The sequence below is a fragment of the Bos taurus genome, chromosome 10 (genome assembly GCF_002263795.3).
Source record: "Bos taurus isolate L1 Dominette 01449 registration number 42190680 breed Hereford chromosome 10, ARS-UCD2.0, whole genome shotgun sequence".
Lineage (NCBI taxonomy): Eukaryota > Metazoa > Chordata > Mammalia > Artiodactyla > Bovidae > Bos > Bos taurus.
In genome coordinates, this window is record NC_037337.1 from 4,421,351 (window position 1) to 4,493,439 (window position 72,089).

The following is a 72,089-nucleotide window of genomic DNA, read 5'->3' on the forward strand; positions in this document are numbered from 1 at the left end:
AAATCAAAGCAAAACCAAAGTCTAAAACAAACCTCAGGACAAAATTTCCATCCTAAAGACTGAAGACTGGAAACACGAGCTAGACAGCAGCACAGTGGAGTTGGGACACGGATTCCCTGACTCCCAGTCAGGAGTTACTCATACCAGGCAAAGAAGACTAAAAATAGGGCTGGTTCACCATGTCATTTCTTGTTTTTACTTAGAAACTGTCATGATTTTCTCTTTGTACTAACTACCTCTCCTAAGATTCTCCACCTTGAGAAAACAGACAGATCCATTAAGAAGTCACATTATGGAGCCTAAAAATGACGAAGACTTGGAGCCAGACAGTGTGATAGTCCCAAGACTCCGTTAACTACCAGCCCCTGATCTTGGCTAATGACTTACGTCTCCAGCTTCAGTTTCCCAGAACTTGTACTGGACACAATCAGACCAACCATTTAGAAACAGGGGACCACTGGAGATAATGAAGGGTCTGACACAGTAGGTGATAAAAAATGAAACCTACTAGTACCGCCATATGATTGATTTCACTGATTTCCCTGTAGAGTCTTCCCCTTTCTTCATTCCTCAAATCTTTGCATGTGGAAGGAAATTCTCTAGCATTTAACATGACTGTAAGTATATGCTAACTTAAAAAATGATTATCAACTAATTCAAACACACACAAGGCCATGGAAAATAAAATAACCATCATCCATGTGTAACCCCATTAAATTTAGTGTCATCTCATACTGTATCAGACTATCCATATTATTCTACAGCTTACTGTACCCTCCTCAACATTAGGTTTTTGGGAGGTATCTATGTTGATATTTGTAGCTCTATTTTAAATGTGCTTTGCCAACAAAGGTCTGTCTAGTCAAGGCTATGGTTTCTCCTGTGGTCATGTATGGATGTGAGAGTTGGACTGTGAAGAAGGCTGAGCACCGAAGAATTGATGCTTTTGAACTGTGGTGTTGGAGAAGACTCTTCAGAGTCCCTTGGACTGCAAGGAGATCCAACCAGTCCATTCTGAAGATCAGCCCTGGGATTTCTTTGCAATGAATGATGCTAAAGCTGAAACTCCAGTACTTTGGCCACCTCATGTGAAGAGTTGACTCATTGGAAAAGACTCTGACGCTGGGAGGGATTGGGGGCAGGAGGAGAAGGGGACGACAGAGGATGAGATGGCTGGATGGCATCACTGACTCGATGGACATGAGTCTGGGTGAACTCCGGGATTTGGTGATGGACAGGGAGGCCTGGCGTGCTGTGATTCATGGGGTCGCAGAGTCAGACATGACTGAGCAACTGATTTGATCTGATCTGATCTGATCTGATAGTATTCAACTGTATGAACCTCCCATCACATATTTCTGTGTTCTACTGAGGGACATTTAGATTATTTCCAATATGTATATATTTTTTACTATTCAAAGAATATTACAAGAGACATCTTTCTCATATGTGCATCTTTGGGTACTCGTGGGAACTTCTCTAGGGTACAAATATAGAAGAGGGATTGCTCAGTTTGCAAGATATGCGCACTTACAACATTATCGACTGCCAAATAGTATTCCAAGTCATCATAGAATTTTGTTATTGCCGCTTATGGGGTTTCATTTGCTCATTCTTTATTGAGCTATATTTTATATATCATAACATTTACCCATTTAAGGTGTACAATTCAAGTTTTTAGTATAGTTGCAAAATTGTACAACTATCACCCCAACATAACTCTAGATTTGTGTGACAGTGTTTTTATTTATAAATATACTTAAAACAACTGTAAAGTTGGTAATGTGTCTCAATGTAACCGCGGAAATCCCCTGGGAGAAGCTCGTTTGTAGGGACTTCCTTGTTTGCAACCTGTTTTTTGGAGGAGGTAACTGGAAGGCTGGAAGGAATATTTTCAATTAGATTACGAAACTGCTTAAAGGCAGGTTTTTGTTGTTTAAAAAAAAAAAAAAAGCATTCCTATTTATTCACCTCAGAGTAAAATGACTCAGAACTGACTATTTGGAGAGACGGGAGGCAATGATCTACCAAATAAAGGAGCTCTTTTCCCCCAGGACTATTCTCACTCCTGCCAGAAAGGGAGGGAGGTGTGAACCAGGGCAGAAGATGGAGTAAACCATGTGGAAGCTGGGACACTGGCAAAGAGGAGGGGGAACCAGAGTCTTTTATTTTTCTCCACAGGTTAACTTAGCTTTTCATTGAGTCATTTTTACACTCTTAAGGTATTAATTAATGGCACTTCCAAGTATTGTTTACTCCAACTCATACTTAATGTGTTAATTGACAATGCCGGTTGCCAAATATGACTTGGAATACAAATTTACATAAGAATATTGTTTTCATCCTTGGAATCTCCTGAGAAACATCAGTTCCATGGACAAAATCACTGGTTCTCCTGTATTCACTCCTTTTGGTCACTGCTTTAAAGATGTCGATATTCATTTTTACGGCTTTGCTTTTTCAGGTGCTTGGCAGCTCGCTGAACTTTCCTCCTCCCCTTCAGACCTTCCCCCGAGTACAGAGGGCACAGTCGTGTTCAGTGACAGCCCATCAGATGACAGGAGACCAGGAACCTAAGACTGTGATGAGGGGGAAAGGCCCAGACTCAGGGCTGACACCTCGGGCAGACACGCTAACGCTCACCTCACTAGCCACACAGGCCAGGGGTTTAGAAATGAGTGCACGGGATGAGAGGACCCAGGGAAGTTGTCTCTGTAACTATCTCTCTCCATCCTTACACCAGGAGGCCTGAGGCCCTGGCAGGAGGTTTGGGCCCACACCAAGGCTCCACTGAGGCTTTAAATTTGGGATCTGCAGAAGCGAAGGACCTGGGACTGAAGCGGAAAACAGCCCTGACCTGCACTGGAAGATTAAGTTCAGCAAGCAACCCTGAACTCAGGGCAAAAATCCAGTCAGGGAAGCTGAATAGCAGATGAGCACTCCTCTCAGGGGAAACAGTCTAAGCAGCTTCAAGCAGCCTGTATTCCCAGGCTAGGCAAAATGATTCAGCCAATCCTGAGCTCTAGAAGACGGCTGAGTTAAAGGGGTTACCCTGCTCCAATGCAAATATATGCAACATTTACCTACCTCTTCTGAGCCTGAGGAGCAACAACACACAACTGAAGGCCTCCCCTTCAGGGCCATTCCCCTGAACTGGCTTCAGAGCTGGCACGTCAAGACTCCACATTCCCACTTTCCCAGTCTATGGTCCAACCTCGTTGTTAGTCATGGGCCCTGCCCCCAGCCTCCTCCAAAACCCACACCCGTAATCTACGCATCGGCTGATTAGGACAGGCTTCTCAAGGATCAGAGCCTGGAAGGGAACAGAACTGCACATGGAAATAAGGCTCAGCATCTTGCTTCCTCTTTGTTTAAAACCTATTCCTTACAAGTTGCAAGGGTTCTAAGAACAAGATTGTGGGTGATTATATTTGCCCTCTGCCCCTTCCCATGTTACAAAGTAAATGTGTATAGGCCACAATAGTTCCAGTAGGACAGAAGTGGTATGGTAAGTCATACATTGCTCACTACTTGAGAACCTCACATGTATTATTTAATTTAACCCCCAAAATAACCCTACCAGGGAGGCATTACCGTCTTCATTTTTGGATGAGAACAGCAAGACCCAGGAAGGTCACAATTTGTAGAGGACATAGGTCTGATTCAACCCCAGAGTTCACTGCAGCACTATTTACAATAGCCAAGACGTGGAAGCAACCTAGATGTCCATTGACAGATGAACAGATAAAGAAGTTGTGGTACATTTATACAATGGAATATTAGCCATTAAAAAGAACGACAAAATACCATTTGTAAGAACACAAATGGGCCTAGATATTACCATACTAAATGAAGTAAGCCAGACAAAGATAAATATCATATAATATTGCTTATCTGTGGAATCTAAGGGCTTCCCTGGTGGCTCAGTTGGTAAAGAATCTACCTGCAATGCAGGAGACCTGGGTGTGATCCCTGGGTTGCGAAGACTCCCCTGGAGAAGGCAAGGGCTACCCACTCCAGTATTCTGGCCTGGAAAAATAAATGCAAGTGAACTCATTTCCAAAAAAACCTCACTAGACACAGAAAACAAACATGGTCTGTTTTGAAATAGGAAAGTGGAATGGGGGAGAGAACTAGGAGGTTGGGATAAACAAATACACACTCTACATAAATCAGATAATCCACAAGGACCTGTTATATATAGCACAGGGAATTATACTCAGTATTTGTAAAAGGTATCTGTAAAGATGACAATGTAAATACTCAAATACCATAGAACTGAGAATAAAGATACACAGTAAACATTGGTGGTTCAGTGGCTAAGAATCCACTTTGCAATGCAGGGGACACCGGTTCAATCCCTAGTCCAGGAAGATCCTGCATGCTGCAGGGCAGCTGAGCCCATGTACAACTGCCGAGCCTGTCCTCTGGAGCCCACATGCAGCAAGTGCTCAGCCCTCACAGAGCAGTCGCTGAAGCCCGTGTGTCCACTGCCCGTGCTCTGCAAGAGAAGCCCTGCACTGAGAAGCCCACACAGTGACTAAGGCAGTAGCCCCTGCTCTCTGCAACTACAGAAAGCCTGTGTAGGACAATGAAGACCCAGCACAGCCAAAATAAAGAAATTAACTTAAAAGATACACAGTAAACAAACAAAACCCCAGGCAGTCTGACTCCACAGCAGTGTGGTGGCAGGAGGAGGTGACAGGCAGGGTCCACCGGATGCAGGTGGAGAAAATTTTTAAATAATAATGAAACCAATTAGAAGTCAGATGACTTTTTATTATCACCATGTATAAACTATATTTTCAACAATGCAATGAAATATTTTTCCTCACTTGGGTGAAACCACTCCCACCGTCTGATTCAGCTGGATGCTCCAATGTCTGTGCCTGATAGGCAGCAATGGTACAACTCTTAAGGAAAACTCAGCTGGGACGCTGAGGATGGCAGAGCAAAATGATGGAAAGACCCTGGTTTTTAAAATATTATTGCAGTAAAATGCATATATAACTTACCATTTAAAGCATACAATTCAGTGGCATTAAATACACTCACAATGTTTGGCAACCATCACCACTGTCCATTTCCAGAACTTCATCATCCCAAACATAAAACTTTATACCCATAAAACCCGATTCCTGTTTTTTCCCTTTCCATGGCCCCTAGTCACCTCTATTTTTCTCTATGACTTTGCTGCTCTAGGCACCTCATATAAGTGGAACCATACTCGTCCCTTTGTGTCTTTCTTCCTGTAGCTCTATGCTTTCAAGTTTCCATGTTATAGCATGTATCAGAATTTTATTTCTTTTTAAGGTGGCATAATACTCCACTGTATCTAAGAACTGGGTTTTTAATGACATCTTTGAGGCACATAAGGGGACCTCTTGCTAAGTCAGACAGTAAGTCTACCTTACAGTGCAGGTCATACAGCATTGGCTTTTCTTTTCTCTTACAGCTGAAAGAATCCTGACACACACAGACACAACTCAGGTTCCCCTGTGGCTCCAGGGTGAGCAACAAGGCCCATAGACACTCAAAATGGATATTCTCCAGCATGTGGCAAAATTTTACCCAATTTCCCTGTGTGTAAGTCTGAATGTACATGCGTATACACACTCACATGAAAAAGGCCACAGCTTTACCTCTTTTTATCCTGTTATTTTGATAACCCCTTATTACAATTGTTAATTTCAACATAACCAGGTACTCAGTACTTAACATTTTTCTTCATCATAAAAAATGTATTTGACTCCAAATCAAGTGACGACATTGTGCCTGGTGATCTGTGGAGAAGTACAGATTGACGCCTTTTTTTTAAAATACTTTTCTACAATCTTCACTGACACAGGAAATAATCAAGTTTAGTCAAGGTAAAGAATAAAAACATTTATTAAAAAACACCATCCAGCATCAATTGCTCCAACTTTGGCAGGCAGGCAGGCAAGGGTGAGTGGTTAATGTTTTATTTGTATATGAAACTGGAGATGCAGGAAGCAGTATGGCAACAACAAAAAAATGCTTATCATTAGAACTGAAAAAGAAAAGTGAGTAGTCAGCTACTATGACAGAAGGGAACTTTTAAGTCACCACGCAATGAGAAGAATCTTATCTTTAATAAGTACTAGTATCGGGGGAGGTCTGACTTACTTGCAAGATTATGAAACATGTTGGTTCATGACTGTGAAGAGGCGGACTGCAGAAAGCTGTGAGCAAACCCCAGTGTTAGCAAGGGGATATGGAGAAGTGGGGATAAAGAGAAAGAAAAATAGGGCAGAATGTTTCTGCAGCAAAGGTCTCTAGAAAAAAAATTTTTTTAATTAAAAAAAATCTAAGCATGCATTGTAATATTTTTCTGTGACTGTAAGAGCATAATGGGTAGCATTAGAAATCAATTACGCTGTAAACATATACAACATCCTTTCATTGTGAGCATATATACGAAGCCTCCTGCATCTATTAAATTATATATTGCATCATAAAATTCTATCATTTGTTTGCTTGTTCCCTTTCCTGGTTCCTAGTTGTTCACATTCCGAGAGAGAAACAATGCCCTGTGCAGATTTATCAATCCAATCCTTTCTTTTCACAGATGAAGGAGGGTAGTAGCTTGCCCATGGTCACATTCCTCCTCAGTGAAAAAGACTGGAAAGAACCAGGTGCTCTGACACCCTATCGGGTGCTTGTCTCATTACAGCAGGACGGGACTCACTCTCTCCCATTCCTGGTCTGCACTTGATATAGTTCTCTGTCAATTTCAGCTGGGGCAGAAGGGCTGTGAAAGAAAGGAACTGGTCTGTTTGGAGGCTCTGATTCGCTATCACTGTGGGACAAGAAACCATAAAATGCATTTTCCACTTCAAGTCTGAAAGTAATCTACAACATACATACACACACACACACACACACACACACTCTCTCTCAGGCTACTGAGAAATATTTCCTTGATAAAGTACTGTGCGAGACAGGAATTTTTAACTGCTTGCAAAGGAGAGGTTATTGATTTTAAAGGAGAACATCTGGCCAAGGATACACACACCTTTCAGAAGCTCTTCAAACAAAGTTCTGGTCATAGCCGATGACCAACATAGAGAGCTTCTGGCTCCAGGGGTCATGTCCACACCAGGCACAGACTCCCTACCCACAGTACCAACAAATGTGGTGGGAACTGCCTGCAAATATGTACACTACAGCAGAAGGGGAAGGACATTTGACTGGATTCTTTTAAGGAGCCCCACCACTGCCGCATCTATTCTGGGTTTCACACTTATCAGCACTCAACATTCTCAACGTTCTAGCCTGGCTGTCCTCGTGTCTGGGTGACAACACCCGGAGTGCTTCATTACGACATTTGTGAGAGGTACCTCGAAAGGCAGGCTGATCAGACGTCTCCAGGTCGTTTTTTTCTGTGTGTCCTTTGAGAACAAAATCAAAGGGTAATTAATTGCATTTTTAAAATGTCTGTAAGTTTTCGTCAAGTTCAATATAAGAAGATGAATTTAAAATATCCTTTGTAGTAATCATGAACCAGGAAAACTGAGAGGAAACAGAGCTCTTGAAACTCTAAAGAGTCCCAGTTTATGGAAACATCAGCAAATACCACAACTCTACGGACTGTCCTGCAGAAATTTATCTTTCTTGGGCTCCACAGGTTTCTGTAAGAGGCAGGTTCTCTTTCATTGAAACTTTTCCTAGGAACTTGTTTTCGCAAGTGAAGGTAAATCCTTTGTTTTACAAAACAAGAGTCTGTCGTGTGTTGTGTGTGCTGTCTCAGGCAACAGATTGCCTTTGTACCGTATTTCTGGTCTCTTTCCATATAGCTTGCTGTATCCTGTACACAGACTCCTGAAAAATCCTTTCCACTTGGGTAGGGAAGCCACGACTTTCTTCCTCCAGGGCGTTGATGGTTCGTAGAGCAAAGGGAGTTCTCTCTCGGGGCAGGGGATTGTTCAGGGGCCGCATGGGGATGACGGAGTTGTATTTGTGCTGCCTGTTAACAGAGTTCATGAGGGACGAATAGAACTGGAACTTACACCAGGTGTCCCTTAAGAAGTTTTCAGTCAACAGTAAGATAGTCCAGGCAGACCCGTTGACAGCATCATCCAAGTTCTGTAAATGCTGTCTGCCACATGGCATCTCAGCAAAGATGATTCCAGGCTTGATGCCAAAATCGTTTTCCAGCAGGCTCTGGACTCGGAGGGCTTCACCTGTGTCTTCTTCAGCGTGCAGTATCACAAATTTGAGGAACACCTCTTCTTCTGTGTCCTCTTCTGGCCTCTCCTCCACTCCCTCCTGCTCCTCTGCTGGCATCTCTGCGGTACTGCTGCACACAGCATCACCATGCAGGGAGATTTCTTCAGATTGCTTGGAATCTGACATGTGATGGCTTTGACTAGTATCCACACTCTGGCTTTTACCCCAAGGCACAGAAAGATGACAGGGATCCATTTTAGACTTTCCGATACCCATTATAAAGATCCGAGTCAGAAGAGGAAAGCTTTATTTCTCAGCATTTCATTTCGTTCTAAAAGGAGAAATAACAAAGCAGAAGTATAATGTAAACTCAATCAAAACATTAAAAGTGGAAAATTTCATTCAACCTGAAAAACCTCAGGATTCTAATATAACATTCTTGAAGAAAGAAGTGCCAAAGAGATCACTGGGAAATTAAATCACTTGTCTTTTTTGAGCTTCACAAGGGCTACGACAGGTAGTCAAGGCTAAGTTAAAGAGGGCCCAGTTTAATACAACAGGAGACATTTGGAAATTTCAAATGGTACTATATTCATGCTATAAACTTCCATATTATAATAAATTACTTTGGTATTTAGTGAAAAGATACCCTATCAACTCTAACCATATGGAGTATAAATCCAACTTCTTTATTCTAACAAATTATTGTGTAGACTAGAAAGAGCAAAACCTAAAGAAACAGAATATTTCAATATTCAAAATTTATTTTTATATCAAACACAAATACAAAACAATACAAATATCCTAAAGATGGCTAGCAGGTAGCTCTACTGACTCAGAATAAAGAGAAGATCTGAAATGTCAAACGACACACCAGGATTCACTGGGTTAGAGTCTTTTTTTTTGTCTACAGTCAGGCTACATTATTATGGGGCTGGTAGAGAACTATAGTAAGGATTGTGAAAAGTAAGGAATATCTTTTTCCAGTTAATCCTGAGAACACTTAAGAAAACATATTTATTCACCTATGGAGAAATTAACATCTTGGTGTGGAAGTGAAATCTGGAAACAAAGCCTTGTAGTTTTCATCAGTGAAATTAACAAATAATCATTATAGTCTATACTTGTTCTTTTATTTAAAAAATTCTAAATTCAGATGGAAGAATTAGATCAGCTGTGAAAGGGACTCCATGTGAGCCTAATTTAAATAAATATTCAGATAATGTTCACAGTGTTGCTAATGTAATTCTCAAAATAGGCAGTTTCAAGGGGGATTCTTTTATAAAAAGACAGAAAATTTAGAATAAATATAAATTCCATGTTTTCAAAATATGGGCCCATAAGCTATATTCCAAGCATTTTTATTTATTGTTCATGGGCAAAAACCAGAGTTCAAGAAGAAATGAGAATTTGATTCATAATGTCCTAAGTAACATGTAGTTTACATATGCCAAAATAATTCAGGTTCAGAAGAAACCATGTAGCAAAACTGGTGAAAAATGTTAAGGGAAGAAAAAATAAGAGAATTTTCTTCCTAATGTACTTAAGGAGGGAAAGGTTTGCTACTGTCTCTGAATAGTGAAGGAACTGCTGGCTGCCACCTGTCATCCATTCTGTCTGAACGCCAGGTTTGGATCCACAGTATACCATGCCAGCCACCAAGTGGCGGTCCAAGGCATGACAGCCCTCCAATGCTACATACATACATCCCAAATAATAAACCTGAATGAATTCAGACTCTCTTCTTTGGTTAGGATTTATTGCTGACTTTGTTATTGTATCATGAGAAAATTTTACTATGCAAAATTGCAGAAAGAAGCTTCCCCTGCATTAAAAATAAGTTAAACTATTCAATCTATTAAAGTGTCAGTTAAAATAATCTTCACTTACTCATTAAGATAGGTTTTTAAACCAACTTAACTTCATTATCTTATACACTAGTTGCTGCAGATGAGGGCATGTGAAATAAGATGGCAGATTTTCCTAAGAAGTGTCAAAAACCTCTAGGGAAAATGGTGTGTCAAGTTAGATTGTGAAATTTTTGAAATAAAAAATAAACAGGTGGTGCTAATGGTAAAGAACTTGCCTGCCAATGCTGGAGACATGAGAGACATGAGTTCAATCCCTGGGACGGGAAGATCCTCTGGAGAAGGGAATGGCAACCCACTCCAGTATTCTTGCATAAAAAATCCCATGGACAGAGGAGCCTCGTGGGCTCCTCCATGGGATCACAGAGACGGACATGACTAAAGTGACTTAGCACACACGCAAAAAACAAAAGGAAAAAATTACACTATGGATAAGAATTACAATTTCATGTCTCATTTTTCTTAAATGCTGGTTGGCAGAAAAGAGCAAAACACTCCAGAAATCTATGATGTGCTGTTCCACCTTCCAAGCACTGCTGCCCACCTTCACCTGAAGCAGACCAGCAAGAAGCAAGTCAGTGACAATGTCTGAAAACTTCTTCTAATTTGGGGAGGGAGAAGGAAATGGCAACCCACTCCAGTACTCTTGCCTGGAAAATTCCATGGACAGAGGAGCCTGGTAGGCTACAGTCAATGGGGCTGCAAAGAGTCGGACACAGCTGAGCGACTTCACTTAAAGTAAGGAGGCAGCCAAGAGGCAAAGAGGCAGGAAGTTTTTCTGTGCTGGAGATCTGTCTTTCCCATCGCCACGTGATCCAGAGATGGAGAAGTGGTCCAGATTCATCACAGGGGTTCTCCAGGCTGCAAGGTGGGGGGCAGAGCCTGACCGTGCTCACCCTGAGCTAATTAACTCCATCAACAAAAAGAACAGAAGGCAGGCAGGGAATGTGGAAAGAACAGGGAAGGAAAGAAGGCTGGCGGAGAGAATCCTGCAAAGCCTTGTCAGCGTCTTCCTCCCCCATCACAGCCAGCCAGCACCAGGGTTCAGACATTCAGGTTTCTGCTCCTTCCCCTCAATTCAGTGGGAGGACAGTGAAGGTGCCGCTGGGGAAAGGCACACAGGATTGCTTACAGGAATAAAAATGTGTGTGTACACATTTTTGTGTGTTTATACATTTTTAATTTACTTCCTTGGAAAGGCATGTTTTGAAAATATTTGTATTGAAAAGTCTCACTACCATCCTTATCTTCCCCATTCATCCTGTTACCCCCATTATACATATATCTATATATTTCTTTCCTTATTTAAGAAAGGATCGTTGCATATATACATATACACTGCCAGAGTAATAGATAGACAGGCGACTGCTTTTTCCCTTAATAACTTCAGAGCCTTCTATATCAGCATACAGAGAAACTCCACATAATCTCCCAACATGTGAATGTACCCTAACTGTCCCCTGTCCTTGACTATGTGATTTGTTTCCAGTCTATAACTATTATGAAAATGCTGCAATGAATAACTTTGTACAAGTGCCACTTCATTCACATGCAAGGTCATCTGGAGAATAATGAGCCCAAATGGGATGTCTATATCAAAGGACAAATGTGTTTGTCACAGTGACAGATTTGGCCAAACTGCTCTCTGTAAACGGAAAAGGCAATGGCACCCCACTCCAGTACTCTTCCCTGGAAAATCCCATGGACGGAGGAGCCTGGTGGGCTGCAGTCCATGGGGTTGCTAAGAGTTGGACACGACTGAGTGATTTCACTTTCACTTTTCACTTTCATGCACTGGAGAAGGAAATGGCAACCCACTCCAGTGTTTTTGCCTGGAGAATCCCAGGGACTGGGAGCCTGGTGGGCTGCCGTCTATGGGGTCGCACAGAGTCAGACACGACTTAAGTGACTTAGCAGCAGCAGCTCTCTGTAAGACTGAACATTTTTTTGTTTTGTTTTGCTTTTAACTTGACAGAGTGACACACCCACCTCCATCCCATGCCCCAGTAAAGATCTAAGACCAAAACGACCAATTACTATTGACCACAGCCCAATGGAGCTAATCACCAGGGCAACAGAAACGTGGAAAGATACAACGTAACAGAATGGAGCCCTTATACTGAAGTTCTGTAGGGAAGAGCAACAGGGTGAGGATCAGGAGACTCAGGCAAAAGCAGGTGCCAATGGAACCCCCCACATTTAACAGGAGTAAGACGAAAAGAACTGAATGGCATCTATGCATACTTGGCAAGTGTGCAAAAATATTACAGGAAGTAAGAAAGAACACAGAGAAGAATCATAGTAGGCAACAGTCAAATACAAATTTCCATTCTCATGAAGATTACGTGCTCTGGAATCAGACTGCATGAACATAAATCCCAGCCCTACTATAAAAAAACAATTGCAAGACTTTGTACAAGTTACCGTACGTGTATCTCTGTGCTTTGATCTCATTGTGCATTAAATGGTGATAATTATAATCCTACCTTTAAGGTTTTCAGCAAGATCAAATGGCTTAGAAGAGTGCTCCATACATTTAGCTGTTAATTTTGTTATTAAATACATAACAAAGAAGCTGAAGAACACTTTACAGTTTTACTTTAGTAGCAGAATGCAGAACTAAGCCGTGTGCATCCAGAGGGGTGAGTGGCTGCGGCAGAGGATGCCAGAACTTCCCTCTGACTATTTCATTATTCTCAGGAAAAGAGGAAGCAAAACTCCTTCCTTAGGACTGCCCCAAACCTCAGTCTGTAGCATAAACAAAACTTAAATGATAGAGGATGGAACCTGTTGGGGTGAGACTACGGTGTCCCCAAGGTTATTCTTCTTCTTTATGCTTGTGCGTGCTAAATCACTTTAGTTGTGTCTGACTCTTTGCGCTCGCCAGGCTCCTGTGTCCACGGGATTCTCCAGGCAAGAATACTGGAGTGGATTGCCATTCCGTCCTCCAGGGGATCTTTTGGACCCAGGGACTGAACTGGCGTGTTGACTAGTCCCCAGGTGCCCCCAGCAGAAGCCTTCTGTGGTTGCAGGAGGGTCAGGGCAGCACCCAGGGGGTCCTATCCCAACCACAGCCTCTCTTCCTGCAGAAACTTCCCAGGAGGTTCCTTGGGGTGGTTACAGCCAGCCCTCTCTGCCCTGGCCATAACTCAAAACTGAAACATCAGTGTGAATTTCTTGTTCACACAAAGTTTACTTTCCTCACCTAGACCTTTGCGACAGTTAATTGTATGTGTCAGCTGGGCAAGGCTACAGTGCCTAGTTGTTTGGTCAAACGTCAGTCCAGATGTCATCCTACAGGTATTTTTAGATGAGACTGACATTTAAAGCAGTAAACTTTAACTGTAAAAACATTGAGTCACTGTGCTGTCTGGCTGAATCTAATATAAGGTTGTAAATCAACTGTATCTTAAATTTAAAATGTAAATGAATAACGCAGTAGACTCTGAGTAAAGCAGATTACTCTCCACAGTGTGGGTGAGACTTAGCCAAAAAATGAAGGCCTTAAGAGCAATACTGAGGTTTCCCCAAGGAATTCTGCCTTGGGAAGGCAACAGAGAAATTCCACCTGAACTCCCAGCCTTCATATGCAAAACTGCAAAGTCAACTCCGATCTGAGTGTCCAGCCCTGCCAGTCACAAGAGCCAGTTTCTTACAGTGAACCTCCCACCCTTCCTGCCTCTCCCCCTATGAAACCTACTGGTCCTGTTTTGCTGAAAAACCCAACTGTAACCCTCCATAAAAGTTTGTTGCCCTCAGAATTAAGAGTTACTGTTTGCTATTTTAAAAACATTTTGACAACTTTGGAAGAGAGACTCCCAAACAACAGGAAGTGAAACAATGACCAGTAATAATTTGATAATAAAATACATATTCATCCACAATTTTCAACCTGTCCTTGTGTTTACCACTGAAAATGCTTATGTGTTTAAATCACTGCCTCTGAAATTTAATACATTTAATGAACATTTAGGCATCTAGTATACTTGGCTCCTTCAGCCCTGGAGAAACTTTCAGTTGTTTTTCCTATCTGAATAGCACCATCTTGTGGCAAATACGTACAAAATTAGTTTCTTTGCTTAATTAACAGGCTTTATCATTATTAATAAATGTAAATGTTGCTGAGAAGGAAATGGCAACCCATTCCAGTGTTCTTGCCTGGAGAATCCCAGGGACGGGGGAGCTTCCATCTATGGCGTCGCACAGAGTCAGACACGACTGAAGCGACTTAGCAGCAGCAGCAGCTGAAAACCTACTCTGCACCAAGCCCTGCTGTGTTTTAGGGAAGTGGAGCCAGGATACGGAGACAGGACTCACTGCACCGGTGCTCCCGTCAGGTAACAGGTGTTCCGGAGCACTCAGGATGGACACTGCAGCAGGGAGCACTCGCATCAGGAAGGCCGAGAAGGGACGGTTTCAGGCAGTGGGAGCAGCATTTGCAAAGACACTTGAGGCACCAGAGGGCACAGCGTGTTAGGATGGCTTTGCACCTGGTGTTTAGAAGCCTCAAGTCCATATGCAGGGATGGGAGGGGGACAGGATAGTGTTAGACATCAGGGCAGACAGACAGCAGGATTGGAGAGAGTAAGGAACCTAGAATATTCGGCTCAGGACTTTGAACTTGATCCTGTGGGCAGACAGAGAGCTGCTGGCAGGTGTTAAGTAGGGGAGTGAGATGATCTGACTTGTTTTAGACAGGTTAAGATAGTTGGAGTAAGGAGATGAAGCCTGAGGGCCGTGAGGCTGTGGACAGGAAGAGTAATCAGATGAGAGGCTGCTGCAATAACCTAGGTGAGAAAGCAGAGCCCTCAACCAAGTGACAGCGAAGGCAAAAATGTGCAGGAGAGAGGAAAGCTTAGCTAAGAAGGACAGGAGAAGTCAACAGCTACAAATGAAGACGATGTCATTAAGAGGAGGGAAACTCGGAATGCCTGGAAATAGAGGGAACTGGCTGGTAGAGAGAAAGAGGATGAAGAAGTGTGTGGGGACTTCTCAGGGCTGAGCTGTTTTCCTCTTGGTCACTGGGCAGCCCTGTCTCTCTCCTACTCCCCTTTGCCCTGTGAGGAGGAGGACAGCCACCAAATTCTTCAGGGCGTTAGGTCTCAGGGTAATGTCTGTGATGAACACTGCAGATGGTGTGGTGGCCTGTGGGACTCTGGGATTTGGCATCTTGGGAGAAAGTGAGCACAGTTGGTTTTTAGGAGGCATGGCTGCATTGTATCGGAAGAGAGCGCCCTGCTCCTGCGGTCCTGGTCTGGAGGTTTAAGAATGGAAAGAAGGCAAGGTATGGATGTTAAGTAGCCAAATGGGCATTCTGTAGCAGGTACAGCAGACAGGCTCAACCAAATTTATGCCAACTTCCTTTTAGTGAACCTTCCCGTACTACAAGTACTAAAAGCTGTATTTCCCAGACTTCCTTAAAGCTAGGGTACTGGGTGTAACTTATGTTCTGCCAACATGTCTGAGTTAAATATGAAGGGAGGCAGAGCATGAAGCAATGTTTTGCAGAGCTGCTGTGATTCAGGAGCTGGCAGCATGCTGAGCTGCAGGAGGGTTCACGGTTTTGGCAAAAGTCCCTGCTCCACTAGACCAGTTCTGCAGGTGATGTTCCGAGGTGTTTCCAGAAACTCAACCTGGAGCCTAGCTCTTCGCCTCGCCCAATGATAGTGTACATTTTGTAATATCCGCCACTATATACCTTTCTGCTTAAACTAGCTTGAGTAGATTCTGTTTTCTGCAACTAAACTGTAATTGATACAGCATCCAAATCCAGGCCAGGGAACTACAGCAAGTCAGCAGCAAAACACAGCACTGCCATCTGTTTTTGTATGTTTCACTGGAAGACAGCCACACCATTCATTCCTGTATTGTCTATGGCAAATTTCACGCTAAAGAGGCAGAGGTGAGCAATTCTAGTGGGAGCCGGATGGCCCAGATGGCCCAGGATATTTATTGCCAGGACATGACAGAACAGACCTGTGCTGGTTAAGATGAGGAACATGCAGACTTTTACGTCAGACCCACACCCTGAAAATATTTTAAAATCCCCACTATGGTGATCAATATGTTCAGGAATAGAATGGGTAGAATTTGAATCCACCTGATCTTACATTTATAACATTTACTGAAGGTCAGTTTAGTTCAGTTATCAGTCGTGTCCGACTCTTTGTGACCCCATGAACTGCAGCACGCTAGACTTCCCCATCCATCACCAACTCCCAAAGCTTACTCAAACTCATGTCCATTGAGTTGCTGATGCCATCCAACCATCTCATCTTCTGTCATGCCCTTCTCCTCCTGCCTTCAATCTTTCCTAGCATCAGGGTCTTTTCCAATGAGTCAGCTCTTCACATCAGGTGGCCAAAGTATTGGAGTTTCAGCTTCAGCATCAGTCCTTCCAATAAATATTCAGGACTGATTTCCTTTAGGATGGACTGGTTGGATCTCCTTGCAGTCCAAGGGACTCTCAAGAGTCTTCTCCAACACCACAATTCAAAAGCACCAATTCTTCGGTGCTCAGCTTTCCTTATATTCCAACTCTCACACCCATACATGACTACTGGAAAAACCATAGCTTTGACTAGATGGACCTTTGTGGGCAAAGTAATGTCTCTGCTTTTTAACATGCTGTCTAGGTTGGTCATAATTTTTCTTCCCAGGAGTGTGTGTCTTTTAATTTCATGGCTTCAGTCACCATCTGCAGTGATTCTGGGGCCCAAGAAAATAAAGTCTGTCACTGTTTTCACTGTTTCTCCATCTATTATGCCACAGTGATGGGACCAGATGCCATGATCGTAGTTTTCTGAATATTGAGTTTTAAGCCAACTTTTTCACTCTCCTCTTTTACTTTCATCAAGAGGCTCTTTAGTTCTTCACTTTCTGCCATAAGGGCGGTGTATCTGCATATTTGAGGTTATTGATATTTCTCCCAGAAGTCTTGATTCCAGCTTGTGCTTCTTCCAGCCTAGCGTTTCTCATGATGTACTCTGTATACAAGTTAAACAAGCAGGGTGAAAATATACAGCCTTGACGTACTCCTTTCCCTATCTGGAACCAGTCTGTTGTTCCATGTCCAGTTCTAACTGTTGCTTCCTGACCTGTATACAGATTTCTTAAGAGGCAGGTCAGGTGGTCTGGTATTCCCATCTCTTTAAGAATTTCCCAGAGTTTGTTGTGGTCCACACAATCAAAGGCTTTGGCATAGTCAATAAAGCAGAGGTAGATGTTTTTCTGGAATTCTCTTGCTTTTTCGATGATTCAGCAGATGTTGGCAATTTGATTTCTGGTTCCTCTGCCTTTTTTAAATCCAGTTTGAACATCTGGAAGTTTACGGTTCACATACTCTTGAAGCCTGGCTTGGAGAATTTTGAGCATTACTTTACGAGAATGTGAGATGAGTGCAATTGTGTAGTAGTTAGAGCATTCTTTGGCACTGACTTTCTTTGGGATTGGAATGAAAACTGACCTTTTCCAGTCCTGTGGCCACTGCTGAGTTTTCCAAATTTGCTGGCATATTGAGTGCAGCACTTTCACAGCATCACCTTTGAGGATTTGAAATATCTCAACTGGAATTCCATCACCTCCACTAACTTTGTTCACAGTGATGCTTCCTCCACTTGACTTTGCATGCCAGGATGTTTGGCTCTAGGTTGGTGATCACACCATCTTCATTATCTGGATCATGAAGATCCTTTTTGTACAGTTCTTCTGTGTATTCTTGCCAGCTCTTCTTAATATCTTCTACTTCTTAGGTCCATACCATTTCTGTCCTTTATGGTGCCCATCTTTGCATGAAAGGTGAGTTGTCATTGATTTATTCTTTGGGGGAGTTCCATAGAATCCATAATGATGGAGAAGGCCCAGTCTAAATGAAAGGATTAATTGTATCAACTATTACCCATTGATACTTACTAGAGTCAAAGTAAACCAGGGCCTATATTTTCCACTTTAGGTTCCAGCTCTGGCATTAGAAAGGTTAGGCATCTTCAGGGGTCTGGCACCCTGCGTCTTCCCTGCACAGCACTCATGACAGTTAATTACTATGGTGTGAGTATCTGCTTAGGTTCTCATCTTTCCCATTAGCCTGTAAACTCTACTGGGGTAACACCAAATCTTTCTTGTCCCTGTATCTCCAGAGCCTTGTAACAGTCAGCATTCAACAATATCTTTTGAATGAACGAATGAATCATAAAATTCCACATATAAGATTAACAGTTTTTCAGGTTGAGGGACACCCAAACACAACTCTTTAACATCCTTATTATACAAATTATTGACCCAATCAGAATACAGACATGCTGCAGTCTATGGGGTCGCAAAGAGTTGGACATGACTGAGCGACTGTACAACAAATTTTATCTCCAGATTGAGTAAAGCATGTCTCCTCCACCTGCCAATAATACCCTGCTCATATCTCTTATAATACGCACTGCACTGTACTTTTAACTTGCCTTCCTTGCTGGTCTGGAAGGTAACTTCCACCTTATTTCCCCAGACTTCTCCACCATGGAAAATGGCACCATCGATCTGCCCAGTCACCTCAGCCAGACACCTCAGGAATCACTGATATTGTCCCTTCCACTCCTACATTTTCACTTCTAAGCTGTCACCAAGTCAACCTGCAAAAGACATCTCAAAATGTTCCACTTCCTCCTTTATTGTATTTTCATTCTACATCAATATCTTTCCCCTAGTCCACTACACTGCTCCTTCCTAACTGGTCTTCTATGGCCACTCTTGGTCAGTCTAATTCATTCTCCACTCAGCAGCCACACAATTTTAAGCTATGGTTTTTCCAGTAGTCATGTATGTATGTGAGAGTTGGACTATAAAGAAAACTGAGTGCTGAAGAAATGATGCTTTTGAACTGTGGTGTTGGAGAAGACTCTTGAGAGTCCCTTGGACTGCAAGGAGGTCCAACCAGTCCATCCTAAAGGATATCAGTCCTGGGTGTTCACTGGAAGAACTGATGCTGAAGCTGAAACTCCAATACTTTGGCCACCTGATGCAAAGAACTGACTCATTGGAAAAAGACCCTGAAACTGGGAAAGACAGGAGGAGAAGGGGATAAAAGAGGATGAGATGGTTGGATGGCATCACCGACTCGATGGACATGAGTTTGATCAAGCTCCAGGAGTTGGTGATGGACAGGGAAGCCTGGCGTGCTAGTCTATGGGGTCCCAAAGAGTCTGACACGACTGAGCGACTGAACTGAACAACCCTCCAATGGCTTCCCACTGCTCTTAGAATCAGAATTTCTTAATATGGCAAAGGATGCCCTTCATGATCTGACTCCTTCAACCCCAAGCTCATCTCATGCTTCTTTCTCCTCTGCTCCCCCAGTTCCCTACACGTGGGTTTTATTGTTTTATTTCTCAAACTTGCTCAGCTTTCTCCTATCACAGGATCTAGGGAACTATTTTATTGAAATTTTGAAGTATGAGTTATATGACAATATATTTCTTATTAGAGAACTTGAATACAGTATTGTAGGCTAGCCAACATTCTACTGGAGGTAAATAATCAAAAATTTCAAATAGTAGGGAATGGCAACATAAACTATGCCATACTATTCACATGACGAACTCTGTGAAATCATTACAATGTTTACAAATGTTATGAATTATTTTAACGACATGAGAAAACTTTAATAACATACAAGAAATTTTAATGATCCTGTACTATGATCTTAGCTTTGTAAAAACAAACTACAGAGAATACAGGTCGGAAAGAAGTACATCAAAAAGGTAACATTGTTTATCTGTGTATGGTAGATGTATGGATGTAATCTGGGAAAAAAATTTTTTTTTTTTTTTAGGAAATACGTTGTTCTCTAGGTTTTGTATTTCTAAACAGAGGTCATGTTAACCTGGTGCCCCAGAGAGTATACTCCTTAGGTGCCACACGTGCACATTTTGGATGGGTTTAACCCACATCCAGGTTTAACTCTGCTTGACCTCCCCCTTTTTTTTTAAACCTATATACAAATTTCTAATAGTTGGGGTTTTCTAACTCTAAACCGAATAGTGGTCCTCCAATATTCCACTGAACAACACACACAGCAGAGGACAGAGCATTCATTTCCACAGTACCTAAAACAGATCCTTGAGCAAGTAAATGTTAAATTACTTTAAAAAACTGCTTCTATCAAGGGTTTCCTGGTGACTCAGTGGTATAAAGAATCCACCTGCCAATGCAGGAGGCATGGGTTCAATCCCTGGTCAGGGGAAGACCAGGATGCCACACTCCTTGGAAAAACTAAGCCCGTATGCCACAACTATTAAGCCTGTGCTCTAGAGCCCAGGAGCTGAAACTACTGAAGCCTTAGTGCTCTACAGCCTGTGTTCTGCAGCAAGAGAAACACCAGGAGAAGCCCAGAGGCCACAACCAGAGAGCAGCCCCGGCTCACCGCAACTAGAGAAAGCCCAGGCAGCCACGAAGATCCCACACAGCCAAAAATAAATAAATGAAACAATTAAAAAAAAACTGCTTCTGTCAGGTAGAAAAACAAAAAAGCACAAGCTGATCTTCCCCTGCAGAGCCTGCCTCTTTTCTCAGCTGCTAAGATGCTCCATGCTAATGAGTGCTGTCTGATCAACAGAGAAGCCTAGGGCAGGAGTTCTGATCCCAACTTCCCTCAAGGCTTCCCTTTATCCCTCCTACTCATTCCATGTTCCAAATCCCTTTACTTTGAATTTTTATTTAATCTTCTACCGTAAATATTTATTCAAACATCTGAAATCCCAATTCTGACATGAGAAAGTTTTTTCTATTCTTTTAAAAGAGAGGAAGGTAGGATATACACTACTGATAATATCACAGAACTAGCTGCTTGGGATTAAAATAGAAAATAAATATTATAAATTAAATGATCTTTTATTCCCCAACAGCTTTTTGAGAAGATGAAAATATTGCTTTTTATTTCCATTCCCACATATTTTAAAAAGAGAACTGAATTTTGTTATGCAAGCTTGATATTCTGTGGTACTGGCTTAGTCACTACACAACTTAAAAATGCATATAATAACCTCTGAACAAGCACCTTCATTTATCTTCTTCCTGTTATGATGACCTGCTTCTGGAACCATTCAACAAGGCTCCAAGTCAGAGATTACTGCTTCCCACTGAAGAGAAGAAATTGGAAAAGAAAAAAACTTGCATATTCTTTCCAGTAAATGGAGGATTTTCCTTTCATTTTCTATATTTCAAAAGGAGAACTGGCCTTAAATCTTAAATCTTCTCCAAAACAGAAACATTTTACAAAAACGCAAACTGTACATTTTATCAAAATGAGACTTGGGAGAAAAATGCTTGTGCTCTTTTAATATTAGCGAGCTTTAGCAACCAATGATTTAAAAGTGCCATCAGCTTCATGGGATATTAGAGAGTACTGTTCAGTATCTAACAGCCACTGACCCAGACAGTCAGGGTCGAGAAGATGGTACCAGGACTAAGGCAGTAATCCTTGAGAAAGCCGGAACAGGGGAATGGGTAAAGTAAAGGTGTACAGCCTGCGACAGGCTAGCAGAGACCCCTGCAGGCAAGGAGAATGGAAGCAAAATCAGAGCCACTCCAGCCAAGTGAGCAGGGTAGGGAAGCTGGAGAGATCCCCATGAAAGCAGTCAGGGGTGTGATGACACAGGGTCTGTAGCCACAGTCAGAGTTTTGTTTTTATGATTCTGATGAGAAGCCACCAGAAGGTTCTGAAGAGAGGGGAAAGCTCTGACTAGATATTTCTAAAACTAGCTGCTGTTTGGAGAAACGCTGAAGACAAGAGCAAGGCTAGAGGCCGGAAGGCGTGATCAGTCGTCACAGTCTTCCGAGTACAGCAGGACTGTGGTTTGCGTTCGAGAGGGCGTAACGTACGATCGGATTTGAGCTCTCTTTTCAAGGCAGAGTCAACAGTTTGCTGGATGCTTGGATGTGGGGTCTGAGCTGAAAAAAGGAGTCAAATGACAATCCCTAGACTTGCAGCCTCACTGGATGGCAGTAACATTTCCTGTGATTAGGAAGGTAAATGAGAGGAGAACGGAAGAGAGGACTGAGTGGGTGCCTGTCAGTAATTCTTCTGGAACACACTAAATTTAAATGCCCATCAGACTTCCAAGTGGAGATGTTAAGCTAGATGCTAGATGTGAATCTAGAGCTCAGGAGAGAAGTGAAGCTACAAAGAAAAATCTGTAAGTCTTATAGATGGTATTTACAGTCATGAAATACGCCTTGGGATAGAAATTGCCTTGGGAGAAAGCATGGTTCAAAAGGGAATCTGGCCCAGAACCAAACACCGTAGCAGTCTAACGTGTGGTAGCTGAGAAGAAGAGAAGCCTGGAAACATAGCAAGAGTGGCCAGGGAGGCGGAAGGACATTCAGAAAGTGGCGGTGAGCTGAGCGCCACATGCAGGAAAAAATATCGAGGAGGAGGGAGCAGATAACTGATTCATAGGAGGTGAAAACTCGCACAGATAACTGATTTATCAGGAGGCATTTGTTAAATGAATAAATTTAAAAAATATCACAGGGAGCAAATGACTCTATAGATGAAGTGCAAAACACCCAACACACAGCTAGACATTTGAGGAATAGTCACTTTGCTTCAAGAGGAGGAGGTAAGTCTGTATCTGCTCATCTACTTTTTTATTTCAGTGAGTTGCTTAACTCCAGCTGTAACCAACACATTACTTACGATGTTAAAATGGGCCACATTTTAAAGGATTTTTAAATTTCACTGCCATGAAAAACTGGATAGGTCCTAACAAACAATACTGAAAACGAGCTCGCCGCTGCCAGCCCTAAGTCTTTTCATCCAAATTAGCTTTTGGACAAGGTCCCAGATAAGCAAACCAAAACCAAAACTTTGAGCACAGACTCAAGCGTGCCTGGCGGAGGCTCCCACCAGGAGCACTTTTAAAGCCTTCTGAGACGCTGGGCTCTTTGCTTAGGGTTCTGAGATTTAAAAAAAAAAAAATAGGTTTTATAGTCAAAATGAAGCTTCAAGAAAGGTAGAGTTGCGAGAGGGACCCTCCCCTCAGAGGAAGGCGACTCAGCCGAAAGGACGGCCGGCTCCCCGACCCCCGGCTCCCCGAGGTGGCCGCCCGCCCGGCCCCAGACCTCCCGGAACCCGGCCCACCCGAGCGGACGCCGGCTACTTGCCGGGTAGGCGCGCTGCTCCGAGCCCCGCGGCGACGTCTTCCTCGCCCGCCTAGCGCTCCGCGACTTCCGGTGGGCGGGGGTCGAGAGGGCCGGCGGGCGGCGCGGACCCGCCCCACGCCCGCGGCACGAGCGCGGCGCGCGGAAGTCCGGGGGCCGGCGCGTCCCGCCCCTCGGGGGCGCGCCGCCACTTAGCCGTCTGCGGGTCCACCCCGCCCGCGGGGAGGCTGAGGTGCATCAGGCTGGAAGTCTTCGGCTGGCGGTGGGAAGGAGCCGGCCGGGACAGCGAAGGAGAGGAGCTCGCGCAGGGGAGTTCAGCCCGCGCTGCTGCCTTGTTGTTATTGTTTTTTAAAGGCCCACGAGAGCCGACTCGGACGTTAGGACGGAAGAAGGACTCCACTGTCTTCCCTGCAGACCTGGGCTCTGGGGTGGGAGCTGCAGCCGCGGCCTCTGCGCCTACCCAGCGCGCCCGAACACTGAGCCTGCAGCAAGCCCCGGGGCTCCCAACAGAAGCCTCTAGATGCTATAAAGGAAGGAAACAGCCAGTCTCACCCAAACTCTGTAAGACCCTTCTCGAGGTACAGCGACTCTCCAGTTCCTCCAAGTTGGTCCCTTGACTTTCCCTATCTCTTTGGGGTTCTCTCACTGACTGCTGCAGCAATCAGCCACATCCCTGGTTAGGGACGGTGGCGCATCAGTAACCACCCCCCTTCCCCCAAACGCACACATGCCAGGCCGAAAGCCACCTTGAGAAAGATTCCTTTCTCAGATTCTGTATCGCAGCCGAAACGCCACTGAATGTTTAGGAAGAACAAAAAAACAACCAAGTAATCTAAGACTTTGACAGTGTGGATCACAGTAAACTGGACAATTCTGAAAGAGATGGGAATACCAGACCACCTGACTTGCCTCTTGAGAAATCTGTATACGGGTCAGGAAGCAACAGTTAGAACTGGACATGGAACAGACTGGTTCCAAATAGGAAAAGGAGTACGTCAAAGTGGTATATTGTCACCCTGCTTATTTAACTTATATGCAGAGTACATCATGAGAAACGCTGGGCTGGAAGAAGCACAAGCTGGAATCAAGATTGCCGGGAGAAATATCAATAACCTCAGATATGCAGATGACACCACCCTTATGGCAGAAAGTGAAGAGGAACTAAAAAGCCTCTTGATGAAAGTGAAAGAGAGTGAAAACGTTGGCTTAAAGCTCAATACTCAGAAAACGAAGATCATGGCATCCGGTCCCATCACTTCATGGGAAATAGATGGGGAAACAGTGGAAACAGTGTCAGACTTTATTTTGGGGGGCTCCAAAATCACTGCAGATGGTGACTGCAGCCATGAAATTAAAAGACGCTTACTCCTTGGAAGGAAAGTTATGACCAACCTAGAGAGCATATTCAAAAGCAGAGACATTACTTTGCCAAAAAGGTCCATCTAGTCAAGGCTATGGTTTTTCCAGTGGTCATGTATGGATGTGAGAGTTGGACTGTGAAGAAGGCTGAGCGCTGAAGAATTGATGCTTTTGAACTGTGGTGTTGGAGAAGACTCTTGAGAGTCCCTTGGATTGCAAGGAGATCCAACCAGTCCATTCTGAAGGATATCAGCCCTGGGATTTCTTTGGAAGGAATGATGCTAAAGCTGAAACTCCAGTACTTTGGCCACCTCATGTGAAGAGCTAACTCACTGGAAAAGACTGATACTGGGAGGGATTGGGGGCAGGAGGAGAAGGGGACGACAGAGGATGAGATGGCTGGATGGCATCACTGACTCGATGGACGTGAGTCTGAGTGAACTCTGGGAGTTTGTGATGGACAGAGAGGCCTGGCGTGCTGCAATTCATGGGGTCGCAAAGAGTCGGACACGATTGAGCTACTGAACTGAATCTAAGACGATGAAAAGCCAGATACATAATCCTACCCTCTCTCTCTCAGGCTTCCAATCGTAATCATACCCAAAGACCCCAAGTCAGAAATCACATACACGACCACCACCCCACTTCCCCCACCCAGTATGCAGGCCCATTTCAGGCAATCCCTACTCACTGATGAAGGAGGAGAACTCCATTACAAAACCTCAGAGAAGACAATGAAGAGTAAACTGGAATTGAAGGCCCATACCTGGATCTCCAGGGCTTCCCTGGTGGCTCAGCTGGTAAAGAACCCCCCTGCAATTCACGAGACCCAGGTTCCATCCCCTGGAGGAGGGAACCCACCCCAGTATTCTTGCTTGGAGAATCCCATGGACAGAGGAGCACCTGGATCTCAGAGGCTTACTACATACAGGTAGAGCTAGGTTATTTTCTCTCCTTCTCCCCACTACCTAACATCAATCAGAATGGGCCATCGAAGGTGGCACCAGCAGACTGTTTACTTGGTGAAATGCACTATTAAGCCTATGTCAACACAATTCATTATCCACTGACAGCTGGGTTTTCCTCCATCCTCTGTTTCAAATAGTGGCCTCCCTGTTCCTAACCCTGGTACTTTTGTTGCCTTTTCTCTGGCAATCTCCCTTTGTCAACTGACAAACTTGACCATTGTCTCCTCCAGATACTCAGTGTCCTTGATGTTAACAACCCAGGAGCCTTCATGCTCATCCAACTTGTTAAAATTCTCTTTCAGGTTTTTCCTGCCTGTTCCTCTTCCTCTGGCAGCCCTTTAAATCACTGCTTTCCAAACCTTTTCATTGAAATACCATTAATGACAAAGGTGATAAACATTTACTTCCCCATTCACCACCCACATTACACGCATAAATTAACTATGCATAAATGAACCTAAAGTGACTCATGTCAAGGACAAATTGAATTGTCTCATTTTAGGTTTTAAGTTGCTCCAAATTCTGCATTGTTCTTCATAAATATTCACATGCTGTACTAAAATTTCAAATTGGTTACAAGTTTAAGTTTTCTTCTCAAATTATCCAGTACAGGTTTCAAGAAAACACACCTATCACTTATGCCACAAGTATGAATTATTTAGTGTCTTCTATGTGCTAGGCCAACCTAGATAGCATATTGAAAAGCAGAGACATTACTCTGCGAACAAAGGTCTGTCTAGTCAAGGCTGTTTTTCCAGTGGTCATGTATGGATGTGAGAGGGGCTGTGAAGAAAGCTGAGCGCCAAAGAATTGATACTTTTGAACTGTGGTGTTGGAGAAGACTCTTGAGAGTCCCTTGGACTGCAAGGAGATCCAAGCAGTCCATTCTGAAGGAGATCAGCCCTGGGTGTTCTTTGGAAGGAATGATTCTAAAGCTCAAACTCCAGTACTTTGGCCACCTCATGCGAAGACTGACTCATTGGAAAAGACTCTGATGCTGGGAGGGATTGGGGGCAGGAGGAGAAGGGGACGACAGAGGATGAGATGGCTGGATGCCATCACTGACTCAATGGACGTGAGTCTGAATGAACTCCAGGAGCTAGTGATGGACAGGGAGGCCTGGCGTGCTGCGATTCATGGGGTTGCGAAGAGTAGGACACGACTGAGCGACTGAACTGAACTGATGTGCTAGGCACTACGGATACAATGTGAACAAGACAGACATTGCCCAGTCCTCACAGAGCTTTTGCAGTCTAGAGCAGGAGACAGACAAGGGGCGCTGTTTACAATTTCAGATCTACTCACTGAAAAGCATGAATGAATGAATGGAAGAAAGCAGAGTAAAGTGCTAATTAAGTCAGTAAAGAGATGGCTTCTCTGACATTTAGGGTGTTTTTCCTGTGGCTTCACACCCCTGAAACCCTTGGCATTCCTTGCTGATGTTTTCAGGATGTTGATCCACTGTCCTCTTTCACTTACTCTACCATTTCCCGGGATATCTTACGTATGTCCAGCAGACTCACCTCAGTCAGTAAGGGCATAAATGATTTGTACATGATTAATGAACTTAACCTCATTGACATAGATAGATTATGGCACGATGCAATTTCAGAATATTCTTTTCAGATACATACAGAATATTAACAAAATCAGATCATATTTTTGGCCACTGAGAAAGTCTCCACAAAGCAAAATCAAATCAAATCAAAAGATTGAAAAAAAGTGAATATATACACTAACCACTAATCTGGAAAACAAAAGCAAAAAGAAAAACAAGAAAAGCTCCTGTATGCTTGGAAATTAAAAGGCAGACTTCAAAATATACCATGGATCATGAGATCACAACATGACTCATCAAGTATTTTGATTTGAATATTACTAAAAATGCTAAATATCAAAACTTGCTGGATACAGCTAAAACAGGAGAGGAATTTCTATTCCTAAACACACGTCAGAAAACAAAGCAGGGAGTCACTTATCTGAACCACATCATCAGGCAATCGGGGAGCAAGCCGTTCTCTTCCAGCCACCTTAGGCCCCGTGGGGGCCTGCTGGGAACAGGACTTTTAAAACGACAAATACGTCTGGCAGGCTGTGGTTCAAGGCCATCTTTGCTGGCTATTAGCAGGGTCTACGGAGCCAGAGGGAACACACAACTCTCTTGAAAATTGAAGGTGTATATGCTCAAAATGAACTGAATTCTATCTAGGCAAGAGATGTGCTTATGTGTACAAAGCAAAGAACACACACAGTGATGCCTGGAGGAAAACCTAATAAAACTAGAGTAATCTGGGAAAAGATAACACGCTCATGCAAACAGTGGCATGGCTCCTGCCAAATTCCAAAGCAACCTTCTTACAAAGGCCACTGGACACAGAATCCATGTGATGCTGTACTCTTCAATGATTTAAACTTATTGAAAAGTAAATCAATAAAAGTGTGGTTAAAAAAAAAAATCAGAGAGAAAAAAACCCCAGGGAATGAAATCCAAATAAAAAGACAGAAAAAACAAAATAAGGCCAGAAATTAAAAAACAGGAAAAAGTAACAGAGGACCAAGAAGAGCAAAATGTAGTTCTTTGAAAAAGATTAATAAAATGAATAAACCACGGGTAAAAACGGGTAAAACTAAGTAGGAAAAAAACAAGATACAGATAACAGTATTAGAAATAAAAAGGAAATATCACCAGAGGTCCTAAGACATTTAAAATGTGAAAGGTATTAACAGCTTTGTCCCTATCAACTAGGTGAGATAAACTGGGAGAGGCAGTTGTCCATGCATCTCTTATGTTCCTCTGTCTTAATGAGTATGTGCGAGATCCTGGCTACCATTTACAGTGGGCAACCATGAGATATGAGGCACAGTCACCCTCCACAGAGAACAAGCAAGCTTACTGCTTGCTGTTAAGAGTGGTGAATTCCTTAAGCTCAGATGTGACCCAGACCCACTGCATGTGTAGCATCGACTTGGGCCTCATGCCATTCCCAGGGGACTTCTGAGCAAGAGGAATCACTGCAAATACGCTGAAAGTAGTGTTGCTTGCTGTGTCACGAGCAATAAAACCTTTTTTCTGATCCAGGAGTTTTGTGTCTTCTGCCAGAAACCATCAAACAGTAACAGGCATTGTATGTGGGTAAAATCAAATCCCAGACCTGACAAAATGGATAGGAAGGACTTCCAGTGATTCTGAAGATACCATCAAATTCTCTCCCCTCAAAACAAATGTAAACTGGACCAAACAATTAAAAACTATCACTTGGGGGTTCTGGAAATTGACCAAATTCAAACAAGTTGATAATCATTTATTCACTTTGAAAAATCCTGCTGAATTCTGGGTTGGAATCTGTGGCATTCTTGGCAGGAACTAACTGTTCTCATCTCCTGACCCTTGTACGCGCCTCAGCTTGGTTGGGGCAACAGCGCCACCACGGTGAGGCCAACAAGGCCAGGAGCCCAAATTCTGCTCTCAGTCAAGTCCACACCTGGTGTGCTGTCATAAAAACTGCAAACTTGGGAGGACATAAATGGGGAAAGCTCACAGCTGTTAGCCTGAAGTCATGGCCCATGTGAGGTGCACAGCAGACCAGTGGACTAGCCAAAAATCTACAGGGAGATTCTGGAGATGAGAGAGCCCACTGAGGGTCAAGGTCAGCTTATCACTTACCTTGCAAGACTGGGAGGTTACATGTACACAGGGAGAAACATGCCTGCCCCTGCAGATATCTGCATTTGAACCCTGGTTCTAGCACCAACTGTCTGACCTTTGGCAAGTCAGTTTAATCATTCTGTGTGTCAGTTGCTTAATCTGTGAACTGGGAAAGAGCAGTGTTGAGAGGAACACATAAATTATATTGAATGTAGAACATAGTGCAGCAGGCACATAGTATTACTCAAGTGTTTACTGTTCAGTTCAGTCGCTTGGTCGTGTCCGACTTTTTGCCACCCCATGGACTGCAGCACGCCAGGCCTCCCTGTCCATCACCAACTCCTGGAGTTGACTCAAACTCATGTCCACTGAGTCGGTGATGCCATCCAACCGTCTCATCCTCTGCCGTCCCCTTCTCTGGCCTTCAATCTTTCCCAGCATCAGGGTCTTTTCCAATGAGTCAGCTCTTCGCATCAGGTGGCCAAAGTACTAGAGTTTCAGCATCAGTCCTTCCAGTGAATTTTCAGGACTGATTTCCTTTAGGATGGACTGGTTGGATCTCCTTGCAGTCCAAGGGACTCTCAAGAGTCTTCTCCAACACCACACTTCAAAAGCATCAATTCTTCAGGGCTCAGCTTTCTTTATAGTCCAACTCTCACATCCATACATGACCACTGGAAAAACCATAGCCTTGACTAGATGGACCTTTGTTGGCAAAGTAATGTCTCTGCTTTTTAACATGCTGTCTAGGTTGGTCATAACTTTTCTTCCAAGAAGCAAGCGTCTTTTAATTTCATGGCTGCAGTCACCATCTGCAGTGATTTTGGAGCCCGAGAAAATAAAGTCTGTCACTGTTTCTACTGTTTCCCCATCTACTTGCCATGAAGTGATGGGACCAGATGCCATGATCTTCGCTTTCTGAATGTTGAGCTTTAAGCCAACTTTTTCACTCTCCACCTTCACTTTCATCAAGAAGCTCTTTAGTTCTTCTTCACTTTCTGCCATAAGGGTGGTGTCATCTGCATATTTGAGGTTACTGATATTTCTCCCGGCATTCTTGATTCCAGCTTGTGCTTCTTCCAGCCCAGCGTTTCTCATGATGTACTCTGCATAGAAGTTAAATAAGCAGGGTGACAATATGCAGCCTTGACGTACTCCTTTCCCTATCTGGAACCAGTCTGTTGTTCCATGTCCAGTTCTAACTGTTGCTTCGTGACCTGCACACAGATTTCTCAAGAGGCAGGTCAGGTGGTCTGGTATTCCCACCTCTTAAACAATTTTACAGTTTGCTGTGATCCACACAGTCAAAGGCTTTGGTGTAGTCAATAAAGTAGATGTTTTTCTTGAACTCTCTTGCTTTTTCGATGATCCAGCAGATGTTGGGAATTTGATTTCTGGTTCTTCTGCCTCTTCTAAATGCAGTTTGAACATCTGGAAGTTCATGGTTCATGTACTCTTAAAGCCTGGCTTGGAGAATTTTGAGCATTACTTTACTAGCATGTGAGATGAGTGCAATTGTGTGGTAGTTTGAGCATTCTTTGGCATTGCCTTTCTTTGGGATTGGGATGAAAACTGACCTTTTCCAGTGCTGTGGCCACTGCTGAGTTTTCCAAATTTGCTGACATGTTGAGTGCAGCACTTTCACTTTGTTTACTACTTCTCAAAATGTGTTTTAAAAACACTTGCATCAGCCTTCTGGGGAGGTGTCCAAGATTCAGTCCAGGTGTACTGAATCAAAGTCTTATGGTCATGGGAAAGAATCTGAGAAAGATGTTTTTTACAAGTTGACCAGGTGATTCTTATACCACCAATATTTGAGAACTATTGTTTTTAGGTAAGATTTATAGTTTTCTGCTTGGAGTCTTTGTCCATGTGCCTTGTAGGTACAAACTATAGTATTTACTTCAGTATCCTCACTGCGGAGCACACAGTAGGGAGTCAAACGTCTATTAAGTAACAGAAAGCTTTATTAAAATCAGTCAACATCTAGCTCTGCAATTCCCACCATGCAGAATAAATTACAAATTAGGCTTGGAATTTAAACCTTTGCACTAATATAAAAAAGCTAGAATTACTCTTATAGAGCACTGATTCTTTAATAAAACTTTGTGAATCATAAACTCCCAAGAATGTGATAAACACTATAAACTCTCTTCAGAAGACTAAAGATATGTTAAAACTTGCAAATAATTTTAAGGGGTTTACCTCAGGTTAAAGAAAAAATCTCATATAAAAACTGACTTATAAAAACTCTCATGTAAAAACTTTGTTTCTTAAAACAAAACACTAGGTTCTTATTTATCATTGAATCCCTATTACTAGAAAAAAGGATAGACAGAGCATATTTGGCACTAAATAAGTATTTGTTTAATGAATAAATGGGTCACTGGCCAAAGGATGTTATCATCTGGAACCCCTTGAGTCACCCAAGGCTGATGTACAATAGGGAATGAAAGCACAGAGACTGTGTATCTTACTCATGACTTAGTTGTAACCTCGAACTTCTACAAGTGGGAAATAAAAAAACAGGTCATTTGGACCAGTGTTTCCACTTAAGATGAAACATGAGGAAACACAATAAATACCTTAAGACGTAAGACAGAACTTACCTTGTCAAATTCAGGAAGTTTGTACCCTCACTCCAGGGTAGCGCCCTTGGGCTCTAGTCTAGAGCAACAGATGTCTCACCTCTTTTGGTGGATACCAAACCCAACCTTTGTCTTTCCAACTCTTGTTGATGAAAATACAACTCTGCTTCTCAACTCATTTCTCTAGATTGGTAGCCACCCCATGGCAAGAGAGGCTTTACTATTAATATTTCCTGAACTCAAACTAGCAAACAAGAAAATCATAAAAAGCTGAAATCAATGAAACAGACATTAAATATATACCAAGGAAAACAATGGAAATAGTGCCTCTTGTATATATACAATGGAATATTACTCAGCCATAAGAATGCAATCTTGCCACATGCGCAACTGGTAGATGGGATAAAGAAGTGAGTCAAACAGAGAAAGGCAAATACAGTATTTCACTTATATGTGGAATCCAAAAAACAAGTGAACAAACGAAACAAATAGGCATAGATACAGGTAATAAACAGGTGGTTGTCAGAGGGAAGAGGGGCGGAGGGATGAATGAAACAGGTGAGAGAAATTATGGGGCACAAATTTCCATACAAAATAAATGAGTCTCTGGGATGAAGTATACAGTGTGGGGAATACAGTCAATAATAACAGAACATGTTCGTATGGTGAGAGTGGGCAGCTAGACTCATCATAATGACCGTTTTGCAATGTACAGAAATACTGGATCACTATGCTGTGCACCAGGATTGGGCATAGTGCTGTAGGAGAGCAACCAAACCATCTCATAGAAAGAGGTCAGATCTGTGGTCACCAGAGGCAGAGACGTCGTTCTCGGGGGCAAGGGGGGACTGAATGAAGGTGGGCAAAAGGCATAAACTACCAGTTAAGATAAATAAGCACTAAGACTGTAAAGTACATGATCAACATAATTAACATTGCTGTATATTATACATGAAAGTTGCTAACAGAATTGTTAAGAACTCATAAGAATTCTCATCACAAAAATTTTTTAAAAATTAAAAAAAAATTGTTATTATATATCTACACGAGATGATGTTCACTGAAATTACTGTGGTAATCATTTCACAATGTATGTAAGTCAAATCATTCTGCTATACACCTTAAATTTATACAGTGCTGCATGTCAATTCTATTCCAATAAAAAGGGAAAAAAAATACCAGCTCTTTGGATTAATAAAAAATAAAATAAAAGCAATAAGCCTCTGGTAAGACTGGTCAAGTAAAAAAGAAAGAAGATACAAATATCTTACACAGTGGTATAAATTTGTATATTACATATAGCAGTATTAGGAATGAAAAGCAGGACATTAGTACAGATCTGGCATAAAATTTAAAAAGGAAGGAATAATATTGTGCTAATAAATCTGAAAATGTAGATGAAATGGACAGACTTTCAGGAATATTCCATTTATCAGTATTACATATTAATAGAAAGTCTTACTAATTAAAAAAAAAAAATGAAGTCAGCATCCCACAAAAACCACACCAGACTCCAACCAAGCAAACTTCACCTTAGATTTGTAGTAAAACATTTAAGGAAGAGTAATGTAAATCTTATAGAAGCTCCTCCAGAAACTAGGAAAAGAAATCCACTCTCTAACTTACTGTATATGGATATGTAATCTTGATAAACAAACCAAATACAGTTGTCAAAAACTAGTATCACATCACGAACTAGACTTGTTTTACTTCAGAAGAAGGTTGGTTTAATAATAGGAAAGCAATTCTCTGACCACATAAAGAGAATAAAGGTGGCAAACAATCAGCTTCCTCAATAAATTCAGAGAAAAAGTTTTTGATAAAATTCAACAGCCTTTAGATCATAAAAAATTCTTTGCAAACTAAGAATAGAAGGGAAATCTCCCAACTTAGTAAAAATATCATAAACTGTCTATGGATACCTTGAAAGCATGCCTAGAGAACAGAAACAAAACAAGAATGTCTGAAACGGCTTCTATTCAACATGGTAGTGGAGGTCTCTGCAAATGTAATTAGACAAGTAAAACAAAAAGAAAGGTGTGAGAAACAGGAAGACAAATCTGTCGTCACTTGCAGATGATACAACTATATACAGAAAAGTCCAAAATATACAAATTACGAGAATTGAGAAAAGAATTTAGCAAAGTGCTGAATAGAAGAATCAATCTGAAAGTTGTGTTTCCACGTATCAGCAACAAATGAAAAATAAGCAATTTAAGGATTATAATAGCATGAAAAAATAAAAAAACAAGATTAACTTAACAAAAGTATACGGAACTCATCTATGAATAAGATTACAAATCTTTATCAAAAGCTCTAAGGACCATAATAATCCAAAGAGGTTCATTCAATGGAAAATGCACTGTTAAAAAGAGGAAACTGTTCATACACTAAATACAATTTTTAATCAAAATTCTAACAGATTTTGTTTTGAAAATTTTATTTTGAAATTTGTGCAACTCTGAACTTTGTTTCAAAGTGTAAAGAACAGATTACAGCCAATATCTTAAAGAACAAGGTAGAAACATTTGTTTTACCAATATCAAGAACTGTTAAAGCTTTAGTAATTAAGATAGGATGTTACTGGTGTATGACCAAATGTTAATGGAATAAAACAGAGCCCAGAAATAGACTCAGATAAATATGGGCACTTAACAGATCAAAGATTCAGCATGGCAAATCAACAGAGAGATGAGTTTTTAAGGGGTGTGGGAACGAACCTGTACACCTACCTTATCCCAAACACAAAATTCAATCCAAGCAGAAGACAAAACGATCATACGTTAGAACATAGTACAGAAGACACTCATGACCTCAGGATAGAGAGGTATTTAACAACACATTAAAACACCAACAAGATGGGAAAAGACTGGTGTATTTCATTAGAAGCAGAAAGATAAATACAAACTGTGATAAGTTTTTTGAAGTAGTTATAACCAAAAGATTAATCTCCTGAATATATAAAGGAATCCCGTTAATCAAGACATTCAGTTTTTTTAAATGGGCAAAATATCTGAACAAGGACTTCACGAAGAGGAAATCCATGTGGCAGACAAACCTGTGAGGAAAAAAATAACCTCATAGAAGTATGAAGCAACAATGAGGTTTGACAGCAGTTTCTTTAAAAATATATACATATATCTAGAAAAATAACTGAAAAACATGAAAATGGATAACAGACTTCTGGGTGGGTCTTATTCCTCGAGTCACTTCTCAAATTCTTTCTTTCTTTGGCTGCACCGGGTCCTAGTTGCAGCATGTGGGATCTAGTTTCCTGACCAGGGACTGAACCCAGGCCAGGCCCCCTGCGTTTGGAGCATGGAGTCTCAGCCACTGGACCGCCAGGGAAGCTCCTCTCAAATTCTTAAGTGTTGCTTTAACAGCATTACAAACCCAGGAGACTTTGTAAAGTTTTAAAAGTCTAACAGCACAAACGTGGAACTTTCCACTGTTACTGGTAAAAGCACTAATTGATACTATTGCTTTAAAAAGTTAGATTTAAGCAAACATTCCACTCGTAGATGTATCCTCAAGAAAGTCCCTTAGTCCTGTCCAACTCTTTGTGACCCCATGGACTGTGTAGTCCATGGAATTCTCCAGGCCAGAAGAGTGGAGTGGGTAGCCTTTCCCTTCTCCAGGGGATCTTCCCAACCCAAGGATCGAACTGGGGTCTCCTGCATTGCAGGTGGATTCTTTACCAGCTGAGCTATGAGGGAAGCCCTGGTATTCTCAAGGGATGATATGTATGTGCAAACAGGACATAATATACAAAAATGTTCATAGTGGCTTTAGAACAGCAAAAATCTAAGAACAATTCAAATGCCATCACAGAAGAAAAGACCGTAACTTTAGTATATTTATATGATGGACTACTACACAGTAATGAAACTACAGCTATATGCATTAACACGGATGACTTTGCTAAACAAAGTCACAAAGGAATATATGTAACATCTAATTTATTAAATAGAATTTAATATTCCATTAAACTTTATTTATTAATGTTTACTTTTGCCTGATTTTTTAGACATTTTTCAGGAATGTAGACATAAGTACTATTCAAAGTATGGTCCAGTGACCACACTGAACTGTTACTGGCTGAGGAGAGAAGCACATGAGTAAGCATGCACAGAAAGCAAGCATTCAGGCAGGCTGACAGCAATTTAATATTAACAAAATATTCAAACACATGATTTTGTATTTACTAATAAAAAACTGTTTGTGATTACTTGGAAATTTTTTTAAAAGTTTGAGAAGAACAAGCATACTTAACTAGTAAAAAGAAAAAAAAATATTTTCATTACAAGTGAAACACTGGTTATCGCTAATGAAGAAATAGTCAGGAAAGGGTACACAGAACCTTTTATGGTGTTGGCAATACTACATTTCTTAATCTGAGCATGGGTTATTGAGAATGTGCTTTATAATTTTATTTCTCTTTAAGCTGTACATGTTTAATACCCTGTTTACAATTTTTAAAAGTTTTAAAACTTTGTTACAGACAACACCAATTCTTTAAAAATATATACATTAATCTGTACAAAAACTGAAATACATTTCTCAAATGAAATACATCAAAGTGGATGGTGGATTACTGGTCAATTTTACTCTCTGAACCACAATTTCTCAAATGAAGTGCATCAAAGTGGATGGCAGATTACTGGTCAGTTTTACTCTGTGAACCACAATTTCTGAAATTCCTGTGTTCCCTTCTCTTTTTAAGGTAGTAGTGAATGAGTGAGTGAGTGAAAGTCGCTCAGTCATGTCCAACTCTTTGCGACCTCATGGACTTTACAGACCATGGCATTTTCTTGGCCAGAATACTGGAGTGGGTAGCCTTTCCCTTCTCCAGGGGATCTTCCCAACCCAGGGATCGAACCCAGGTCTCCCACATTGCAGGCGGATTCTTTACCAGCTGAGCCACAAGGTAGTAATAGTCACTAGTAATTACAGCACTAAAAACAGATCATGCCAGACCCTGTGTTATTTCCAGATTTCACCAAACATCCTAATAATGCTAGCTTGTGGATAAAATGGAGAAATGTAGACTGAAAAATAGCACATATTGTGGTTTAAGGATAACATCCCTTTATTTTCCTCCAGAATTTGGAAACAACCAAGATGGAGGTTATTCAGGAGATCACCTTTACTAGTAACAACATATTTTTTGATCTGTACCAATAAATAGACATCCCTGATGTAGAGATTGGTTCACTCAACTGCTGGCCCAGCTAAACCATGTTCCCTCCCGACTCTGGAAGAGGACAAAGCAAAATGCCATGAGGAGTAAGTCTTTTGATCTGTGTATTTTCTTGCTCCTTTAGCACCCTGTAGGTATCTTAGAAACCAAGTTCTTTCTGCTTCATGACTTAGTTAACATTAGTTCCTTATATAGCTATCTCATCTCCCCCAACTGTTATGTTCCTGGAGGTCAGATTATCTTACTCATTTTTGAAACTCTTAGCAGATTATTATGTACATGATGGACTTCTGTATTTGTTACATATTATTTAAGAGCCGTATGAGCTTGGTTACAGTAAGAACTTTAAGAACTAAAGAAGGATCAAGAGATTAAATTGGACCAATGACAAAAACACAGCTATTATTTATTAAACACTTGTATATGACAGGCGTGGAGCCTAAGTGCTTTATAATAAATCTCATTATGTTCTCATTGTAGTAGAAATAACCTTAATAACAAATGAAGAAACAGAAATATATGGAGTTAACAAGATCATTTGCATGAGATCACCCAATCATGATCTGATCTTGGCTATAACTCCAAAACCAAAGCACTGAACCACTTCTGAGGTATACTGCTAAGCCTTCAGAGATCCACTCTTTAATGGTAATTGTAGGTACTACCACATTGTGGTTGAGAAAGAGGGGTCTGGAACCACAGTGCCATGGCTCATGTATTTTGCTAATTACTGATATACAGGCAGGTTTCTTAACCTCCATTTCCTCATCTGTAAAATGGGAATAATATCCTTACTTCAGAGGATTATTGCAAAGATGCAATGGGTCAACACAAGTAAAATACTGATGGTTAACCTGTATTGCTGTTACTTACCTGCTACTTTTGTAGACTTGTGCCTAGGAGCCAGAGTGTCCCCCATGACATTATAAAGGGGGAACAACATTGAGAAAATAATATTATACAACCAAATGTTACCTTACCTAAAAACTAAGAAGCTTTTTAGGGAATTGAAGGCTAAACTTCCTTTCCCCCCAACTTTCAGTAAGAAAACCAAAAAGGTTAAAAAGTGAGGTGATTAGAGGTTGTATTCCTCTTCTTTAACTTAGTCCCTAAGATGTTCCAATAAAATATGAAATAAATTATCACTCTCTTGCTACAAAACTGCACCCCAAGGCCTAAGTTGGTAAGGAGCTTTAAAAAGACTTAAATCTTGACAGAAATAAGTGAAGTCAGTTTGTTGAAAGATTTTTTTTTTATTCTACAAGAATTGATTGGTACAATCCTGCAGAACCAGCATGTGTCATTTAGACAAATTTTTCTTTCCAAAAGTAAATGAAAATGCCCTCTAAATAATTTATATATCAATTTGTTTAATTTTTGAAAACAATAGTCAATAGGGTCTGCTTTGTCCTATTTAACCATAAATGTTACACATTTACAAACTGAAGCAAAACTGGATAGTAGAGATTTAAAGGAAATCTTTAAAAGAACTTAAAGCAATTTTAATTGCTTTCCAGTCCACTGTGTTTTCAAAGTTGATTATCATCAAGCCAGGATGAAAGCTGTGAACCCCAGACCATCTGCTTCTTTAATAAAAAGAATGTTTAGATTATTAGCAAAGTAATATCTTTAAATGTTATCTTCACACAGTTGGAATTTTAGTATAAACTTGCATATCAAGTCCCTTTCCAGTATTTATTCTGCTTTAAAAATATATACAGCTAATGATGTTTAAATAAGTATTCTGAGCCGTGTGTCCAAATATAAACATCTGAGAAATTCAAACTGCAGCAACAAGTTATGAAAGGATTAAAGATGAAAGATGAGCTACAAATTATATAGAAGGAAAAGTTCTACTTAATATTCATATCCAGGTAGATATGTATTTTCTAATTTTTATATACATACCTAGTTGAATATTGACAAGCCACCGAACTTTAACCAGTTACAGACTAGACTAAGTCAGTACTATTTTCTGCAACAGGTAACAGTGGTGATTTAAAACTTTTTAATATACCTCAATAGTTTTATCACAAGTTATCTGTGGTAATAGTCTTTAAATATCATGAAGTTTAGATAGGTACAGATTAAATAACTATTATCTATGCCAAATTTGGCAGTTTGATGATACCCAACTCTGCTTAATTATGGTGTAATTACCTGAACACAAGAGCAGGCAGGCAACCTGAAAAGGACACTCAGCATACTCTCAGGTTTATCACTTTAACAGTACTGTTTAAAACCTGCAAATCTAAATACAGAGGGACACTTAAAAAGCTGCAGGACAGGATCCCAAAAAAGAGAAATCCGTTCAATCTTAAACTTCAGTTCTTAATCCATTGATAAATATTGTTGAAGGAGTAGCTATTTGGTCTTCAAACATTTTAGAATTAAAGGGTCTAAAGTATGTTCATCCTTTGCTACACTCTAGCATTTTAAATTAGCAAGCAGGACAACCTGAATTCATCTTGCTTTTACATGCACAAGTGTATGTGCATTTTAAGACAACTTAGAATTAGGAGCTAACTTTTAGTTGGTGGAGGTTAAGTGACTAAAATTGCTGTCCAATCAGTATTCTGTAGTACCACATACCAAAGCCCTAAAAATATGCCAGTCATGTTCAGTACTCATTACTTTTAGGTGGGGGAGAGAAACATGGCAAAAAGCAGTCGTAATTTTTTTTTTTAAACAGCGTAAGAGCTTTAAACACAATTTTGCATCATCTTGTATTGTATCCTAGAATACCTGGAACAAAATCTTATTTCAGTCAGCTCAATTTATGCAAATTATAAAATACAAACACAGACTAAATCCTATAGTGTACAGAAAATGCACTATTTAATACTCATTAAATGCAGTACAATCAATGAAGATTATCAAATAAGAAACACACACAGCATTCTAAATTTTTAAATCATCTTAGGGCTGCTATATCAGGGATTGTACAAATTGTATGTGCAAGACAAAAAACAAACAAAAAAACCCCCAAAAAACAAAGAAGAAAAAGAAAGAAAAAACCCAAAGAAACTCACTTCTCAGTGCATCACACCCACTGGAATAAAACATATGGCACCGTTACACTTTCACTTTTATATTAACAACTGTCAATTAAAGCTAGGAGTGACTCCCGACATTAAAGCCACATTAGAGCAAGAATTAGCCAATTCAATGTTTAATGAAACAGATCACCTTTTTTCTTTGTAAAAGCACTGAAAATGTAATGTGTGCTGATAACTCACTGAAAGTTTTCTCATGTCATTTGCTCCCCATTGTAGTGTCTTAAATTACTCTGTGATTATTCTACCTGTTAACAACAGTCTGATTTTTAAGGTGTCTGTAAACTCTGTTACTGAAACACACTAGTTCCTGTCTTTATAAAAAAAAAAAATAACATATCTGGTGGTAGATCATAGAATAAACCCAAACAACAAAAATGACATTTTCCAAGCTACTGAGAAATAAATTAAACCATGATGTGTCAATTTAAAATTATATCAATATTAACTAATATTTCTATGGTAGATTTTTTTTCCTCATAAAATTAAACAATGCAGGAATAGGGCTTGGGCTACAGTTAATCACATTTGGTTTTCTTAAAAACAAAACTTTATTTACTATAAACAACTAAAAGGTAATTTTCTTCCTCCACATTAACATTAAATTGAAGGCTTCGTTTAAAATATCCACTGCTTACAAGAAAAGTACTTTTAAAAGGATAAGAGGAATCAAAATTACCAAAGGTTAGCGTGTGAGTAGATAGAAACAACCCAGAAAAGTGTAAATCATTGTGTTGAATATTTATGAATAGCCCAAAATAAGTCCCAAAGTTTTTCTACCTTTACAAATAAAAAAAGGTGTCCTTTCCACAGCTTGGGATATGCATTGTACACCCACCCCCAACAAGTGTATGAGTAAGGTTCTAAAAATGTTGCCATATTAAGTTCTTCGGTACCTAAAATTAATTGGAGGACAGCAATATTACAGCGGCAATGGTGCATCAATTCTCAAATTACGATCCAACACGAGTTGTTGTGGTTCTTTTATCGGAGAAGAAGCTTTTCAAAAGAAATACCTGCCCTATGCTAACCACCAGGAGAATGAGGGCTTCTCCTACTGACCAGTAGGCCACTCTTGTATTTAGATCCTCAGCTCTGCTTCGGCCTTGAGCTTCTCTCAATCGGAAGTGAGTCTGATAGTCAATGACAGATTTCAGAGCTTCATGAATTGAAACACAGGCAGATTCCATCTAAAGAGAAAGAGTTTCAGTTAGTAGGTTTCATACTTGCTGTACAATCCATCTAGCATATCCATCGTTTCTTTCACTGTGATCGCAAGTCCTCATGTGACTAACATTCCACTGAACTGGCCCTCGTTCACTCACTCATTCATGTCAGTGGTCCTGGCAGAGCAACCCTTTCACTCGCTCCCACTAGGATGACTGGCAGCTGCTTGCCCCAAACTGGAGCGTCGCAGCTGCAGCATCTGTAAGGTGGCAGGTGGAACATGAAGCGAACAGTAGAAGAAACACTAAGCAGTGAAGGCTGGTGGCGACAGAATTTAAGGCCAGGTTCTCCAAGAGGAAGAGAATGACAGGTCAGTAAATCTGACCAATAATATGCATATGAGTCAAAGTCCAAATATAGCAAAAATGAGCAAAATATGGCATAAAAGTAGACTGTCAAAGTTATTTCAAGTATCTTAGAAACAGCTGAAACTTCAAAGTGGGAATTTTTTCCCCCACATTGACCACTTTGCTAAGTAAGTTTCTCCCTCATTTCAGTCAACAAAAACAATATATACGTTCTCAATGGGACGTAATTCTTATTTTCACTGTGAGTCAGTGGGCCTTCATCTGATGACATCTTACCTTTTTCTACATTACACTATTTGCTTGAGAAGGGTTAAGAGTCTAATTTTTCTGGTTGTTGTATACAAACAACCAGTTTAATATTTTTCTACTGCTGAAAATTTAATCCTGGTAGCAAGATACAGGTTTTATTATATTATACTTATTTTATATCACAAACCACATATTAGGAGTTTAAAAAAAATGAGTTTGTTGTGATTTTAATAATAGACATTAGAAAATAATTTAAGCACTTAAAGTTCTACCAAAATTAAGTAGAAAAGGAATAGTTACAAAAATATTTCAGAGAAAGTTTCTTTAAAAAGTATGAGAAATTAGGTCTACAAATTGAATTTACCGATTAGAATACTCAAACATTTTTGCTTCTTGTTTTCTGGTTCCTAGGAATGGAAGATCACCATGTACTAAAATGAATGGTTTATAAGTTTTAGTAAGAGGTAGACAGGTGCTTCTAGCATTTCTTTGCTTTCCATGTATCTCAAAATGATGAACAGGCTAAGAATTCTTCCTCTGAAAAGTATGTATAAAAACAAGGATTTGACACAAGTTCAGAGCGTTCAAGGGATTCTTGAAGCATGACAAAGGGGCACAGGTTAAGAATTACTGAACTAGAGAAAATCACAGAAATTAAAGAACTACTTACGTGGATTCATACAATTTTTAAGGTAGTGTTTTTTTTTTTTTTTTCATTTTACCTTCAAAGTGGAAATGTTCTCATGTCTCCAAAAGTATAGTGACTAGTATGATGAACCCCATGTCAATCCCATTCCAATTATTTTAAAGTATATCTCACATATTTTACCATTTCAGCTATACTTATACATTTCATATTTATTTCTGAAAGGTAACAATTTAAAAAACTTAATCCCAGTAGCCCTGTAACACAGAGTAACAATAACTCCTTAAAAGTGATCAGATATAAAGCCAGTGGAAAGCCCTTGCCACCTAGTGTTAGGACTCGGCGCTTTCAGTGCCTTGCCCGGGGTTTGATCCCTGGGAGGAAACTAAGATCCCGAAAGTCACATGGCATAGCCCAGAGGAAAAAGGCAGGCAGACTGTATTCAGATTTCCCCAAACACCTCAGCAAAGTCATTTCCAAATCAGAAAGCAAACAAGGTCAATATAATCATTTAGCTGATATGTCTTTCAAGTCATCTTTAATCTTTAGGTTCTCTTCCTGTTTTTTTACCCCCTTCCCATCTACTTGTCGGAAAAGGCACCCCACTCCAGTACTCTTGCCTGCAAAATCTCATGGATGGAGGAGCCTGAAGGCTGCAGTCCATGGGGTTGCGAAGAGTCGAACACAACTTAGCGACTTCACTTTCCCTTTTCACTTTCATGCATTGAAGAAGGAAATGGCAACCCACTCCAGTGTTCTTGCCTGGACAATCCCAGGGACAGGGAAGCCTGGTGGGCTTCCGTCTATGGGGTCACACAGAGTTGGACACGACTGAAGCGACTTAGCAGCAGCAGCATCTACTTGTTGAAAATTCAACTGGGTCCTCTGTCCATCAGCATTTCCCACTTGCTGGATTTTGTTGATTATTCCCCTGGTGTTCCTCTATCCTCTTAAAAGGCTAAAAACAGTGTAAATTAATAAAACCATTCTGGAGAATGATTTAGTGTTATCTAATTGATGCTTTTGAACTGTGGTGTTGGAGAAGACTCTTGAGAGTCTCTTGGACTGCAAGGAGATCCAACCAGTCCATTCTGAAGGAGATCAGCCCTGGGATTTCTTTGGAAGGAATGATGCTAAAGCTGAAACTCCAGTACTTTGGCCACCTCATGCGAAGAGTTGACTCATTGGAAAAGACTCTGATGCTGGGAAGGATTGGGGGCAAGAGGAGAAGGGGATGACAGAGGATGAGATGGCTGGATGGCATCACTGACTCGATGGACATGAGTCTCAGTGAACTCCGGGAGTTGGTGATGGACAGGGAGGCCTGGCGTGCTGCGATTCATGGGGTTGCAAAGAGTCAGACACGACTGAGTGACTGATCTGATCTGATCTGTAGCTCATATTGTATTTGAACTAGAAATAAAATAACCCTTCTCATCACCTGAGCAGTATTTGTTCACTGACTCTAAATTTCTCTTGCTATCTTTCTCTCATTAAGCTCTTCTTCAAAATAAAACCCAATTTAGCTACCTTAACTATTTTTGGTTTTTGTTAGATGACTTACTAGTAATCTTTACTATTTAACCTTCAGTTACAGCAAAAGTTATTGTAGCAGCAGTCTGCATAACACTAAATACTTGTATAAAAGTGTGTATATGCAAATATATACATATGTATATATTAATTAATTATGGCATCACGTAACTTAACCTCCCCTGCTAAGTTACAGTAGCAACATTCCTCCATGAATTACAGAAACTGCTTCAGAATGCTGGAGCACTGTTTAGACCTTTAAACTTCCTTTGTCAATGATGTTTCTACCAAAGTGATCCTCCTATTTTAATGTCTATTTTCTTTTCATAAAATACTTTAACACTGGTCTTCACTAAAAAAGTCTGAAGTTCTCTGTGAAATGCCTAATATACTGTAAGAGTTAAGATAGGTCTTAAAGATTGTGTTAAAGTCACAAGATTTGGTGTTTCACCAATGAGTTAATGCTTGTTAAATTATGCCCTTTCCCCCCTTTAAACATACGACTTTTATTACCTGGGTAAGAGCACTGACTCGGTTCTCACTAGGAAACAAAGGTGGGTCTTCTCCAACTTGAAAATCAAAATATACAGTTTTATGTGTGAAAGTAGAAAATTCATTGCTAAAGCAAAACTTGTATGTCCCGTTTTTGGAGGCTGTGAAGGTGTAACTATCATACTGTTTCTTCATCTCCTTGTACAGCACATTACCATCAGGATCTTCTAGTCGACAATCTACATCATAGTGACCACCAGTAATAACCTACAAGAGAGGAAAACAAGCAAAAAATGAAGAGATCACTGCAAGGAACAAGGCTGAAAAATCAGTCAGGTTTCCGTTAAAATGGCTGTAAGGTTTTTAAAACAATCACAGGCAATTTTATGTTTCTTGATTTCTACCAGTGAATGGGTCCTGGGAGGCAGATTTCAGTTCGGCTAAAGCTTTACAGAGACTGAACACACTTCCTCACGACAGGAGAGAGGGAGCGAACCAACACACCAGAAGACGGCTCCTACATCACTTAATTCTCCCACAACCCTCCAAGGGGGCATTTCCCCCTCAGTTTACAAACTAAGAACCTGAGTTAAAATAAGTAATCTACTCAAGATTATTCAGCTCATAAGAGGCTGATGCCAAATGTATACCCTTGACCCTGAGCTAACTGCCATGCAGTACTTTCCTTCCCCAAATCTCCTCTCCTAGTCTCCCACCAGCATGATCCAAGCACTCACAGACCGTTCAGTGAAGCAGAAAAGTAGCCAGTCTTTAGCCCAACACCCCATGCTATTATACTTATAGAACTGAAATTCATTTTACTGCCAAATTACAAACAGGCTGTGTTTCTTAAGTTCTTTTACAGGTCAGTTATATGGAATTTGATGCATACTTTGTTTTGAATTACGTTTTGAAGAGAACTGACTTGTGGGTTGTTCTAAGAGTATATCATTATTATCAACTTGTTTCCAAGAGAAGCATAAAAGATTAAACTACATTGCTTAAACACATGTAATTAAAGGAAAACCAAAACAGAACAAGGCAAAGGCAGATAAACCTTTTGTTCATCTGCAAAGTCTGTATTTAACAGGAAAGCCCATGAAAGGAAAGCAGAGGCAGGTGAAATGCTTCTGAAGAGGACTCTGGAACTATTTTCAAGGGGTTATGCTTATTCAGCATAAGCATATCTGAGCCGTCACAATCTGAGCCATCTGAATTACACAAGTGAAGACAGGAAGAGGTTTTTCCTGAGGTACCTGGACAAGTATAAGAGAGAAAAAAAGCAAAGGAGTAAAGAGGAGCAAAAACTGAGAAGAGGGAGAGGAGACAGGAGAAGAATCACAGCGTGCCTGATCCACCTGAGGAGGACGCAATGAGGAGACACTGGGTAGAGGATTTCCAACCACCATTATTGTACCGGTATTTTCAAGCTTGCCTTCTGGTCTAGCATAATATTGACATTCTAGATTTGTAGAACAGAGAGATCAAACTTTGGACTTCAAAGAACACTGGTTACTTACGTGACCTTTGTCACTAAAGAGAGATGAATAACTGAACTATGTTATAAGATCATTTCGATAATTAAATGAAATATAACTGGGCATTTAGGAAATTGTAAAACAGGCAAATATTAACATATAGATATAACATCTGACACAAAAATGATGTCTTATCAATTGGGTATTCCCCTTTTCACCAAAAGTGAACAACCTTTCTTCTAGGTGAGATACTGACTGCATTTTACAGACCCAATTACTCATACTTAACACCATAGGACTTTAAATAATCAAAACATACATCCAAACAAAAAACAGAACCCAAACTGATCATCCTGCCACTTTTCTTCTACCAAACTTTAAAACAAATAATCTTACTTCAGATAAAGGTTGTTGTTGTTGTTGTTCAGTAGCTAAGTCATGTCCAACTCTTTGCGACCCCACGGACTGTAGCCCGCCAGGCTCCTCTGTCCGCAGATTTCCCAGGTAAGAACACTGGAGTGGGTTGCCATTTCCTTCTCCAGGGGATCTTCCCGACCCAGGGATTGAACCCACGTCGCTTGCATCTCCTGCACTGGCAGGCGGATTCTTTACCACTGAGCCACCAGGGGCTAACAATCTGTCTGATCACGTAAGAAAGAAACTGGAGATCATTTTGAATGATGTGTCCCTACCTGCCCAGTTAGTCACAGAATCTTGATATTATTGCTTGTCTCAAATTCACTCCATCTCTCCTGTTCCCGATCCACAGTCCAGACAGGATTACTGCCACAGTTTCCTAAAAGGTCTTCCCAGGACCCAGTCTCTCCTGTCTAATCCAGGGTTTAATCTTGGTTGGATTATCTGGGGTGAGCAGTCTTTGCTGCAGGGGCTGCACTGCCCTGTGCCCTGAAGCACATTTAGCAGCATCTCCACTAGATGATGGTAACACCTCCCTCCCTGCATGTCCTAAAGCCTTTTGATAACTCCTGGGGCCTACAGAAAAACCCAAACCTGTCATCAACAGCACACTACTCCCTAGCACTTCCTCAAGGAAGTCTCAGCACCTTTGAGACCCTTTCTCACTGTGTTCCAAAAACACCAGAATGCCAGAATTCTCTGAACAAGTCTCTGCACTAACAGTGACAGGTAACACAGGGTCTGTTTGCTAAAGAATCACAGGACCCAAAATGATTATGCCTACAAATCTACAATTGATTAGAGGAAGAGATTACAGTATCAAACATCATAGCCAAAAGCTGTCTCACGGCAAGAGGACACAAGAGGACACACAAGAGGTCAGGTCCGGGCTTCCCGTCCTCACTCTGTGAGGAATGAGGCCAGAGGAAACCCTCTTGGATCAGGAACCACCCAGGTGTACAGGAAACACCGTGGAACTAGTGAGCCCAAAACAGGAGTCTTGACTGGGTTTTTTACATTTTGCTGTTCACATAGGCATATTTCTGCCATGTGACTATTCTCAGTGGCAGACTCTCAGGGGACTCACACTGAGCATGTACAAATCATCAGTCTCACTGTTATCAAGGAACAATGCAGACAAACTGGTATAAATCGCCCCTAAAGTCCTCAGATCCACAATTACAAAGCAACACTGCTACTCAGTATATTTCAGTGCCGACGCAGGCTAATTTTCAGGCTTGCTGGAATTAAGTGTCACAAACGTAACATATCTGCTGACGAAGTCCTTTTCCCCTCCGCCACTTGTAGAGCAACTATTATTTCCCCCGCCAGACTCAGCTCACACAGCAGACCCTCCGCTAAGTTTCCCCTGATGATTCTCCATCTTCAGCCAGCGCAACACTGGGGGTGTACTTTCATTACTGCACTTAACATTACGTGACTGTGTGACTGTGTCAGGTCCCTGAGGGCAAGGTCAGCCTCATTTATCTTTCAGAGGCAGTACAATGGTTAAGAACTTAGAACTGCATACTAATTCTGCTACTGCTACAGTTTGTGACCTTGGGTATCACTAGTAAATGAGTAATAGAAACTATACCCATCTCATATCGGGTTGTCCAGGGAATTAAATAATACACCGGAAATGCTTGGTATACTGTCTGCCACACAACAGATGCTGATATTTTAGCCTGTAACAGTACTCTCACCACCAAGTACAGCATCTGCATACAGAAGTCAAGAAATATTTAAGTTTAAAGAAATAAGCTTTTCGCTGACACTTTATATTACAATTCTTGCCATCACCTTTTCTGTCCTCATGAAGTTAAGCAAGCTAAAGAGTCATCCTTGGCCTCCCTCACTTACTGTAGCCAAATTATCACCAACTTCTGTGGATTTTACATAGAGTATCTCCCATCCTTTAACCTTTCACTTTCCTTCTCCCTGCTGCTACCACACTAGCCTCAGCCTGAATCGCTACAACAGCCTCCTAATCAGTCTTTCACTAATACATCTACTTGGCAGCTCTCCACAATACTTTCTCTACCTGCTCAGGTTAATATCCCTATAGCTACCCAGAAAACTTAGAACTTATCATTGCACTGCTTACAACCCTATGATAGCTTCTCATACTCTCAGGAAAAACTAAAATCCTTAACTCAACCAGCTGGGCACTACATAGTCTGGCCCCTGCTGACCTCCCTTCTTCTGGCTCCTTATTCCCAACTGTAGTATTTCTTCAAATTTCTAGTCGTAATTACCACAGTTCTTCAAATTCCCAGTCATTGTTTCCATAATGACCCTGCAAAGTCCATTCTCTCTTTCTCCTCACCAAAGCATTTATAACTTATCCTTTACAGTTCGGTATCAAATCGCTTCCTAAAGAAGCCAAGAGATCCCAAAGACCAGAACGTTTATCACCTAATTCTCTGCTCTTAAAGCACAATTTTATAGAATGAACTCGTACTAATTAAGAAAAGAAAGTAGGATGGGTAGAGAATCAAGAATGATGGCAGCGATCTTATCTGTTTTCTTCACTTCTGTTGTCAGCAGCGGCACTTAGTACTCAATAGCTGTTCAAACATGTTAAGTCTACCATCAAAAAAAAAGAAACAGAGTAAAGAATGTTCTAACCAACTTAAGAAATTACATCTGTTAAATAAGCACTTTTATATAATCCCAAGATGAAAAAGTGCCTTTCACTGATCACAGCAATTCCTTCTACAAAACCTCTGGCAGATGGTCACCTGGTCTGGAATAGAGCTCTTCCAACGACAGGGACATTAACCAATAGTCCTAACATCCATGGAAAAACTGAAAAGCAATGGAGGCAGATACTGGCAGCACTTGAAATATGATGAAAGTGGAGGTGTGGTTTAGAGAGTGGCGAAGTGACGTAGGGCACTATAGAACAGGGGTAATTTTTTTTTTTTTTTAACTCTTAAAAGGAAGAAAGTTCAAAATGAAGGACATTAGAGAATGGATGGAAAAGTCACACACACAGGAAGCATTTCTAGAATTCATGTATCTTAATATCTGTTTTTAACTATCTAATGCACAAGGTTTCAGAAAGGAAAGCCAAATGGCCTGCATCGGCTACCTAGATGTGATTCCTGAAATCAGACAAAGAATGAGAAAACGGCCTCGACCCTGGAACCGCGAGCTGGAACCGGCAATTGCCTGAGCCCGTAGTACCTGGAACTCGAGGGTGCACTTGGTGCCCTGCGTGATGTCCTCGTAGAAACACTGCTTGGCATTGTCGGGCAGCTCGAAGGTGATCTCGGAGGCGCCGCCGGGGCCCGGCACCAGGAACAGCAGCAGCACGAGCAGCCTGCAGCCCCAACGGCCCGCGGCGGCCGCCCAGCGCGGCGCGGACCCCAGCCGGGGCATGCCGAGGCGGCGGCCTCAACGGAGCTGGGGAGACGCGGGGTCAGGTCTGCACGAACTCGCCGCGGCGCGGCAGGCCTCGGCCCGGGCGGCGCCACCAAGACGCACCGCCGGTGGCTCCGAGCCCCGGAGAGAGTCAAAATGAGGAGTGAGTCCCTGGGTACGGCGGAAAGTACTGAGGTACCCGGGCCCAGAGGCCAGAACGACCCGAGGAGCGGAAACGGGGCCGGCAAAGAACAGGCGGAAAAGGCCTGAGACGGCCGGAAGCGGGGACTAGGGATTGGGGGAGATGAGGCGGGGCCTGAGGCGCCCGCTCCCGCGACCCGGATGTGCTCGCCTCGGCCGCGGGGAGAGGCGTTGGAGTGCGTACGTGGAAGCTCGCGAGGCGTCAGCTCTGCCCCGGCCAACTCCGGGCTGAGAGGCGGGGCCGGCGTGGCGTGCGTGGCGGGGCGGGCCCAGAGAGAGGGCGTGGCCGGCGGTAGGCGTTACCTGCGGGGGAGTGCTTCTGCAGCCGCTGAGCGCCCGGGGAGCCGGGCGGGAGCGAGGAAGGGGTCCCCGGGCCGTCACGGGCTTATCCCCGGAAGAAGAGCGCTCCGCTATTTCCGGAGAGTTTTCCTGGAAATAATAACAAATTTGAGGGGAAGCAGCTTTGCTGGGAGCGCGAATTCTCTGACCACAAGACTGCAGGAGTTCTAATCCCTACTCATTAGCTGCTTGACCTTAAACTATCTGCTTAAGCTCTCTTTTAGTCTTTGAAACTGTAAAATGAGGATAATAATAGTACTTAACCCAGATGGTTACCATTTAAAAAATGCTGTATAAGAGTCTTGTCATATAATAAGCAACATATAATAAGCACATGGGTAGGAACCAGGCAGGGAAGAGGGGCTTATGGAGAGGGGGATGGAGAGATGTAGGATCTTTAATGGCCTTGGGTGCCCAAAGCCTCTGCAGGGGAAAAAGAGCCCCCAGGAAATGAGATTTGGGGGAGACTGTACTTTTCTGAGAAACAGTGAAAGGGGGCAGGACCCTATGGGGCCTTCCCTCAACTCCCAGTGTCCTCAGCCTGCCCTTAGTCTGTAGAACTACTTTGGTCAAAAATAAATCTAATCAGAGAAGTGAAAAAAATGCAGAAACAAAGGAAAACAAACAAGACAAAATAACAAAGTTTAGTTATTAAACGATGTCAAGGACCTTTAGTTCTTTCTCAAGGGCTATAGATAAGATTCTGAGCCATAGCCCTTGAGCTGTCTTGTAGAAAATGAAACCCCCACCAGGTAGAAGAAATTAACTACCTGATGACCAGACTGTACCCATGACATAAGTTACCACAATTCTGAGTACTGGCAGCAAAGGAATAGGAACAAATTGACTCTGGAGATGAAGACTTACTGACTCTGAGCAGACCACTGCGTGACTGATTTCAAAAAGACTGTCAAAGTTGACTGTGCTGTTTCTGCATGTATAGCCCCCTCCCTCCACCTATACGCCCTTGTTCAGTTCAGTTCAGTTGCTCAGTGGTCTCCGACTCTTTGCGACCCCGTGAATCGCAGCACGCCCTTGAGACCCCCGTTTAAAAGGTCTTGCCCACTGATTGTCAGTAAGGCTTTGGCCTTTGGACACAAGTCTGCCTCTCCCTGCTGGTTGCCAGCCTCCAAAACAAAGCAAACTTTCCTTTCCAACCAATCTTGCTCTTGAATTTCACCTTTCTAGTGCCAAGCAGCTGGACTTTGCTTTTGGTAACACTAGGTCAGAAAAAGAAGTAGTATTTGTATCTGCGAGTGGAAAGAAGACTGAGTTTCAAAGTAGAAAACTTGGATTCTATTTTCTTACTCTTGACTTTTGGCAAGTAACATTGCTCTTCTAAACCTCCATTTCTTTATGCATCAAGTGGCAATACAGAGAAAAAATGAATAAAGATTAAGACCATAATGAATACAGCACACACCACCAGAAAGGCAGATAGACCAATTTTTAGAAATACAACAATACCAGATGTTGGTGAGTAAGTAGAACAACAAGATCCCTTGTACATCCCTGGTGGATATGTAAGTTGACACAACCACTTTGGAAAACAATGTGGCATCATCTAATAAAGTGGAAGATACATAGATGACCTAGAAGTTCCACTTTGCAAATACTTTATATAATTCAGAGCAGTGGTTCTCCAAGTGTGCTCCAAAGATGTTTGGGAGCCTTTGAAACCCCTTCAGAGGGTCTGAGATTATCTAAGAGAGGTTGGATTTTCATCATACATTTCAACCAAAACAACATATAACATATTGAATGTAAAAGCAGATGAGTACCCAGCTTCTTGTATGAATCTAGATATTAAAGAGATTCACACAAATGTAAAGCAATATGACCCTTATCACTACATTTTTGTTTGGACAATATTTCTATTTTTCATTTTAAAATGTGTTACCTGTGTTAACATATGTAGTAGGTGAAACTGTATCCCCCAAAACATGTCCAAATCCTAACTCCCAGGCCCTGTGAATTCAAGCTCCCTAGGAAATAAGGTTTCTGAGATGTAATTAAGTTAAGAATCTCAAGATGCAGTCATCCTGGGTGTAGGGTGGACCCTAAACCCAATGACTGGTGTCCTTACAAGAGAAAGAAGAGGGAGGGCTCAGACACACAGGGAGAATGTCGTACGAAGACAAAGAGGCTGCAGTGATGCATCTACTAGCCAAGGACTGCCAAGGATTGTCCACAGCCACCAGCAGCTAGGAGACAGGCGTGGAACAAATTCTCCCTCAGAGCCTCCAGAAGGAACCGTCCCTGTGCAAGTGCTCAGTCGTATCCAACTCTTTGCGACGCCATGGACTGTAGCCTGCCAGACCCCTCTGTCCACGGTATTCTCTAGGCAAGAATACTGGAATGGGTTGCCATTTCCTACTCCAGGGGATCTTCCAGCCCCAGGGATGGAACCTAAGTATCCTTCGTCTCCTGCATTGGCAGGCAGATTCTTTATCACCTGGAAGCCAGCAACACTTCAATTTCAGGCTTCTGGCCTCCGCACTTGTCAGAGTATACTTTTCTCTGTTTTAAATCGTCGCATTAGTGCCGATTTGATACGGCAGCCTCAGGAAATCAATACGACACATATTATTGTTATTTATTTATTTATTTTTAATTGAAGTTTGTGTGCGTGCTAAGTCGCTTCAGTTGTGTCTGACTCTTTGTGACGCCATGGACTGTAGCCTACCAGGTTCCTCTCTCCATGAGGTTCTCCAGGCAAGAATACTGGAGTGGTTTGCTGTGCTTTCCTCCAGGGATCTTCCCAACCCAGGGATTGGAGCTGTGCCTCCTGCAGCTCCTTCCTTGCAGGCGGACTCTACCGTGAGCCACGGGGGAAGCCCTGTTGAAGCACATCTGACATACAAATTAAGTCAGTGTCAGGTGCGCACCATCACGCTCTGACAGTCAAATACATCGCAGATGAGCACCATGCTCCAGGGGCCATTTGTCACCACACAAAATTGTTGCAGTATCACTGACCGTATTCCCTATGTTGTACATTATATTCCCACGACTCATTTATAACTGGAAGTTTGTATCTCTTAATCCCCTTTACCTATTTCATTCACTCCCTTCTGGCAACCACTCTGTTTTGCTTGTTCATTTATTTTGTTTTTAGATTCCACATACAAGTGAGATTGAGGCAGGAGGTAGACAGCCCTTCCTAGGGTAGATCCTCCAAGATGAGAATTGCAGGACAATCGAGAAAGGAGGCTGGGCCCTGCCCAGATAGAAGACAAGAGACCACATATTTCTCATTCTGCAAATCAGGAGAACTCCCCAACTAGGCGCATGCTCAGAAGGCTCCTTGGAGGTCCAAAGGGGAGTGATGCTAATTACCCGAAGGCCCCTTCGGTAGAATGCACCTTGGCTGAGAGATGTATGTGCACACATGGAAGGATCCTGAAATATACCAAATGTAGACTCTGAACCAGACGAATCAAAATGACTGGCCAAAGGAAACAGAAGAAATGCCCCTTAAAAGTAATTCAAATTACCATGAGGACATGACTCTGAGACTCTGAATCCATTCATGTGTCCACCTACTTTTCTTTTTTCTTCCTAATAAATACTTTACTTGTTTCACTACTTTCCATCTGTGTGGGAATTCTTTTCTTGCAAAGCCAAAGAGCTAGGGCCATGTCATTGACCTCTGGTCCAGTGTCCAGGACTTGATGCTCTCATCACTGTGACCCAACCTCAATCTCTGACCAGAAACTGAAGCTCCACTTCAAGCCTCTGCAGGCTGAGCCACCCAAGATCAAGATCATATAGTATTTGTCTTTCTCTGACCTATTTCATTTACATTACACTTTCTAATATCCATGTTGCTGCAAGTGGCACAAAGTCCTTTACTATGGCTGAGTAATAGTCCATTGTGCATATATTGTTTTTTTATTATTATTATTTTGGCAAAGGGACAATTTCTAGTTTATTTTCTTTTTTAATATAAATTTATTTATTTTAATTGGAGGCTAATTACTTTACAATATTGTATTGGTTTTTCCATACATCAACATGAATCTGCCATGGGTGTACATGTGTTCCCCATCCTGAAACCCCCCTCCCACCTCCCTCCCCTTACCATCCCTCTGGGTCATCCCAGTGCACCAGCCCTGAGCATCCTGTATCATGCATTGAACAAGGACTGGCATTTCATTTCACATATGATATTATACATGTTTCAATGCCATTCTCCCAAATCATCCCACCCTCGCCCTCTCCCACAGAGTCCATAAGACTGTTCTATACATCTGTGTCTCTTTTGCTGTCTCACATACAGGGTTATCGTTACCATCTTTCTAAACTCCATTTATATGCATTAATACACTGTATTGGTGTTTTTCTTTCCGGCTTACTTCACTCTGTATAATAGGCTCCAGTTTCATCCACCTCATTCAGTTCAGTTCAGTCACTCAGCCATGTCTGACTCTTTGAGACCCCATGAATTGCAGCACCCCAGGCCTCCCTGTCCATCACCAACTCTCAGACTTCACTCAGACTCACGTCCATCGAGTTGGTGATGCCATCCAGCCATCTCATCCTCTGTCGTCCCCTTCTCCTCCTGCCCCCAATCCCTCCCAGCATCAGAGTCTTTTCCAATGAGTCAACTCTTCACATGAGGTGGCCAAAGTACTGCAGTTTCAGCTTTAGCATCATTCCTTCCAAAGAAATCCCAGGGCTGATCTCCTTCAGAATGGACTGGTTGGATCTCCTTGCAATCCAAGGGACTCTCAAGAGTCTTCTCCAACACCACAGTTCAAAAGCATCAATTCTTCAGCACTCAGCTTTCTTCACACTCCAACTCTCACATCCATACATGACCACAGGAAAAACCATAGCCCTGACTAGATGGACTTTTGTTGGCAAAGTAGTGTCTCTGCTTTTCAATATGCTCTCTAGGTTGGTCATAACTTTCCTTCCAAGGAGTAAGCGTCTTTTAATTTCATGGCTGCAGTCACCATCTGCAGTGATTTTGGAGCCCCAAAAAATAAAGTCTGACACTGTTTCCACTGTTTCCCCATCTATTTCCCATGAAGTGATGGGACCAGATGCCATGATCTTCGTTTTCTGAATGTTGAGCTTTAAGCCAACATTTTCACTCTCCACTTTCACTTTCATCTCATTAGAACTGATTCAAATGTATTCTTTTTAATGGCTGAGTAATGCTCCATTGGGGAGAAGGCGATGGCACCCCACTCCAGTACTCTTGCCTGGAAAATCCCATGGACAGAGGAGCCTGGTAGGCTGCAGTCCATAGGCTGCTAAGAGTCGGACACGACTGAGCGACTTCACTTTCACTTTTCACTTTCATGCATTGGAGAAGGAAATGGCAACCCACTCCAGTGTTCTTGCCTGGAGAATCCCAGGTACGGGGAGCCTGGTGGGCAGCCGTCTATGGCGTCGCACAGAGTCGGACACGACTGAAGTGACTTAGCAGCAGCAACACTCCACTGTGTATATGTACCACAGCTTTCTTATCCATTCATCTCCTGATGGACATTTAGGTTGCTTCCATCTCCTGGCTATTATAAACAGTGCTGCGATGAACATTGGGGTACACATGTCTCTTTCAATTCTGGTTTCCTCGGTGTGTATGCCCAGCAGTGGGATTGCTGGGTTGTATGGCAGTTCTATTTCCAGTTTTTTAAGGAATCTCCACACTGTTCTCCATTGTGGCTGAACTAGTTTGCATTCCCACCAACAGTGTAAGAGGGTTCCCTTTTCTCCACACCCTCTCCAGCATTTATTGCTTGTAGACTTTTGGATCGCAGCCATTCTGACTGGCGTGAAATGGTACCTCATTGTGGGTTTGATTTGCATTTCTCTGATAATGAGTGATGTTAAGCATCTTTTCATGTGTTTGTTAGCCACGTGTATGTCTTCTTTGGAGAAATGTCTATTTAGTTCTTTGGCCCAATTTTTGATTGGGTTGTTTATTTTTCTGGAATTGAGCTGCAGGAGTTGCTTGTATAGTTTTGAGATTAATTCTTTGTCAGTTGCTTCATTTGCTATTATTTTCTCCCATTCTGAAGGCTATCTTTTCACCTTGCTTAAAGTTTCCTTTGTTGTGCAGAAGCTTTTAAGTTTAATTAGGTCCCATTTGTTTATTTTTTCTTTTATTTCCAATATTCTGGGAGGTGGGTCATAGAGGATCCTGCTGTGATGTATGTCGGAGAGTGTTTTGCCTATGTTCTTCTCTAGGAGTTATATAATTTCTGGTCTTACGTTTAGATCTTTAATCCATTTTGAGTTTATTTTTGTGTATGGTGTTAGAAAGTGTTCTAGTTTCATTCTTTTACAAGTGGTTGACCAGTTTTCCCAGCACCACTTGTTAAAGAGATTGTCTTTTCTCCATTGTATATTCTTGCCTCCTTTGTCAAAGATAAGGTGTCCATAGGTGCGTGGATTTATCTCTGGGCTTTCTATTTTGTTCCATTGATCTAAATTTCTGTCTTTGTGCCAGTACCATACTGTCTTGATGACTGTGGCTTTGTAGAAGAGCCTGAAGTCAGGCAGGTTGATTCCTCCAGTTCCATTCTTCTTTCTCAAGATTGCTTTGGCTATTCGAGGTCTTTTGTATTTCCATACAAACTGTGAAATTATTTGTTCTAGCTCTGTGAAAAATACCGTTGGTATTTTGATAGGGATTAAACTGAATCTATAGATTGCTTTGGGTAGTATACTCATTTTCACTATATTGATTCTTCCAATCCATGAACATGGTATATTTCTCCATCTATTAGTGTCCTCTGATTTCTTTCACCATTGTTTTATAGTTTTCTATACATAGATCTTTTGTTTCTTTAGGTAGATATATTCCTAAGTATTTTATTCTTTTCATTGCAATGGTGAATGGAATTGTTTCTTTAATTTCTCTTTCTATTTTCTCATTATTAGTGTATAGGAATGCAAGGGATTTCTGTGTGTTGATTTTATATCCTGCAACTTTACTATATTCATATATATATTCATATATATTTACTATATTCATATATATTCAACCCTAGTAATTTTCTGGTGGAGTCTTTAGGGTTTTCTATGTAGAGAGTCATGTCATCTGCAAACAGTGAGAGTTTTACTTCTTTTCCAATTTGGATTCCTTTTATTTCTTTTTCTGCTCTGATTGCTGTGGCCAAAACTTCCAAAACTATGTTGAATAGTAGTGGTGAAAGTGGGCACCCTTGTCTTGTTCCTGACTTTAGGGGAAATGCTTTCAATTTTTCACCATTGAGGATAATGTTTGCTGTGGGTTTGTCATATATAGCTTTTATTATGTTGAGGTATGTTCCTTCTATTCCTGCTTTCTAGAGAGTTTTTATCATAAATGGATGTTGAATTTTGTCAAAGGCTTTCTCTGCATCTATTGAGGTAATCATATGGCTTTTATTTTTCAATTGTTAATGTGGTATATTTCATTGATTGATTTGCGGATATTGAAGAATCCTTGCATCCCTGGGATAAAGCCCACTTGGTCATGGTGTATGATCTTTTTAATGTGTTGTTGGATTCTGATTGCTAGAATTTTGTTAAGGATTTTTGCATCTATGTTCATCAGTGATATTGGCCTGTAGTTTTCTTTTTTTGTGGCATCTTTGTCAGGTTTTGGTATTAGGGTGATGGTGGCCTCATAGAATGAGTTTGGAAGTTTGCCTTCCTCTGCAATTTTCTGGAAGAGTTTGAGCAGGATAGGTGTTAGCTCTTCTCTAAATTTTTGGTAGAATTCAGCTGTGAAGCCGTCTGGACCTGGGCTTTTGTTTGCTGGAAGATTTCTGATTACAGTTTCAATTTCCGTGCTTGTGATGGGTCTGTTAAGATTTTCTATTTCTTCCTGGTTCAGTTTTGGAAAGTAGTACTTTATAAGAAGTTGTCCATTTCTTCCACGTTGTCCATTTTATTGGCATATAATTGCCGATAGTAGTCTCTTATGATCCTTTGTATTTCTGTGTTGTCTGTTGTGATCTCTCCATTTTCATTTCTAATTTTATTGATTTGATTTTTCTCCCTTTGTTTCTTGATGAGTCTGGCTAATGGTTTGTCAGTTTTATTTATCCTCTCAAAGAATCAGCTTTTGGCTTTGTTGATTTTTGCTATGGTCTCTTTTGTTTCTTTTGCATTTATTTCTGCCCTAATTTTTAAGAGTTCTTTCCTTCTACTAACCCTGGGGTTCTTCATTTCTTCCTCTTCTAGTTGCTTTAGGTGTGCTGCTGCTAAGTCACTTCAGTCGTGTCTGATTCTGTGCGACCCCATAGACAACAGCCTACCAGGCTCCCCCGTCCCTGGGATTCTCCAGGCAAGAACATTGGAGTGGGTTGCCATTTCCTTCTCCAATGCATGAAAGTGAAAAGTGAAAGGGAAGTCGCTCAGTCGTGTCCAACTCTTAGCCACCCCATGAACTGCAGCCCACTAGGCTCCTCCGTCCATGGGATTTTCCAGGCAAGAGTACTGGAGTGGGGTGGCATTGCCTACTCCATGCTTTAGGTGTAGAGTTAGGTTATTTATTTGACTTTTTTCTTGTTTCTTGAGGTATGCCTGTATTGTTATGAACTTTCCCCCTAGCACTGCTTTTACAGTGTCCCACAGGTTTTGGGTTGTTGTGTTTTCATTTTCATTCGTTTCTATGCATATTTTGATTTCTTTTTTTATTTCTTCTGTGATTTGTTGGTTATTCAGCAGTGCGTTGTTCAGCCTCCATATATTGGAATTTTTAATAGTTTTTCTCCTGTAATTGAGATCTAATCTTACTGCATTGTGGTCAGAAAAGATGCTTGGAATGATTTCAATTTTTTTGAATTTACCAAGGCTAGATTTATGGCCCAGGATGTGATCTATCCTGGAGAAGGTTCTGTGTGCACTTGAGAAAAAGGTGAAATTCATTGTTTTGGGGTGAAATGTCCTATAGATATCAATTAGGTCTAACTGGTCTATTGTATTATTTAAAGTTTGTGTTTCCTTGTTAATTTTCTGTTTAGTTGATCTATCCATAGGTGTGAGTGGGGTATTAAAGTCTCCCACTATTATTGTGTTATTGTTAATTTCCCCTTTCATACTTGTTAGCATTTGTCTTACATATTGCAGTGCTCCTATGTTGGGTGCATATATTTTTGTAATTGTTATATCTTCTTCCTGGATTGATCTTTGATCATTATGTAGTGTCCTTCTTTGTCTCTTTTCATAACCTTTGTTTTAAAGTCTATTTTATCTGATATGAGTATTGCTACTCCTGCTTTCTTTTGGTTTCTATTTGCATGGAAAATCTTTTTCCAGCCCTTCACTTTCAGTCTGTATGTGTCCCCTGTTTTTAGATGGGTCTCTTGTAGACAACATATACAGGGGTCTTGTTTTTGTATCCATTCAGCCGGTCTTTGTCTTTTGGTTGGGGCATTCAACCCATTTATGTTTAAGGTAATTATTGATAAGTATGATCCCATTGCGATTTACTTTATTGTTTTGGGTTCGAGTTTATACACCCTTTTTGTGTTTCCTGTCTGGAGAAGATCCTTTAGCATTTGTTGGACAGCTGGTTTGGTGACGCTGAATTCTCTCAGCTTTTGCTTGTCTGTAATGCTTTTGATTTCTCCTTCATATTTGAATGAGATCCTTGCTGGGTATTTGAGTATGTCCTGCCATTCCCTCCTGGCCTGAAGAGTTTCTATTGAAAAATCAGCTGTTATCCTTATGGGAATCCCCTTGTGTGTTATTTGTTGTTTTTCCCTTGCTGCTTTTAATATTTATTCTTTGTGTTTTATCTTTGTTAATTTTATTAATATGTTTCTTGGGGTGTTTTGCCTTGGGTTTATCCTGTTTGAGACTCTCTGGGTTTCTTGGACTTGGGTGATAATTTCCTTCCCCATTTTAGGGAAGTTTTCAACTATTATTTCCTCAAGTATTTTCTCATGGTCTTTCTTTTTGTCTTCTTCTTCTGGGACTCCTATGATTCGAAAGTTGGGGCATTTAACATTGTCCCAGAGGTCTCTGAGATTGTCCTCATTTCTTTTAATTCATTTTTCTTTTTTCCCCTCTGATTCATTTATTTCTACCATTCTATCTTCTACCTCACTAATCCTATTTTCTGCCTCCATTATTCTACTATTTGTTCCCTCCAGAGTGTTTTTGATATCATTTATTGCATTATTCATTATATATTGACTTTTTTATTTCATCTAGGTCCTTGTTAAACCTTTCTTTCATCTTCTCAATCCATGTCTCCAGGCTATTTATCTGTGATTCCATTTTGTTTTCAAAATTTTGGATCATTTTCACTATCATTATTCAGAATTCTTTATCAGGTAGATTTCCCTATCTCTTCCTCTTTTGTTTGGTTTGGTGGGCATTTATCCTGTTCCTTTACCTGCTGGGTTCTCCTCTGTCTCTTCTTGTTTATATTGCTGTGTTTGGGGTGGCCTTTCTGTATTCTGGCAGTTTGTGGAGTTCTCTTTATTGTGGAGTTTCCTCGCTGTGGGTGGGATTGTACGGGTGGCTTATCAATGTTTCCTGGTTAGGAAAGCTTGTGTCGGTGTTCTGGTGGGTGGGGCTGGATTTCTTCTCTCTGGAGTGCAATGAAGTGTCCAGTAATGAGTTATGAGATGTCAATGGATTTGGAGTGACTTTGGGCAGCCTGTATATTGAAGCTCAGGGCTATGTTCCTGTTTTGTAGATAATTTGTGTGGTATGTCTTGCTCTGGAACTTGTTGGCTCTTGGGTGGTGCTTGGTTTCAGTGTAGGTATGGAGGCGTTTGATGAGCTCTTGTCAATTAATGTTGCCTGGAGTCAGGAGTTCTGTGGTGTTCTCAGGATTTGGACTTAAGTCTCCTGCTTCTGGTTTTTAGTCTTATTTTTACTGTAGCCTCAAGACTTCTCCATCTATACAGCACTGTTGATGAAACATCTAGGTTAAAGATGAAAAGTTTCTCCACAGTGAGGGATACCCAGAGAGGTTCACAGAGTTACATGGAGAAGAGAAGAGGGAGGAGGGAGTTAGAAGTGACCAGGATGAGATGAGGTGGAATCAAAAGAGGAGAGAGCAAGCTAGTCAGTAATCACTTCCATATGTGCGCTCCACAGTCTGGACTGCTCAGAGATGTTCACGGAGTTATACAGAGAAGAGAAGAGGGAGGAAGGAGACAGAGGTGGCCAGGAGGATAAAAGGTGGGGAATCAAAAGGAGAGAGACAGATCCAGCTTGTAATCAGTTCCCTAAGTGTTCTCCACTGTCTGGGACACACAGAGATTCACAGAGTTGGGTAGAGAAGAGAAGGGGGAGGGAGGAGATAGAGGCGACCTGGTGGAGAAAAAGGAGAGTCCAAAGGGGGAGAGAGCAGTCAAGCCAGTAATCTCACTCCCAAGTAAAAATGGGTACTGAAGACTGGGTTCTTAAAGGTACAAAATTGATAACAAATACCAAAAAGCAAAGATTAAAAATCTAGACTAGAGGTTGGATTTTCAAAAATACAACATTAAAGAAAAAGAGAGAGAGAGAAAAAAAAGTCACAAAAATTATATATATATGAAGTTTGCTTTAAAAAATAGGGTCTCTCTCTATTTTTTTTTTCTTGTAAAGTAATAGTAGGTTATAAAAATGAAAATTAAAGGAGTAATAGAGGACCTTAAAATAAAATTAAAGAATGATAGTAAAAATATATCTAGGACTTTCTCTGGTGTTGTTGTGGGCAGTGTGGGGTCAGTTCATTTTTGGATAGTTACTTGGTGTGGCTTATATTTCTCAAGATCTATAGGCCGCTTCCTATGTAGTCGGTACTAATGACAGGGTTTTAATCTATTGCACCTGTCACTTCCAAGGCGGTTCCCTCTGTTTTAGCTTCTGTTTGCTGGTCTCTTGTATGCAGGTCAGGACGCAACAGTTAGAACTGGACATGGAACAACAGACTGGTTCCAAATAGGAAAAGGAGTTTGTCAAGGCTGTATATTGTCACCCTGTTTATTTAACTTATATGCAGAGTACATCATGAGAAACGCTGGACTGGAAGAAACACAAGCTGGAATCAAGATTCCTGGGAGAAATATCAATAACCTCAGATATGCAGATGACACCACCCTTATGGCAGAAAGTGAAGAGGAACTAAAAAGCCTCTTGATGAAAGTGAAAGAGGAGAGTGAAAAAGTTGGCTTAAAGCTCAACATTCAGAAAACGAAGATCATGGCATCTGGTCCCATCACTTCATGGGAAATAGATGGGGAAACAGTGTCAGACTTTATTTTTCTGGGCTCCAAAATCACTACAGATGGTGACTGCAGCCATGAAATTAAAAGACGCTTACTCCTTGGAAGGAAAGTTATGACCAACCTAGAGAGCATATTCAAAAGCAGAGACATTACTTTGCCAACAAAGGTTCGTCTAGTCAAGGCTATGGTTTTTCCTGTGGTCATGTATGGATGTGAGAGTTGGACTGTGAAGAAGGCTGAGCACCGAAGAATTAATGCTTTTGACTGTGGTGTTGGAGAAGACTCTTGAGAGGCCCTTGGACTGCAAGGAGATCCAACCAGTCCATTCTGAAGGAGATCAGCCCTGGGATTTTTTTGGAAGGAATGATGCTAAAGCTGAAACTCCAGTACTTTGGCCACCTCATGTGAAGAGTTGACTCGTTGGAAAAGACTCTGATGCTGGGAGGGATTGGGGGCAGGAGGAGAAAGGGACGACAGGGGATGAGATGGCTGGATGGCATCACTGATGCGATGGACGTGAGTTTGTGTAAGCTCCAGAGCTGGTGATGGACAGGGAAGCCTGGTGTGCTATAGTCCATGGAGTCCCAAAGAGTCGGACATGAGTGAGCGACTGAACTGAACTGAATATTGCAGTTACGTGGCTCCCAATGACAAGATTGCTATGCAAGGAAATGCATCCTGAATGTAAGACTTCTGCTCATGCTATCATCACAGTTATTTATATCACCAATCATTTCCTGTGCATGACCTAAAATGTCTATTAAACCTCTAGCATTGTGTACTCCTTTTCCTCTTCTTCTGAACCTTACAGTGAGCAAAAGTTTCCTTTAAGTTCTTCAGCATTGTCCCTATGTAACTACAGCCATATATCAATACTTAGTAATATATATATTTGGCAGTATCTGTGATTTTTTTTTGCTTTAATTTAATCACATCTACAAAATGCTGATAGTTAGCAACTAATTGGTAAGGTTGATAGATAATTTTATTTAACGTCAGTGCACTGGGACTTCTATAATACAATACCACAGACCAGGCGGCTTGTAAATATCAGAAATTCGTTACAGTCCCGGAGGCTGGGAAGTCCAAGATCAAGGTGCCTGCCTGGCCACCTAGAGGAGCGCTCTTCCTGGCTCACAGCCCGTGTCTCCTCACCATGTCCTCACAAGAGGGAAGGAGCTGTGGAGCTCTGTGCAGATTCCTGTGGTAGATCTCCAAAGGGGTAGAGCACTAATCCCATTCATGAGGGCTCCACCCTCATGACCTAATCACTTCCCACCTTCGAGAATCATCACTTTTCCACGGTTAGGATGTTAAAATAAGAATTTTGGGAGGGGGAGGGGACACAAACATTCGAGTTATAGCCCTTAATAATATGAATGACATCAACAACGTACAACCCATGTCAGCAAGGAGATCAAGGATTCAACTTCTCTGAAAATGATCTGAGCTCCAGCGTCCTCTGTGTCCTCTCATCCAGAAGTGTACATAACATACATACCGTATTATGTCTGGCAAATGCACGCAGATTTACTACAGTGAGTGTTGATTTAGAGTGAATTTGGAGTAAAATTGTTTGCAATCTTCAGCAGGCAAGAATTCAAAAAGTGAGGGACTCATATTTTTGCCCAACCCCTACAGATTGCTTCCTAGTAAAGACTTGGCTGGGGCTTCCCTGGTGGCTCAGAAGGTAAAGAATCTGCCCACAACGCAGGAGACCTGCCTAGGGTTCAGTTCCTGGGTCGTAAAGATCCCCTGGAAGAGGGCATGGCAACCCACTCCAGTATTCTTGCCTGGAAAATTCCATGGACAGAGAATCTTGGTGGGCTACAGTCCATGGGGTCACAAAGAGCTGGACACAAGTAAGTGACTAACACTTTCACTTTCAAAGACTTAGCTGGTATCTCTGATATTTAAGAGAAAGTCAAATGGGCACAGCAATTCATTATTCTTCACAGTTCCTTAATCCACTTGAAGAGACAGACATAGAGATAAGCAGAAAGGGTACATATTCAGACTCTGGTGAATACCCACATCTGTGAGCACTATTAAGGCATGTACGTTTTTCACATGAGGCAATACATTTGAAACTTTAAAACTGATGTAGCTTCTTTAGAATCTTGCTGAGAACAACTGCCTACTTGATAGTGATTAAAGAACAAAACCACAAGGAAGCCAATCATGTTGGCCAATCACTTAAATCACACTTATGTCTCAAGAAAAGAACAGATTCAAAGCCACTACTCTCTCACCAGTGATTGAATAGAAAACACGGAATCTTTGGAAGCCAGGAATCTACTCCACTGAATTGTAGCTCACCGGAAAGCTGTAGTCAGATCATGTTTTTCCCTCCACCAAGTAACCTCTCAACACTGTAGAGTTAGGATTTCAGGTTATGAGCATGTTATGGGGCAATATTTTAAATATGCATTTGAAAATATCTTTGTATATTAAAAAATTGAAGTTGAAGACAGTAACAAATACACCACATTCCTTGGGACCAACACACCTGCATTCTCCAATATGCCAGAAGCAATACAGGAGGAAGCTCCGCTTGTAAATGAGCCTGTGGCCTTCAGAATAAACTCAGGTGTTCAGATTCCCCTCTTACCCTCCAGGCCACATCGACACCATATTGACCGCTAGGGGGCGCCGCTCCCCTTCTAATATTTATACCCAAGCACGAGCTTTCCTTTCTTTTTCATCTGTGATTTACAGTAGCACAACTGAAATACTTAAGCAAAACCTTTGCTCAAGGGAACAAAACAACAAAAGAAAGAAAGATGAGGGAAAAGTAGTTAGTTAATGTATTACAAAACTTTTGAAAAGTCATGTTAATAGATTTGGACTTTTCCCCAGGCAGTGCAGAATAATCTTAAGCTTGAAAGAAGCTAATTAAAGTTGTATTGTCAAAAGAGCGTTCTGGCTGCCATAGAAAGACTGTGTTAGAGTGGTGAAAATATTGCAACAAGGAGACCAATTGAAAGACTATTATAGTAACTGAGATAAAAGACGGTGGTGACCAGAAATAAAAGTGTGTCTGGTGATGACTGACCAGCACCTGTTGGGATGGTGCAGGATGGAAGAGGGTGTGAGGCAGGACAGGAGGAGATGAGAAGACGCTGGACAAGAAGAGCAGTAGAATGCAGATGCTGTGGGAGAAAAAGGAGAGATTTGGTTGAGTGACTTGATGGACTTTGAGTGTGAGGAAAGAGTTCCCTAACTGAAGGCAATTCAGAGACGTTCTGGTGATGCAAAAGAAACTGGAGCAGCCTGGCAGTAGAAAGTAGAAAACACTCATTTCTGGGAAAACTGAAAGGTGGCAATCTATAAATGAGCGCCTTTTCTGGTGTTTCTGGTTTTCTGGTGTTTTCTGGTGGTAGGTGTTTGAAATACAAAGAAGTCAAGAAACCTTATTATTATTATAATTTCCTCCTTACAAATATCACATCGCAAGGCAGAGAACTGTCTTCTCTTTGCTTCGTGATCTGGCACATAATAGGTGGTAAATAAATACTGGTTGAAGAGATGGATGGACAGATAGAAAATACAAACGACCATTGTTTCTATGTAAGGACTAACCAGAACCCAGCCCTTTCTTTTCTAATGTAGCAATCTCATTTTAGCCATTTGAAAATATTAGGATTATATATGTAACATTTTCCAACAACTATATTGACTAGATTACCCTTAATCAGATAATGATCATCGTTTTCATTTACAGGGATGGCTCAGTTGGAAACAAGATAACATTGACAAATGCAGAGGAAGAGTTCCAGATGGGTGGTCAGGGCAGGAAGCGATTGGAGAGGATTTAATTCATCTGCATTGAGCTTAACTGGCAAGACTTACAACACACAGCATCTTACATATCATATTATATAATTGGGTAAGAAGAACTAATAATAAAACAATGTCTTTTAGCTTAACACTGACACTTGGAAAATTCAGTGGTGGTCTTGGTGAATGAGACATATATTTAAGAAGAGTCTAGTTAGAATGTCCTTTGAAAAGGCCATCCTCTATGACACTATAAACAACAAATTCTTTAGGGTTATATTGCTATTTTAGACACATTAAACAGAAAGAAGAATACTAGTCTGTTTCTGAGCAATAGTCTCATTCTACTGTCACATCCTTTCATCTAGAAATCTGGGGATCATCTTTGATTCTCTGTTTTCCTCAGTATTAATTGATTTAATATTTTGATAGTGAGAAGGAATGATGGTGATGGTTTAGTTGCTAAGTCGTGTCCGACTTTTTCGACCCCATGGACTACAGCCTGCCAGGCTCCTCTGTCGAGAAGATACTATAATAATTCCCAAATGCAGCATCTTGCCATGATTTTCCTTACTCTGTGGATCAGGAGCCGACCTGGAAATGCTATCAGTTGTTGCCATACCAGCCTTATAGTTCGGAGCTGAAAAAATAACTACAGAATGTGCCTTGGGCCCAGCTGGGCTTAGGGTAAAGCAGACGAGGATCGGAACCCCACCTAGTACTTGCCCCTTGTAAAGCCCTTCTCTGACTGAGGAATCACTGCGCTGGTTAGAGTCCCCAGGAATTAGTGTCAGCTAGTTAGTATCCATTCATCCTCAAAATTTGAATTATTTCTCCAAGTACGTGATTTCCAAGGTAAATGACCAAAGTCCCTAAAAGGAAGGCAAGACATATGATCGTGGAGAGGGCTTTTCTCGAGGATATTCAACTTCTCTCTCTCTCTTTTTTTTAGTTTATTTACTTGACCGTGTTGGGTCTTTGTTGCTGCAGGCGGTCTTTCTCTAGCTGTGGAGGACGGGGGCTAGTCTCTGGCTGTGGTGAGCAGGCTTCTCACCGTGGGAGCTTCTCTGGTGGCAGAGCACAGTTCTAGTGTGAGACCTTCAGTCTGCATGTGGGCTCAGCCCTGGCGGAGCACAAGCTTACTTGCTCCACGACACGTGGAATCTCCCAGACCAGGGATCAAATTGGTGTCTCCTGCATTGCAAAGAGGATTCTTAACCACTGGACCCCCTGCTGCTGCTGCTGCTAAGTCGCTTCAGTCGTGTCCGACTCTGTATGACCCCATAGATGGCAGCCCACCAGACTCCCCCGTCCCTGGGATTCTCCAGGCAAGAACACTGGAGTGGGTTGCCATTTCCTTCTCCAATGCATGAAAGCGAAAAGTCAAAGTCAAGTAGCTCAGTCGTGTCCGACTCTTCGCGACCCCATGGACTGCAGCCTACCAGGCTCCTCTGGCCATGGGGTTTTCCAGGCAAGAGTACTGGAGTGGGGTGTCATTGCCTTCTCTGAAAGAAGACATGGGGAATCCCTAATTCAAACATATTGCAATTACTAGAGGGATATTCACACATACTTAAAAGTTTTGCTCACAAAAGTCACAAACTATATAAGGGATACTCTTTCTGAATAAAAACAAAGAACTAGTTAATACCCTTTGTTTTGTGAGCACCATAGCTAAGATGAAGTTAGACTCAAATTCACTGTCTACTCCCGTGATCAAAAAAAAATTTTTTTTAATTGAAGATAAAAAATTTAATCTGTCTTACTACATACTTTCCAGCCATTAACTGAGGTATAATTATGAAACATTAAAATTGCCTTAAAAGGGGGTTGTGAGGGAAGCCAAATAGTCAACTTCTTATTCAAAACATTCTAGGGCTGGGTACTGACTTAGGTCTGAAAGTAGAAGACCATGACTGTGGAGTGGAAGTTCAGGTCAGGTTTCTCCCAGCCTTCACCAAACTTGTGGTCCATGACTGTGTAAACCTTGGTAGATTGCTTACCCGTTTTACTCCTGCGGACCCCATGAATGAACCACAACCAGAAATCTCTGCATAGTACACTCTATTCCAGGTCTAATTAACAAACCCACTCTGCTGCCTGTTACAATGAGCAGAACCATATTCTATATGACATGCTATCTTTTAGGGATCCTTCTGTTGGGAAGATCCCAACAGGGAGAAGGTAATGGCTACCACTCCAGTATTCTGGCCTGGAGGATTCCAAGGACTATATAGTCCATGGGATCACAGAGAGTCAGACACGACTGAGCAACTTTCACTTTGCTGACCTCTCTGAGCTCAGAGAGCCCACTTTTTTTTTTTTTAAGCTTTTACTACCAGACTTCCAAGCTTATACAGACAGACAGTAAAGCACATTTTAGGGCTCCACTGGTGGCTCAGACAGTAAAGAATCTGCCTGCCATGTGGGAGACCTGGATTCAATCCCTGGGTTGAGAAGATCCCCTGGTGAAGGGAATAGCAACCCACTGAGGCTCAGCTGGTAAAGAATCTGCCTGCTGCTGGGCATACACACCGAGGAAACCAGAATTAAAAGAGACACATGTAGCCCAGTGTTCATCGCAGCACTGTTTACAATAGCCAGGACACGGAAGCAACCTAGATGTCCATCAGCAGACGAATGGATAAGAAAGCTGTGGTACATGTACACAATGGAGTATTACTCAGCCATTAAAAAGAATGCATTTGAATTAGTTCTAATGAGGTGGATGAAACTGGAGCCTATTATACAGAGCAAAGTAAACCAGAAAGAAAAACAGCAATACAGTATAACACATAAATATAGAATTTAGAAAGATGGTAATGATGACCCTATATGTGAGACAGCAAAAGAGACACAGATGTAAAGAACAGACTTTTGGACTCTGTGGGGGAAGGTGAGAGTGGGATGATTTGAGAGCATTGAAACATGTGTATTACCATACATGAAACAGACCACTTCGATGCACGAGACAGGATGCTCAGGGCTGGTGCACTGGGATGACCCTGAGGGATAGGATAGGGAGGGAGGTGGGAGGGGGGTTCAGGATGGGGAACACATGTACACCTATGGCTGACTCATGTATACACATGTATACCCATGGCAAAAACCACCACAATAGTGTAAAGTAATTAGTCTCCAATTAAAATAAATAATTTTTTTAAGTATTAAAAAAATGAATCTGCCTGTAATGCGGGAGACCTGGGTTCAATCCTTGGGTCAGGAAGATCCCTTGGAGAAGGGAATGGCAACCCACTCCAGTGTTCTTACCTGCAGAATCCTGTGGCCAGAGGAGCCCTGTGGGCTACAGTTCATGGGATCACAAAGAGTTGGACATGACTGAGTGACTAACAACCAACCAATCAGTATTCTTGGGGGGAGAATGCCATGGACAGAGGAACCTGCTGGGCTATAGTCCACAGGGTTGCAAAGATTCGGACATGACTGAATGACTAACACTGTCACTTTTCAAAGCACATTTTCATGGTGATGCTTTCCTCACCGATCTAACGCTCATGGCAAGATGGTGAGTCTTCAGGGCTGCAGTGGTGGTGAGAGGGTGGATGGAAGGAATGCTTATAACATTGAATCCAGCATGGATGTCCTCTGAAGACTGAATTCATCCCTCCTCCTCATGCAAAGGAACTTGCCCCCTTTTGGTATCATTTAACACAGTCAGTCATTCGCTGTAGGCTTCTATTTGCTAAACCAGTCAACACACTTTTAGAATCACATGTGGTTTCCTGAGCCAGATCAGAGAATGGCAACACGTGCATCAAAATATAAGCTATCTGAAAATACTCCCTCTTCAACCGAGCACCTTCAACATCCATTTTCATTAACATGATAAAAAAGGTTGACGTGAATTAGTAAATTCCTGCAATTCCTTATCCTGTAATCCTCATTCTCTGTGCTCTGGTTCTATGTTTCACTCTACCTGAGTTTGAATTCTCGTCATCAGCCAAACCATATGGAGACTCAGGACATGACTGTCAGCTTTCTTCTGCAAGGGAGGTAAGCTTTCCTAGCAAAGGCAAGGCGAGGCGAGTATCTTGGAAGATTTGAGGGCAGGACGGGCATGGATTCTGCAAGTCCTCTATGTGTCCTAATAATCATTCTTCTAATTGTCTGGGTCCTAGTTTTTCCTGATTCTTGTCCTAGTCATTTTACTTAAACATAGTGAGGTCGTGCATTTAACTAATAATAAAATAAGGCCGCCCTAGAACTTACCTCTAGGCTTGGTTTTCAGTGACCGCAGGCTCCATCCATCTGGGGTTTCATACTGTGCTTTGAGGAAAACTTCTGGCTTAGATGGTGAAGAGTCTGCCTGAGATGTGGGAGACCTGGGTTCGATCCCTGGGTCAGGAAGATTCCCTGGAGCAGGGCATGGCAACCCACTCAAGTATTCTTGCCTGGAAAATCCCATGGATGGAGGAGCCTGGCAGGCTGCAGTCCATGAGGTTGCAAAGACTCAGACATGACTTCACTTTTTACTTTTAAGGTTTGAGAGTGCTGTCAGAACAATTCTCTTGCCTAATACCCCAGAGATTTGCTCCAGGTGAACACAGATCGGAGATTACCTGTCTCACCACTGGATACCTTGTGGTGTTGGCCTCCCAACCTGGAATCTGAACTTTTGTTACTGCCTCAGTTTGATTTTTTAGGGAATATGCATGCAAGTATACTGTAATAATCACATGGGTTGGTGGGGGGCTTGTGATTTTTAAAAAGTTGAACAAAATGCTATGTTACTGGGCATTATGATATTTATGCTGATTATATGTAAGTTCTTAGACTTGTCTGTAAAGTCCTGACAAAATGATGTTAGGCCATCCCTTCAGAGAATATAGCTCATCGGATAGTGTGACAACATGTGCTGAGAATTTCATCTAATAATTACCCATCTTCAATCCACTTTAAAATATGACACACATAAGTCAAAAAAAAAAAAAACTCTGATAATTGGTGGCTCATTTTGTTACTTTTAGCTTTGGGGCTTCCCTCATAGCTCAGTCAGTAAAGAATCTGCCTGCAATGCAGGAGACCCAGGTTCGATTCCTGGGTCAGGAAGATCCCCTGGAGAAGGAAATGGCAATCCACTCCAGTATTTTTGCCTGGAAAATCCCATGGACAGAGGAGCCTGGCAGGTTACAGTCCAAGGGTCACAAGAGTTGAACACTACTTAGCGACTAAACAACCACCACCACCACCACTGATAGTTTATTAAATTTCTATGACTTGTGTCATATACAGTATGATCCCCATTAAGAAAAGGCACCCAGGAATTGCATAATGTATGCCAGATAACCACCTTCAGAATATAAACATGATTAGACAACTGTACACTGACCTTTATGAAGAAATAAAAGAAAACGTTTGTTGGCCTTGCCCAGATGGCAGGCATTGGCTATCTGCCCAATATATAAATTTCCTACCATACAACGGTTAGGCAAGAAGAAGGAAAAATATCTACCAGTAACTTGACACACATTAGATAGAATACTGAGTGCTTATATTTCATATTTTAGGTATTTACTTAAATCAGATGGTGAATAGGGTAAAGTTTTAAGACTTGTGATTTTATTTGTGCTGAAAATTAACCCATTCTTGGTTCCTCACTCACTGGTTACATGTGATGAAGTAGTTAATCTTGAGGGTTGGTGAAATCACTGAGCTTTCCTAATGTTAAACCATAATAAGTTTTTTTTTAGTTTTAATTTTCTCCAGGCTTTTTAAACTTTTAGTATTGGGTTATAGCTGATGAACAGTGTTGTGGTAGTTTAGGTGAACAGCGATGGGACTCAGCCATGCATATACCTGGATCCATTCTTCAGCATGTGCTGCTCC

The 72,089-nt window shown here is 41.5% G+C and overlaps 2 protein-coding genes and 1 pseudogene across 4 annotated transcripts; 1 reads left to right on the plus strand and 2 right to left on the minus strand.

The window, feature by feature from the left end:
* Positions 1-5,865: 5,865 nt before the first annotated feature.
* On the minus strand, positions 5,866-23,275 carry TICAM2 (TIR domain containing adaptor molecule 2). 2 transcript variants are annotated; one of them, NM_001046456.1, is given in 2 exon segments: positions 5,866-8,521; positions 23,208-23,254. In NM_001046456.1, a coding segment is annotated over 1 exon segment (699 nt). In that variant the 5' UTR covers positions 8,467-8,521; positions 23,208-23,254; the 3' UTR covers positions 5,866-7,767.
* On the plus strand, positions 21,545-39,215 carry LOC107132816 (uncharacterized; annotated as a pseudogene). Its single transcript, XR_009496104.1, has 3 exons — positions 21,545-21,637; positions 23,215-23,466; positions 27,567-39,215. The product of XR_009496104.1 is annotated as an uncharacterized protein (transcript).
* A 1,338-nt stretch (positions 39,216-40,553) lies between these two features.
* TMED7 (transmembrane p24 trafficking protein 7) lies at positions 40,554-49,963 on the minus strand. The gene is made up of 3 exons (NM_001105496.1): positions 49,564-49,963; positions 44,498-44,743; positions 40,554-41,211 (listed from the first exon to the last, which is right to left on the minus strand). The coding sequence occupies exons 1-3, from the start codon at positions 49,756-49,758 to the stop codon at positions 40,975-40,977; spliced, it is 678 nt and encodes a 225-aa protein (NP_001098966.1). The 5' UTR covers positions 49,759-49,963; the 3' UTR covers positions 40,554-40,974.
* Between the last annotated feature and the right edge of the window lie 22,126 nt (positions 49,964-72,089).

What these genes read in the sequence shown, in the direction of transcription:
- TICAM2 (XM_005211212.5), bottom strand. Translation starts at nt 8,466, where the DNA reads ATGGGTATCGGAAAGTCTAAAATGGATCCCTGTCATCTTTCTGTGCCT.
- TMED7 (NM_001105496.1), bottom strand. Translation starts at nt 49,758, where the DNA reads ATGCCCCGGCTGGGGTCCGCGCCGCGCTGGGCGGCCGCCGCGGGCCGT. An exon ending in AGTGCACCCTCGAGTTCCAG is followed by an intron (nt 44,744 to 49,563) that starts GTACTACGGGCT and finishes CCTCTCTTGTAG; the next exon opens with GTTATTACTGGTGGTCACTA. An exon ending in GAGTCAGTGCTCTTACCCAG is followed by an intron (nt 41,212 to 44,497) that starts GTAATAAAAGTC and finishes CTTTCTCTTTAG; the next exon opens with ATGGAATCTGCCTGTGTTTC.